Source organism: Tasmannia lanceolata, unplaced genomic scaffold, assembly GCF_043159265.1.
Source record: "Tasmannia lanceolata isolate RefF3 unplaced genomic scaffold, GAP_Taslan_0.1 ptg000016l, whole genome shotgun sequence".
NCBI classification, from domain to species: domain Eukaryota; kingdom Viridiplantae; phylum Streptophyta; class Magnoliopsida; order Canellales; family Winteraceae; genus Tasmannia; species Tasmannia lanceolata.
Genome location: NW_027518693.1, coordinates 1,824,974 through 1,887,788, shown reverse-complemented (window position 1 = coordinate 1,887,788; position 62,815 = coordinate 1,824,974). Strand labels below are relative to the sequence as shown.

At 39.2% G+C, this 62,815-nt stretch overlaps 3 protein-coding genes across 3 annotated transcripts; 2 read left to right on the top strand and 1 right to left on the bottom strand.

The window, feature by feature from the left end:
• The first annotated feature begins 8,012 nt into the window (after positions 1-8,012).
• LOC143849135 (transcriptional corepressor SEUSS-like) lies at positions 8,013-36,069 on the top strand. The gene is made up of 9 exons (XM_077358186.1): positions 8,013-10,423; positions 10,511-10,630; positions 10,961-11,009; positions 11,185-11,399; positions 11,506-11,574; positions 20,214-20,311; positions 30,189-30,282; positions 31,642-31,711; positions 34,636-36,069. The coding sequence occupies exons 1-9, from the start codon at positions 9,380-9,382 to the stop codon at positions 35,556-35,558; spliced, it is 2,682 nt and encodes an 893-aa protein (XP_077214301.1). The 5' UTR covers positions 8,013-9,379; the 3' UTR covers positions 35,559-36,069.
• A 1,491-nt stretch (positions 36,070-37,560) lies between these two features.
• On the bottom strand, positions 37,561-39,136 carry LOC143848709 (thioredoxin-like). The gene is made up of 2 exons (XM_077357702.1): positions 38,777-39,136; positions 37,561-38,107 (listed from the first exon to the last, which is right to left on the bottom strand). Exons 1-2 carry the CDS (start codon positions 39,030-39,032, stop codon positions 37,788-37,790), a joined length of 576 nt encoding a protein of 191 aa, XP_077213817.1. The 5' UTR covers positions 39,033-39,136; the 3' UTR covers positions 37,561-37,787.
• A 2,835-nt stretch (positions 39,137-41,971) lies between these two features.
• On the top strand, positions 41,972-53,612 carry LOC143848468 (mitogen-activated protein kinase kinase kinase 3-like). The gene is made up of 11 exons (XM_077357419.1): positions 41,972-42,328; positions 43,357-43,881; positions 44,230-44,317; positions 44,410-44,472; positions 45,034-45,194; positions 45,302-45,377; positions 46,744-46,803; positions 46,894-47,001; positions 48,219-48,455; positions 52,725-52,810; positions 52,913-53,612. Exons 1-11 carry the CDS (start codon positions 42,030-42,032, stop codon positions 53,208-53,210), a joined length of 2,001 nt encoding a protein of 666 aa, XP_077213534.1. The 5' UTR covers positions 41,972-42,029; the 3' UTR covers positions 53,211-53,612.
• The last annotated feature ends 9,203 nt before the right edge of the window (positions 53,613-62,815 follow it).

Sequence of the window (62,815 nt, the reverse complement as noted above, 5' to 3'; positions counted from 1 at the left end):
TCCTTTCTCCTTGTTACAACTCATGCAATTACCATTCGTTTTTATGTCATAAATGTTTTGAAAATCTTGAAGATCTTTCTTAAAGACGATGTTCTCCGTCAGAGAAATGAGCACTCAGTTCTTTCTCACTGTCTCATTGGAAATAATCCCTATGAACAATAATTCCATGGAAAGTTTTGGACCGGATCACAAGCAGAGTTATGTTTCTGCTCGTGATTGTTCACTGAATTCTACTCCTCTGTCATGTCACATCCCTGCTCGTGTGAGGATTCCATTGCCTCTTGATCCAATGAAGATTTGGAACGAATAAAAAAGTGTTACGAATCTTTGTAAACCAGTCCTATAAATTCCTTTCCCTACTAATCCTGATCTCTTAGATAAACCGGCAACCTTTTAGTTCTAAACTCCCGGTTCATTGAGGCCGAGAGCAGCAGATCCAGCTACTTACCTTCAATCACTTCAAAATTCCATACCTTACCTTCAATCACTTCAAAATTCCATACCTTACTAAAATTTATGAGCCACACTTTCAACGAAAAACTTACAATATTAGAGGTTTCCTTCTTAATCTCCGACAAAACAATGGATTCCAAGTCTAAAATGCAAGGATCTCATGCTTTACAATAGAACTTGTAGGAATTCCTTATTACCTGCTTCAGTTGGAATGATACTCCATTCTTAATCCCTCATTGTTTATACTTGAAATAGACTTCTTTGTCAATCCACTTCTACTGGGATATGAACTACATCGTCTGGTATCAGAGCTCAGTTCGAGCAGAAATTTTCATTTCTCTCCAATCCTGTGCTATATTCCAGCATGTTTACTCGTCAGTAAGATCTACCACTACGAAATACAATCTGTTAAATAATTTCAGCCTGAAGTAGTGCTATTACTGTCATCTTGTCTTCCATTACTCTTTGAGCTGTTCTTCTTCGTGTTTACTATCAAACCGACTGGCTTTGGAGACAATTAATCTGCAAACTCATTTGCAACTTCAAGATCAAACGAATCTAGAACATTTTTTTACCTAACTAAGTGTACTGTGAGGATCAAACTCTCAGTTTAAGTCCACCATAACCAAATGGCTTTCAAGCTACCATCCTTAGATTCTTTGAATTTTATACGTCCAGAGCTTAATCTCTTAATTCGGCCAATTTAATTTTGGCTATATACTGATTCCTGAATCAGATATCTACACAAGCTCCTTGTGATTCCATTCTTAACTCACTACTTCTTATTCTCGGAACTACCTCTGGTTCATTGCATCTTTCCTTGATTCAGGAAGAAGAGATCAGACCCTTGGTAACTCTCATGATAAGTTACAACCTATGATCTATGACTATATTATGTTAACTGTTAGTATTTCGTTCATTCCATCGGTTTGGTACAAGAATGCTGAGATGGAAGTTTTCAATACAAAACGATCACATGTAAGAAGTTGAGATGGTTTTGAGAGGAAGCTCGATCTAAAGTTGATGGAGAGATCAGTCGCTGAAGTTTTGTTCCGCAGAAGAGCTCGTGGATGGCAAAACAACTTCCATTTTCAGATTTGGAATTGAGACTTGTAGCAACGGAGTTTTAAATCTGATGAACAGGCCAAACATCAATAAATGATACGACTGATCAAGAGCACTAGTAGGACGTTGTTCAGCAGAAATAAAATGCCAAGTACAACAATTCCTCACTTGACTCTGGATGGGAAAAAGCTCACTCGTTTATAGATCAGCAGAACACGGAAACCATCCTGAACTGATCAGAAACTATTACCACAAGATTATTGGATTGATAATCACGGCTTGATCCACTGCCCGCTTAACGATCAGCGTTTCTCAAACCCGAATGCTCCGGCAGTCAGATTAGTGGTTTCTATTGGTTGCACAGACAAATGGAGGGAAGAGAACTCCTCCTTGCTCGAATCCAATTCCAAAATTAGAACTAGAAGCAAAATCCTTTATGGTGTGTTCGATTGCTGCACTTTCTAATGGGTTCCACCGGAAAGTAGTGCCTTAGGCTAAAAGACAGAAATTCGGACGTTTTGTTGAGCCATTTTATTGGTGTGAGAAAATGAAATGGAGGGAAAGTTGACTGATGTTGAGGGTCTGTTCTGTTACGCTACTTGTTCTGGAAAGGAAAAGGAAAATGCCTTGTTTTCCACAGAGAAAAGAAAAAAACAAGCATTCTGCTGTGTGATTGCAGGAACCTAGTAATCCTACTGATACATTATATGGCAGTACCAAAAAATGTAGGATTAACTGTAGTTTCAATAGAGCTAATGCTAGAGACAGGGTACTTCAGCTTACTGGTTCATCATATGTATTGACAATGGCAGTAGTTAAGCAAAGTTGGAACATAGTTCCTTAAATAGTAAAATAGTTTCCTTTCATTTTTTTTGTAGGTTATATTCCGATGTCTTAGTGATGTAGGATTGGGAAGAGCAATACAAGAAAGGGGAGAAAAAGAGTAGACGAAGAGAAGAGAAGGAAGAATAGAGGAAGAGTAGAAGAAGAATAGGAGAAGAAGTGAAGATTTAGAAGTAAAAGAGAAGAGATAGAGGAGAAGTAGAAGAAGAATAGGGGAAGAAGAGAATAGAAGAACAAGGGGAGAGAAGAGAGGATAAGCCACCCCAATACGTGTATGAAGGGGGGTCTGATGCTGGCTATGTATAGGTATGAGATGTCCAATCTCAACCCCAGCTAGAAATTTAGAGGTCTGGAAAGAAACGGAAGGTCATATCTCCCCGCCCTTAGGATATGTGAATCCATGGGCATAAGCAATCCTACAATGCTACCTAAGGACAAACGTGTGTTAAGAACCACATCACTGACCCTTGTATAATACTCAATAGATGTCATAAAATGATGTATTTTCATTAATAATAATGGATTTAATATAATAACAACCGGCTTTTAGGGCATTTTCAAAAAAATAAAAATGGCTTTTAGGGCATGCACTATAACAAAACTCGAGGTCGACCCAGGGTGTACTCGGTCGAATGCAAGGTCATCTCGCTCAAACTTCTGGTTGTCATGCTCGAACTTGGGAACAACCCAAGTTTTCTGAAATAAACCCATTTTTTCTAGGGCGACCATAAGTTTCAACGAGGTGACCCAAGTTTCACCGAGACAACTCCAAGTTTTCATAGAAAACTCCAAGTCCCCAAGTTTCAGCGAGGCAACCCTAAGTTTCAATGAGATGACGCTAAATTCAACTGAAACGACCCTGAGATTTACGAGACAACCCCAACTTTCCCTGTATGATCCAATTTTCTCTTCCTCTTCTTTTCCATTTTGCCGGAGTCTTCCATTTTTACGGCATCGATTTTTCTTTTTCCTTTTTCTTCCTTGTCACTTCTTCCTCTTTTTTCATTTTTTTGATGCCTCCTATTTTTTCCCACAACAAATCTTCTATTTCCTTCTTCCTCTTTTATCCCTCTTCTTCATCTTTTTCTTCTTCATCTTCTTCTACCTCCTCTTCCTAGTTACCATGGTTTTAAATTTCGACCGAAATCCGAAATTTCGGATTTCGATGGAGACCGACACCGAAACCACACAAAACCGAAATGGTCATTTATTTCGGCCGAAATTTCAACCGAAATTTCTTAATGAATAAAATGTTGTTTTTTTTTTCTGTACCAAATTTCGACCAAAAATTTAAAATTTTGGTCGAAATTTCGAAATTTCAAGGTCCGAAACCGAAATTTTGAACCTTGCTAGTTGCAACGATAGTTATCGGTGGTGGTGGAGTTGAAAAAACCAAAAAAATCAGAGAAGAAGAAAAAGAGGGCATTTCTATGGTTTATACTTCATAGGCACTTAGGGCAAACAAGTATTTTCTATTGTATGACTCCGTACAGTTGGGAACCAAAGTCTAACCCCCATCCATCGGTAATTTGAGAAACATAAGGTAAATATTCATGAATCATCAGATAAGTCAAAGAAATGAGGACAAATTGCCAATGGGGGGTATCAAAATATGAGAATTGCCAATTGGGGACACACTTTTGAAAAATTGCTAGAGAGGGTTGATAACCCACCTTTGAGAGTTTGATAACCCCATTTAGAGGGTTGATAACTCCCTTTTAGAGACTTGATAACCCACATTTCGTCCCTCTCTAACAATTTTTAAAAGTGAGTCCCCGCTGGCAATTCTCGTATTTTGATGTCCCACGTTGGCAAATTTTCTAAGAATGAAAATTATTTCCGGTTTGAAGTTTAAGTTGTTTTCCTATCGGCCGATAATTAAACACTATTGGGTGTTAAAGTAACGAATCTTTTGTAAGCCGTTCCGTTAGGGTGGCAGTCCAAATGTCAGTGCGGCTAAAAGCTCTTAACGGCCGTTACGTTCCCCGTCAACGAGCGGAGCACGTGACTCAAAACCCAGTCATGCGGATGGACGCACATAGACATGCTCAAATGTATGTACGTTGATGCATGCATAGCATAACATGTCATAGAAGATAGAAGAATCGTACATAGACATGTCCATGCTCAAATGTATGTATGTTGATGCATGCATAGTATGACATGTCATAGAAGAATCGTAATCTTTATCCAGGCTAGGGTTTGCCGTGTCCTGATTCACTGATTTCTTGTCGTTTACTTGTACAGCAGAAGGAATTTTTATCAATGGACCCAACTACCCTTGATTATAATAGGACCATATTCGCCTCTTTTTTCTACTTGGGACAGCCCCATCTAGTGTAAGAGAGTGGTTATAAATACACTAGAGGGGGCTGCCTCAAATAAAATGAAGCGGCTAATCCATTATTTCCCTTTTTTTTTTCTTTTTTTTTTGTCTTTTTATATCTTGCGTAAGAAACTGAAGGCTCATCCAAGATTCATGTAAAAAATGCTAACAAAGTGGTGGTCATATGAACACATTATGGGCCCTACATATGCGACCCGGAGGTGATTATGTTTGTTGATCTGACGTGCAAACTTAAATCTGGCTCATTGGAGTTGAATCGCGCACCTTGATCACACTCATGAGTCCAGAGTATTCAATCACTAGTCCCACAAATATAAAAAACAAGGATCAATTACCAATGGGGGACAAAAATTTGGTGGAATTATCAACGGGACCCATGCTTTTCAGAAATTATTAACGAGGGACAAAAGAGGTCTTGTCATTAAAAGCTGGACGAAAATACCCTTTTCTTAACCAACACGTTTTGCTTTTCCACTTTCTCTCTTCTATCTTCTTTCCCTCTATTTTTTTTTACTTCTTCATTTTCAACTTTGTTTTTTTTTACCTTACCAGTCATCTTCTTCATCATTTAGCCACCATTGGAGGTGGGAAAATTCAAAAATTTGAAACGTGAGTTCATTCCCATCTATCTTTCAATTTCTAGGTTTTGTTTTTCATTTGTTTTAGGGTTTTGCATTTCTCCTTCTCCCTTTCAATGGAGGATGAGGAAGATGAATCGTATGGTAGATAGAAAAAAAACGTGAAAATGAACGAGTGAAAAAAAAACAGGAAGTAAAAACGTGTTCATACGGGACTTGATAAGCCCATTCGGAATTTGGTAACCCCATTTTGATACTGGATAACTGCTACCCCAGAGACTTGAAAACCCCCTTCCAAAACTCCAGTACCGTTGGGAAATTTTAAGGGACTTGATAAGCCCATTTGTAAATTGGTAACCCCATTTTGATACTAGATAACCCCAATCCCAAATACTTGAAAACCCCCTTCCAAAACTCTAGTACGCTCGGCCAATTTTCAGGGACTTGATAAGCACATTCGGAAATTGGTAACCCCATTTTGATACTTGATAACCCCAATCCTAGAGACTTGAAAACCCCCTTCCAAAACTCCAATACCCTCGGCCAATTTTCAAAGACTTGATAAGCCCATTCATAAATTGGTAACCCCATTTTTTATACTAGATAACCCCAATCCCAGAGACTTGAAAACCCCCTTCCAAAACTCTGGTACCCTTGGCCAATTTTTAGGGACTTGATCACCCCATTCGGAAATTGGTGACCCCATTTTTTATACTAGATAATCCCAATCCTAGAGACTTAAAAACCCTCTTCCAAAACTCCAGTACCCTCGGCCAATTTTCAAGCACTTGATAAGCCCATTCGAAAATCGGTAACCCTACTTTTGAGAGTTACTACCCCCCTTCCAGAGAGTTGATAAACCCCATCTGCTACAAAACCCCCTGCCTATAGCAACTCCTCTAATGGCATTATAATTCTGCTCATGATAGAAATAACAAAAGAAATGAATGTTTTTTTCATTAAATGTGCTTCATGTATTATATCCCAATTTGTGTATTACAAAATTTTTTTTTATGTAAATCAAAAAATGTATAGCCATTCATTCATGTATTACATTAATTTTTTCTTATACAACCACTTGTCTTTAAAAAAAGTGAGTGAAGCCATCCGTGCATTATCTCTAGAACTCACCCTAAAAAACAAATCGCTTAAACCCTAAACAAGATAAATCAGAAACAGAGGAATGAAAAATAGTGCAAAACTAAAAAAGAAAAAGAAAAAGAAAACCTAAATATAAAGAGATAGATGTTAAGAACTCATCATTCAAGTTTTCAAGATTTGCCAGCAACAATGATGGCTGAAAAGGAGGAAGATGACTAGTAGGGTAAAAAATCAAAAAGGTGATAATGGAAAAGTAAAAGAAGGGGGAAGAAGGAGAAAATAAGGTCAAAAGGTGTTGTAAATGCCAAAGGGTATTTTCGTCCAGCTTTTACTGACAAGACCTCTTTTGTCCCCCTTTGATAATTTTTGAAAAGCATGGGTCCTGTTGATAATTTTGCCTAATGTTTGTCCCCCATTGGTAATTGGTCCATAAAACAATCTCGTCCGTACAAATGACGACCCAAGCTATACAAAGATCCAACGGACTGATTACTTCTTCAATCCATACCATCTCGAAGAAGTCGTGGGCTTATATGTTATGGGTACAACCTGGATATAACACGTGGCATGAGATCCGACCATCAACACTCATAGCGACAGAGAAAAACAGCCCCCTGGCCACAACACGTGGCACGGTCGTACACTAGAAGTAATCAGGAAAATTTGTATGCTTTCTACAACAAGATCTCCCCGGAATCAAACTTCAGGACCATCACCATCAGAGGGATTTCGCCATCTCCTGACCATAAGGGATACGCCGCATCCCGAAAATGTGGATGCCTCACTAAATGACTCCACAACGCCATCACATCACCTCCTACAAATAGGAACCCTCCTCTATATTAAAAGGAGATTGGCTCCCAGAGAGACAAGCAAGACAACACTAGGGTAACTTCCAACACTCCCGGTACTAAGTTCTCATTCTGTTGATCTCAACATTGACTTGAGCGTCGGAGGATTTTCTGGAGGCAAAACTAAGGGTTACATGCTGAACAGGTGGCGGACGGGACCCTCTCGCACAACCGTCCGATTCCCAGACAGATTTGAGCATCTTCAACAGGTTTTCCTGGCATTACTAAGTCAAAATAGAGTTTTTGTACGTTCAATGCACAGGCAGTGCTAGTCCAACCGAGAAAATACAGCGCTATCCACATGAAAGGATGATCTAAACCATTCATTTTTGTGGGTCCTACCGTTCATAGGTCGTGCCCGAAAAATGAGGGCCATAGGACAATCCCAACCCATTGGATATGTGAAGTTTTCACCACCCATTTTTTGTTAGCACGATAATGAAAAATTCAATATATAAATTGGTGGGCTTAGATCATCACGTCGACCTTAAGGCATTTAGCTGGACATTTTGATGGCGTTCTGATCAACAGAGCTGATCATACACACGTGGCACAAGTAGGGCCAATAAGTGCCTTTTAGGAAGAAGCCAAATAATCCCTTTCTTTTAGCATTTGATGGTAATTTTGTGAATATGGAACCCATATTGTCCCAAAGGCGGTGGGATGGGTATCCTCATGGATGATATGGCATGCATGTGAGATTAATGTACATGACACAAGAAGATTTGACTTATTTGGAGAAGACAGGTGATAAAGAAGGAATGAACGAATTCAATCCAATTGCATAGAATTTTGACGTCCGCAACTCTCTCTCTCTCTCTCTCTCTCTCTCTCTCAGGAAAAAGAAAGAACAAAAGAAAAAAAAATCAGCAGATAAATATAAAGAAAGGGGGAGAAATTATTCTGAAAAAAGAAGAAGAAAGAAGCGATCCTAATCAGTGAAGCAGCTGTGAAAATGGAAGGAAACAAAGACGATTTATTTTTCTAGGGTTTCATTTTTTTTTACATTTGGATCAAAATCTCTCAGATTTCTTAATTCCCAAACCTGGTAAGCCCTCTCAATCTCCACTCCTTACTCTTTCTTTTCTTAGGGTTCTTTCTTTCAGCTCCAAAACCCTAGATTATAAAAAAAAAAGAAAACAAAAATTTGCTCTTTCGAAGCTCTGGATCGTGGAGTTAAGTCCTAGTTCTTGAAATCGAGACAATCAGGAGGAGTTTCTTGGAGGTTTTCTTTCAATCTCTGAGATTTTGAAACTGTTGCTAATCAGAGCTATTAGTTTGAGTTAGGGTTTTGTGGTTGGATCGCTTTTTTTGAGCTTGGGTGTTTGAATCGGTTAACTCGTGCTTAATTACTTTGTTCTTTATCTGTTTGATTTCATCATTTAGGTTTGTAGACTAGGTTATTATTATTATTATTATTTTTTTCATTTCTCTGTGAATTTCATCAGTTCGGTTCCTGGGTGCTGCATTTGTTGTATCTTTACTAAGTTTAATCACATTATCGGTAGATTGATACTGTGTTATATTGTTTAGAAGGTTTGTGGGTTTTGGATTCTAGAGGTATAGGTACTGTTGGGCTTGTTTTTTCTCTGTCATTCATAACATAGTTTCAAGACTCAGCGTTGGACTCTGTCTTACCCTGGCTGCGTTCTAGTCCAAGTCCACGGCAACAATTAACTGTTCGTGTCAACCGAGTACTTGGCCGCGTCGTGCCAAGTCAACTATGATTTGCTGTGGCTGCCTTTTGACCTGCATCTGGATTTTGAAATACTGATTCTGAAATTATATAGAGATTCTTGAGATTTCTGGCCAGTAGCGAAGATTATCTGTTCCTTCTTGGAAAATAGTAGGAAAGTTTTAGGATGTTAAGATCTGGGGCATGTTTCTTGGTCTTGGTTTACCTTGTTCTTAGTCCAGTTTTCGGTAGTTGTCAGTGCATGCTTAGGACGAAGGGTTCTTTTCTGAAATTGGTGCCAAGTGAAAGCAGTGAGGTTTCAAGGTTTGGATGCAGGAGCAAAGTGCTTGTTGGGGTGAATGAGATATCTGGTGTTCAACTTTTCTGGTTCTGATTTCATAATCCATGCTATTTTAGTTAACTCCACCAATTTCGTAATTTGTTGTTTACTTGAGCCCTTCAAAAGATGGTGCCGTCGGGGCCTCCGACTCCTGTCAGTGGTGCACAATCTGTTTCACCTTCACTCTTGCGTACGAACTCCGGCATTTTGGGAGCACAAGGTGGTTCTGTCCCCTTGCAGTCCTCTTTTCCCTCGCTCCTCTCCCCACGCACACAATATAACAACGTGAACTTGCTTGGAAATATGTCCAACGTGTCATCCCTCAATCAGTCATTTGGCAATGGTGGGCCGAACTCTGGGATTTCAGCTTCAGGAATGCTGCAACGTGGCGGCATCGATATGGGTGCCGCCGAGTCTGATCCACTTTCCAGTGTAGGCAATGCCATGGGTTTTTCTCATTCACACGCATCATTCACCCCATCAAACAACCCAACAAATTCTGGTTCATCTGGTCAAGCTCAAGGGCAGCATTTCCCAAACCCGTCCGGCAACCAGCTGGTGTCAGATCAGCAACAGCTCGACGTGCAAAACTTCCTGTATAATCAGCAGTCGATGCAACAACAGTTCCCCGTCCATCATAGTCAGCAGCAGCAACAACAACAACAGCAGTATCAATTACATCGAGCAGGGTTAAGCAATATGGGCCCTGTTAAATTGGAGCCACAGATGGGTAATGATCAAAATAACCAGCAGCAACAGTTGCAGTCTTTGCGGAATCTGGGTCCCGTGAAAATGGAACCACAAAAACTCCAGTCTTTGAGAAACCTAGCACCCATCAAGATGGAGCCGCAACATTCCGAGCAGTCAATATTTCTGCAACAACAACAACAGCAACAGCAACAACAACAATTTCTACAAATGTCCCGACAGTCGTCTCAGGCTGCCGCTGCTCAGATGAATCTCATGCAACAACAACGTCTCCTACAGCTACAACAGCAAGAGCAACAGCGGCAGCAGCAAATTCTGAAGGCAATACCTCAGCAAAGGGCTCAATTACAGCAGCAATTTCAACAACAGAATTTACCCAGAGCTGCTGTAAAACCGTATGAACCGGGGATGGGTGCACGGCGTTTGACAAACTACATGTATCATCAGCAACACAGGCCTGCTGTAAGATTTATTCTTTCCCTATAGTAAATTACATGGTAAGGGGTGTTTTAGAAGTAGTTATTGTGCTAATGCCCGTCATTTATGCAGGATAACAATATTGAATTTTGGAGGAAATTCGTTGCTGAGTACTTTGCTCCCCATGCCAAGAAGAGATGGTGTGTTTCTCTATATGGAAGTGGTCGACAAACTACTGGTGTTTTTCCTCAGGTATTTTTCTAGTGAAGCATGGTGAACACTTTTGTTCCTACTTGGTAGCTTTAAGTTACAGTTGAGGAGATTCAAACCTGGGTAACCTGTTTGTTTTGGGTTGTGTACCAGTAAAAGCGAATGGGCGAACCTTGTTGAACCTTGCCTTGCTTTAATCGATTTATAATTGTGTCCATATTTTTGCTTTTTGAAGGATTGCATCCGAAATATTAATGTCATAAATGATGATTAGAAACATTTTAATGCAATAATTTGCTGGTTAGTTGTTGCCTTCTTCTTGAAATGAGATGTCTTCTATACTCTACTTAGTATTTAATTGTAATTTTGTAGGATGTGTGGCACTGCGAGATATGCAATCGTAAGCCAGGCCGTGGTTTTGGTATGTATTTCTGTGCTTTGTGAAATTTTCGATCGTAATGCTGGTAGCTCATTTGAATTTGCTCTCATTTTCCTCACTCTAATATATGGACAGTTGGGGCTCTAGTTATATGCATTGGAAGGGTTATCTATTATTATTATATATCTTATTTCAACTTCTCACTTCGTGCTTTCAGAAACAACTGTTGAGGTCTTACCAAGGCTTTGCAAAATCAAATATGATAGTGGTACTTTGGAAGAACTTCTTTATGTCGATATGCCCCATGAATATCCCAATGCGTCAGGCCAAATTGTCCTGGATTATCAAAAAGCGATTCAGGAAAGTGTGTTTGAGCAACTACGTGTAGTACGTGATGGTCAACTTCGTATTGTTTTCTCTTCAGATCTAAAGGTTGGACATTGTCGGATTGATTTATGTATGCAAGATGTCTCTACTGGATTTCAATGAGGCATATTGACCAATGTATTTAATTTCCAAAATTTTTACTTGTTTATAGATTTGTTCGTGGGAGTTCTGTGCTAGACGCCATGAGGAGCTTATACCTCGAAGATTGATTATACCTCAGGTAACAGTTACAATTTATACTGTACATGCTACTTTGAATATTGCTTTTATACATATGATCATTGCTTTTGAAGTCCAAATCATCTTCTCTTTGTATTATTTTTTTGAATGCTCATCTTCTCTTTGTATTGACCATCTTGGTTGTGAGGCCTCCCCCATCTTTTTCTTAATACAATTCTTTAGCATTCAAAAAAAGAAAAAAAACAGAGCTGAAAATGGGAACTTGTCTAGTAGAAAACTTGATCAGACGTCTTGACTCTGCCTAGGTCTATTAAGATCTATTACTTGTCTGAGTATGATGTTGATACAGGTGTGTAACCTCTTATCCGTCCTTACTAATACTTTTAATTATGGGTTATCTAAATTATTTTTTTGAGATTCATATTTTATTTCTATTCACCCTTGTTTACAAATTTTTTTTTCTTAGTCCTTAATTTATTAATCTCTTAAGTAATAACAGATTTTTAACATAATAATTATGTTTTCTCACACCTTGTTAGAATTATTTTACATTTCAAGTGATTACAATTTGTTATAGTTTTTGGGGGTTTAAGACTGTGAGACGGATGCACGATTCCGAGCTCCACGATTCTATGGTCCAACATTAATGTAGATCAGCTAACTTGGAGGTTGGTGCAAGCCGGGAGGGCTCACGGCAACAACCGAAATCTAAATGGAGCTCGTGGGAATTAAACCTGCAAAGACATTAGCCATAAAATATCCAAACAAATAAAAATAAACACAGGGATTAATTTCAGCCCGGAAAGCCCACGTATGGTTAGATTTAGAGAGAGAAATCAATGCAAACTTTTTCTATGTCAACCTCAACTCAACTCAACTAAGTCTTTGTCTCAAACTATTTGGGGTCGGCTAATGAATCACATAACATATCCAAACAAATGAAAATAAGCACAGGGATTAATTTCAGCCCGAAAAGCCTACGTATGGTTAGATTTAAAGAGAGAAATCAATGCAAACTTGTTCTAAGTCAACCTCGACTCAACTCAACTAAGCCTTTGTCCCAAACTATTTGGGGTGGGCTAATGAATCCTTTAGAAAATTTTTATGAAGAAGTTGAAACGATCTACCTGCTCAAATTGACTAAGTCTAATCCGGACACTAGTTGGGTTTGTTGTTCTAAGTCAACCATCCTTTGAAAGTAAGAGTTCCATTGCATCAAACAGGACCAAACGAGAAATAAAACTGAAAATCTATTACAAAAAAGCTCGGTGTCCAGAATTTTAAATGCTTAAAACTAGGGCCCACAAACATCATTCAAGGGTCAAATACATCCTAAAACACTGACGAGGGGTTAGGGTTCAAACCTACCATGAAAAAATGGCTAAAGGCCAAGAAAAGAAAGGTTTTAGGGTTCTAAAATACCTTCCAGAAAACGCAACAGTACCTTAGCCCAAAGCATACTCACAACGGGTCCCAAAAGAAGATGGTGAAGTCGTGGAGAAGCCTTGAGTGTGAATCTTGTGCGGACAGCAGCAACCTCCAAGGAGAGTCTTCGGAAAAGGGCAAGAAAATAAAGAGGTTGAAGGATGGAAGAAAGAAGAGTGGGATGATGATCCACAAGTAGAAAAGAAGATTAGAGGGGGTGAAGATAGGTGATGATCCACAAGTAGAAAAGAAGATTAGAGGGGGTGAAGATAGGCTGGCTACATATTCCAAATATGGTTGGTTGAGCGGATGGGTGGATGGTGGGAATCCCATAAAGTGGAAGGTGCAGCTGATTGGATCATAGGGGCAAAACTCAGGTTTGTGAAAAAAAAGCTCAAAGAATGGAATTCCAACCGTCAAGAGGCACTTCGGGAGCGTCAAATATGGATTCAAGCGCGGATTCGGGTATTATCTTTGGCTGATGAGGAAAGGTTAGCTTCAGAGGACGGATTAATTGAGCTGGGCAAACTTAAGGAGGAACATAAAGGGAGCCTACTTCAGGAGGAAATTTCTTGGAGGCAGAAGTCCCGCGTTACTTGGCTAAAGCATGGAGATAAAAATAATGCTTACTTTCATAATATGGCTAGTGCACGGCGTCGGAACAACAGGATCGAGGTCTTGGAAGTGCAAGGATCCCTATCTGGGAGCAAAATGGCGATTACGTCGGAAATTATTGCGTATTACCGAAAGTTATATTCAATGGAAGATATTATCCGGCCTAGATTGGATGAGGTGGTGTTTAACACTCTTGATGATTCCAGCATCTCGGGCTTGGAAGCACCCTTTATGGTCGAAGAGGTGGAGAGAGGGGTATTTTCGCTGAATCGAGACAAAGCTCCGGGGCCGGACGGTTTTTGCCTTGCTTTCTTTCAGGATTGTTGGGAGTATGTTAAGGGCGATTTAATGGGCTTCTTTCAAGCTTTTTATGAGAGGTTGGAGTTGGATCGTGGAACTGGCGCAACATTCCTGGCTCTCATTCCCAAAGTGAAAGGAGCCGTGCAAACTTCTGACTTTCGACCCATTAGCTTGGTAGGATGCTTATATAAGGTTTTGGCTAAAGTATTGGCGGACCGTCTCAAAAGGGTACTCCCTTCTATTATTTCAGAGAACCAAAGTGCTTTTGTTGCTCAAAGACAAATTATAGATTGTTCGATGGTGGCAAACGAAATGGTAGATTGGATGGCGAAGTCAGGGGCGCCAGGTATTATCTGTAAGCTGGATATGGAAAAAGCATACGATAGAGTCGATTGGCAATGTTTGGACTTTTTCCTTCACAGAATGGGATTTGGGGAGAAATGGCGAGGGTGGATCAGGAGATGCTTATCTTCAGCATACTTTTCAATTTTGATTAATGGCTCTGCACAGGGTTTCTTTAAATCGTCTCGAGGCTTGCGTCAAGGGGACCCTCTCTCGCCTTTTCTCTTTGTTATTAATAGCGGAAGCTCTTAGTGTGCTGTTGAAGAAAGGTCAAGCGGAGGGGCTGATTTCAGGGGTCTCCTGCCGTGCTTCTGGGTTGCAGGTTTCCCATTTGCAATTTGCGGACGATACCCTCCTATTTAGCTCTTCCTTGGCCTCAGAGATTCTTAATCTGAAGGCCATTTTAAGGTGCTATGAACTAGTCACAGGTCTTCGCTCCAATTTCTCTAAATCCCGAATATATGCTCTGAATCTAAGCGAGGAAGAAGCTTCTACCTTAGCCAATATTATGGGTTGCTCTCTAGAGTCCTTGCCGGCGTCCTACCTGGGATTGCCCCTGGGAGTAGGGCGCCCACGCAAAAGTGCATGGGATCCCATTGTGGCAAGAATAGAGAAAAGGCTTGATACATGGAAGCGGAATTTGTTATCTAAAGGTGGTCGGTTAACCTTGATTAAAGCGGCCTTGGCTAATATTCCAATATATCAACTATCTTTATTCAAATGCCCGGAGTCTGTTGTGAAACGTATAGAACAGCTTCATCGAAGATTTCTGTGGGGTGGTTCAGAACAACATCGGGTCATGGCACTAGTCAGCTGGAAAGAGGTTTGCATGCCAATTCAAGGAGGTGGTCTAGGCATTCGAAGGATCAGGCAGTTAAACCAAGCGTTGATGGGTAAATGGTTATGGAGGTTTGGCGAAGACAACGCAAGATTATGGACCAGAGTAATCTCCGATAAATATGGTGTTGCACCAGGTGAGTGGACTTCCCTAAATAATTTTCTTAATCCTGGGGTGACGATTTGGCGGGATATCCTCCGCCTATCTCCGCCCTTTCAACGTGGAATTCGATTTCGGGTGTACTCCGGTGCACGGATTTCTTTTTGGTCAATGTGGTGGTGTTCGTCTGCTCCGCTTCAAATTCTTTTCCCGGATCTGTTTTTAGTAGCAGCAGATAAGTTTGTTTCTGTCCAAGACTGTTTCGAGTGCTATGATGGTAAAGTCATATGGCAGCCTCTTTTTCGTCGGAACTTTTTTGACCGCGAGCTGCCATCGGTGAACAACTTATTACAGCTTCTTGCTGAGACTTATGTCAGTGGCTCGGGGGATGACAGAAGGTTGTGGGTAAACTCTTCTTCAGGCAGATTCTCGGTAAAGTCATTTTACAACAGTATGGTGTCTGTTGAGGGCAGTGCTTTGGCAGCAAAGGTGTGGAAATCTGCGGCGCCCCCTCGAGTTTGCTTCTTCGGATGGTCCGCCATAAGAAATAGGATCCAAACAGTGGATTTCTTGCGAAAGAGGCATATGCTGATTATAGATCACTGTTCTATGTGCCTTGAATCCGGGGAGACGGTGGATCATCTTTTCATTCATTGTCGAGTAGCTAGGGAGGTTTGGGGGAGGATTCTAGTAAGATTCGGCATCAATTGGGTGTTCCCCTCCTGCTTGCAAGATTTGATTGACGGATGGAAATGTATACCATGGGGCAGAAAAGGCAAGAGTTTGTGGTGGCTGACATTCATGGCATTCTTATGGGTCATCTGGAAAGAAAGGAACTCCCGAGTTTTTGTAGGGAAAGCTAAATCTCCTCATTTACTATTTATTCAGGTCATTACTTTGATTATATCTTGGGCAAGGGCACTCCCGTTATTCAGATTTGTGTCGGCCTTCGACCTGTGGGAAGGGTGGAGATTGGTCTGTGAGAGTCAGGAAATCAGGCCTGTTTTAACCCCCAAATGGAGCCCCCCTACTGCCGGAATCGTCAAATTCAACTTCGATGGCTCCAGTATGGGGAACCCTGGACCAGCTGGGATTGGGGGTGTTTTAAGAGATAGTAACGGTGCGGTCCTCCAGGCTTTTTCGGGGCCCATCGGTAGGGCTGATTCGAATGAGGCAGAGGTCAGGGCAGTGCATCAAGGCTTTTTAAGTTTGTTAAGGGGGCGCTCAGTTAGATGTGTGGTGGAGGGGGACTCGTTGAATGTTATAAGATGGCTCAGGGGCTCTCGGGAACCCCCGTGGCGTTTTCTTCAGTATTTTGATGAGATTAAGGACCTCATCAAAGAAATGTCGGTAACTTTTCAGCAGGTGAGAAGATCGGCTAATGAGGTGGCTGATAAATTAGCAAGAGATGGAGTGTCAAATCAAGTTCTCACTCTTTATGATTTTCTCCCTCCTTAATTTCATCTCCTAGTTTTTGTTGTTTTTATTTCTCTTCTAGTTCTGTAAGGGGGACTCCCTCAGTCTTCTTTAATATATCATATTATCATTCAAAAAAAAAAAGATTAGAGGGGGTGAAAATGGTGTTAGGGTTGAGAAGGTGAAGAAGAGTTAACAAAGAAGGTGAAGGAAGAAGAGAAGATGGGAGAGAAAAGATGCAAGCACAAGAGAAAAGAAGAGAAACTCACCGAGCCGTGAGCGGCGGGTGGAGGGTGAAAATCACGCCGTGTGCGTGTGGGGGAGAAGAATGAGAAAGAGGAATAGGGGAAAGAGTGGTCGACGGCCTCCTTTGGGAGTGCTTCCTGCATGTTTTCTCAATAGCTTCAAAAAGTTAGGGTTTTCCTCTCTAAAGCTCCCTTAATATAGTGAAGGTTGAAAGGGTGGGCCCACATCTCTACTTAATTCCCCCATGTGCTTTAAAAGAACTTAAGTGAAACCTAATGTCTATTCTACCCCTCCCCTAACACTTAAGAAAATAAGCACTAAGGGCAAAAGTGTCCATCCTTATAAAATAAAAAGGCTAGGGTCAAATGTGTGTGCAAATGTGTGGGCCCTAGTTGATGTTGACATTCCCTTACATTTAGGAAATCCAAATAACAATAAATAAGTCTAATAACCAACAAAAATAACTAAAATAATGGTCCAAAAGCAAGTAAATGATGATCCAATGGTCGGATCACATTAGAGGTGGATGCACTGGCGCGTTTGGGAGTTGATATGGTGGCCGTAGTGACTTTTGATCACTTCTCTCCTTGCAAAGGTCATGTGGGATGTGGTTGTCCAACTTTTTTCATTCCTTATATCCATCTCATTATAGTCTAGTTTGATTGTATATTATGTGACCTCATTGGTCATTGGGCTCGGCCCTTTTAAATAAAATTTTCACCATTCAAGAAAATAAAGACTCGAAACTGAACTTTCAAGAACTTATATATTGTAAGAAAGATGTCTGTGAGGTAAATGTGTTTGCTGTTGTGAATATAAACAAAAAATTTGATAAGTCTGTAATGCTTTTTACTAAATGTCTGTGAGGTCAATGTGCTTGATGTTGTATTATAAAAAAAAACTTTTATAAATCTATAATGCTTTTCATAGTAAACTTTCACTTCTCTATTTTTATTAAGTTGGTATCATGGATCTATTGATATTTTGGTACTATGTTTATCCTCTGTTATTATTTTTTCTATTTCTTCATTTTCTTGTTTGCATTGATTTCCTACTTCTTTATTTTTTGAATTATTTATCTGTGTATTCCTCAATGTTTATTATCATTTTTATTTGTGGTTCATTTTCACATATCTATATGTATGTAGGTTTATAAGTCATAGGCAAGTTAGAGTGTTTGTCTGTGTCTCATTGTTATTCTTTTTAGTGGTTAAATATTAGTTGGTGGCTGCGGTAGGTGAACTCATTGAATCAACTCTCTCATATATTTGTTCAAGTGTGCCGATCATTCCAAGTCTAATTTTGCAAACCTTGCTTATGATGCACCCATCTGACTGGAAATGTTTGATGTATATTTACACTTGAAATTTCTTGTCTAATTTTTATTATCTCTTTTTTTTTGTCTTGATAGTTTTCCATTCAACTTTGTAATCTTTTTGTCTGCATGTTTCAAACGGGATTGCGTTGGATACTTTTATAATATTATCTAATTGAAGTTGCTAAGCGTAGAAGAATGCATGCATTGCAATGTCTTATTCTCTTTTAACAGTTCCCTTTTTCTTGTGTTTGACACTCTTTTCCATTAATCAAACTCTTCATGTGTCTTTTCAATATACATTTATCTTAACGGGTTCCATTATTCTCATTTTAATCCCATTTTTCAGCTTGAATGGGCACACTTCCATAAAAAAGAAACTTATGAAAATAAAAACTAAAAGTATGATTAGAAAATTTATAGTAATAGTTTGTGCATAGGGGTGTTCGACGCTTAGATATTTTGACTTTTAAATGTGCAAATAGTGTTACATTAAGTGCAGTGCCAAGTGTCTGCTTTTTAATGTCGTCCCCTGGATGTCTTGTCTGTGCATTTTACAAAGTCCCCGATCATGTCTTGTGTTTCTATGTGGAAGTGTCCTACCGTGCTGACACTTTACAACCTAGAAATGGGGTATCCATCCAGGTAACATTGTGTTGTGATAAAATGTGAAAAAATACATGCCCTTGATTTCTGCCTTTTTTCTCAACCTCTTCTTTTCTCTCGTTCACAAGTTCACAACACACTTTTATTTGTTCAAAATATACATGGTTTTCATTTTCTTATTTTTCACCCCCTCACATTTGCTATTTTGCAAAATAGTTCTCTCTCTCTCTCTCTCCTTTGACCTTTATCTCGATTATTGTGATTGAATCAGAAAGAATTTCACAATTATTTGTTGTAGTTAGAAGAGGTATGATATTCACATACACAGAATACTCCAATCACATAAAAATGCTGATGAAGTTGGCAACGTAGTGTTATCCAAACACCGCGCCTTTTGTTTCATAACATGGTCACTGACTTCTGTAGCGCTTGAAATGTGCATTGGGAGTGTTCGGTGCATGCAAATGTCATTCCTTTCACAAAAATTACTGTGCCAATGACCCAGTAGTGACTTGGTTGGGTATTAAGAACCTGGCCAAGTTGATCCTTGACTCGGCGTGTTATTGCAATTTTTCTTATTTCTATTTTGTTGAAAATTTGACTTGAGGTTGCCTTGATATTTCATAAAGAAATGCTGAAAACCAGCAGAAAGGTGTCAATGTGTCTCTTGGAGGTGCTGCGCTAAGTCGCTAACTACTTTAAGCTATGTAGAAGTTTGTTTTCAAAGAGTTTCAAAACAGATGGGAGAGGCCTAGGGGAGGGGTGTCTGATGACATGATGCCAATAAACAATAGATTGGTTTGACTTAAGCAGTGTGCATAAGAGCTTAAATTCTACTAGTTTCTTCACAAAAACATTGACCAGTGCTAATCAGGAGTTGGAAATACCCCCCCAAAAAAAAAAAAAACGGAAGAGTAAACATCGACCAACACAGTGGTTGTCGCATCTGAGTTATGAAAAAGAAGTGGAGTGATGGATCCAAATATCTAGCATTGGATATCTTTGAAAGATTTTTCATTTTGTTTCAAGAATTATCGTGTTATTGTCATAAGGTGAAGAGACCTTTTCTGTTATTAATTTATTACATATTTGTTTATGTTTCTACTACATTTTCAAAAAAAAAAGAAAAAAAAAAAGACAATGTTTATGTTTCTACTGCTCCCTGTGAATTGGCCTTCCATGATTTAATTATTTATTTTATGAAGTTTTAAACTAGAAGTCCACATGATGTTCTTTCCTATAGTTGTTGCAGTCATTCTCCTTAACCAGTTATGTCGTATCAATTAGAACCCATAACAATTTCCTTTTCAATATGATTTCTCAAAAATTTTAAATATTGTCTGTGTTCTCTTTCTACATGTGCTATTTGATTTATTACATTGGGGACACCGCTTTGTATGTAAGATGGATTTCGAGGTATCATTACATAGTTAACATAATTTCCAGATGATTGATAGGTGATACTTCTACTATGCAGGTTGGTCAACTTGGGGCGGTGGCCCAAAAATACCAGGCTGCTACTCAAAATGCATCATCCAGCTTATCTGCTCAGGACCTACAAAATAATTGTAATATGTAAGTCACTCTCCTCTAATTTTATGGGTTACCATGTGCTTGAATGGTTGCATTGATTTGTGCTTCCATTGGATTGAGGATCTCAAGTTAGGACAGTATTGTAACTATGATATTTAGTTGGCTAGACATATTGCACATCTATCCTGCTCTTTCTAATGATGTGTATCGCTGCCATGAATGATTATGTAACATGTACAAACAACATTTTTTATAATAGTTCTGAACAAATTAATCCAAAGGAACAATAGCATGCACTCGAATTCTGTTTGTCAAAATTGTCATAAAAAATTTATGTTTGTGGTGCAAACCTAGGGTTTGCGTGTTCTTTGGAGAACTCTTAGGAGTATACAAGTGTCTACTCCTCAACTAAAACACACATTCATTTCATTAACATATTTAAACATCCAAAATTAATCAACTAGCAACTAGGATTCGAAATGATTCACTAACAAGTTAAATTCAGTCCAAACATAGTTTACAAACACATAGTCATGCTTCTGAAATTATACCTGTAACTAAGATTGTAGGCTACATACTCAAACCCCGTGGAGAAGGAGATCTAAAGAAGAGTTGGAGCAATAGCAGCAGTTATAGTCCGTCCAAGGGCTGTACGAGCCACTAGAATGACACAAAAATGATGGAAACAGTAAGGTAACAGCTATGTGGTTTAGGCCGGCAGAAGTAATGACTGGATCTACTGTAAAGTGGTTTAGGACAACAGATCTGATAGGAAAAAAATCAGCAAACAGAGATGGGCAACAACAGTTACAAAAATTGGCCCTTTGTAGATGAGGAGGGATTAATAGAAGGGGAGAAAATGAAGGGAAATACAATGAAAACCTGCAAACAAGAGTTTGTTATTCGGAGGTTATAGGACAAGAAAAGAGGGTTTTTCGGCTGTGCTGAGGTGCGGGAAGAAGGTTAACCAGCAAGGGAGAGGAGACAAAAAGGAAAGCGCAAGAGGGGGCTGTCATCTGCAAAAAAATTGATGGACTACAGGCCGGCAGATGTAGGGAGACAAAGCCGAGAGGGAAAGAGGTAAAATAGAGGTCGGAAAAGGGGGAAAAGGAGGAAGGAGGGGAAGGTCAAGAGGGACACAGAGGGAAGGGAGAAAGGAGAGAGGTTGCTTCTCTTGGAGGTTGCAAAAGAGGCAGAAATCCATGTCCAAAACTTCTTTAGGGCTTCCTCTTTTAGGTCTTTTTATATGGGGCTGAGCGGTCTTTGCCAAGGTTCATATTTATTATGTTTAGTAAATCCGAACATACTAAAAATAGTAAGTCCATCTTTACTAATATAGTAAGTTTGCACATACTAAAAATAGGTAGTCTATTTTTCTTTCTTCTTGTCACTTAAGTGGTAAGAGGGTGAGCCTTGGCGCAACGGTAAGTTTGCTCCATTGTGACCTTGTGGTCATGGGTTCGAGTCACGGAAACAGCCTCTCTGCAAAGCAGGGGTAAGGTTGCATACATCTAGCCCTCCCTAGACCCCGCAATGTCGGGAGCCTCCTGCACTGGGCTGCCCTTTTTTTTTTCACTTAAGTGGTAATGATATGTGGGCCCTGGCTGATGTGAATAACCCCCCCCGCATCTAGGATAATAAAATGCCCATAAAATTAGAATAGATCCTTGCTAAAACAAAAACAAAAATGTATTCTCATCTAACATAAAGAATGGCTCTCAAGTGGGCTGGATCACATCAGCTGTCCCATATGGGAAAAAATCGACTCCATCGAGTAGAAGTCTACTACTGCTGAAACATGTCCTCGCGAATTTGTCGAGTCTGTACTGTATCCGACTATGAATCTGATTGTCCTCGCCAACGAACTAAGTATCTCCAATCAGATCGTCGGCAGGTCTCCGTCGTCCAAGTGTCTAGGTTGTAGACTCCAAAAGATGTCGAAACGATGAGAAAATGCTCTATCTAACCTCCAAAGTATTTCTGTGGCTACAATCGCGAAACGGTCATCTCGAGGTAATGTCGTCACTAAAATACCCATGCCGAAGGGATGGTATTCCCGGAGCTAATCAACAGTCACCATGAAGAGTTAATGGTTTGCTTGCAGTCGCTCTAATGACTTTTTTTGTATCTTCTTCATGTTAGGAATGAAGTCCTCGGCTTTGGCACTATGTCAACCGGTGTAGTAGGAAGAGATAGGGCTAGAGATAGGTAATGAAGGGGTCAAAGATAGTCTTAAAGGGGGTACATCTAATGAAATAGTTAAGGTAACTACTGCAAACAAACTGCACTTGGGGTAGAATTAAATCCCTTTAATGAACTCTCTCGCCGGCTAAGCACCACAGCAAATTTCCAAGGCTGCGATTGACCACTTCTGTTATCATCTGCTCGGGAGCAATGTGTACTGTCATATTGAAATATACCCTATTTTACTCTTTAAAATTCTCCAGAAATGAGGCACATCGGAGAACCTAGCTATGCAAATAGACATGGAATAAGGTAGGTACATTGGAGAACCTATCAACAATAACAACATTGGACTCAAGTCTCCTAGCAACCCTCACCATAGGAGAATACAAGACAATGTTGGAAACTTGACTTTTAATGGACTGACTAACCCTGTTCTGGGTCACATAAATTGTTCTCACTTGATCCCCATCGAGCATAGTTTCATTATACTCAACCTCATGAGATTGCTCATTCGTTCCCACATGTGGATCACCTTCATCATTGGGACCGTTTCCTCCCTCAACATCAGTTCTATCCTCATTATTTACTGGTTTTGCTACATTAATCTGAGACTTAAATTTCCTATATGGACCGTCAGATGACTTGTGACCTGGTTCACCGTATGTGAAATATTTGAAGGGTATCTTGTGATTCGGGTCCTAGAAGTCCACGCCCCGCACTACTCTCACTACTACTCTCCCCTAGGTGGTCTCATGTTCGTACTCCTAGGAGGAAGAGTGGGGTCCGAGCAACTAAACACCATGCCTCTATTGGTTGAGGTACAAGGGATTCTGTCAGTGTCCTTTCGTCTCGCCTTGCCTTGCACATGTGAATATGATGGGCGTGCATTCCTAGGAGTCATGGCATCACTAGGAGCCTTAAGCCCAAGATGTTTGCTAATGCGATTCAAAGTTAGTTTAATCTCATCTATCATATCCGTGTACTGATCCAGTGTAGCCTGAGTGCTTGCCCCTGATGTGGAGAATTGGCCTTGTTAACTATGGTTGAAAGTGGATAATTTGACATGCAGAGCAATCGTACGGACTCACGAATGATATTAAGACATTAAACACAAATATAAAGACACGATACAATATAATCGCTATCTAGATAACTTGAAGTGGGGGCTCTGTGACCTAGGAAAACATTAAGAAACTCATTTATCATGTAAAGATCCCCTAAACGACGAAAATCAATAATCTAGACTCTATCAAGAATTTTACCCCATGTCTGAAGGGAACTAAATGAACTACCTAAACATATAACTAAGGACTATATTTTTTACTGAACACTTAACTCAACTCAACAAAACCTTTGTACCAAACTAGTTGGGGTCGGCTAAATGAATCCTTTTGGAAAAATTCATGAAGAAGGTAAAAGGAATCTACCCGGCTCTAATCCTGGTTCTAGTTGGGTTCTTCTACGTGGATCATTTTCTTCCATTCTATCCTATCTAAGGTCATGTTCTTTGTTATGTTCCTAGCTATCATGTCTTTCCTCACTGTTTCTACCCAAGTTGTTTTCGGGTCTGCCCCTACCACTTTTTACTCCATCAATTTGGCATGAGTCGCCTCTTCTCACCGGAACATCCAAAGGCCTACGTTGGATATGTCCAAACCATCTTAAGCAGTGCTCTCTCATCTTCTCTTCAATTGGTGCCACCCCCACCTTTTTACGAATGTCTTCATTTTTAATTCTATCTAACCTTGTGTGGCGGACATCCATCTAAGCATTCGCATCTCCGTTACACTCATCTTATGCACATGCTGCTTCTTGGTGGCCCAACATTTTGAGCTGTACAACATGGTTGGCCTCGCTGCTGTCTTATAAAACTTTCCCTTCAACTTGGTAGGGATTTTACGGTTGCACAGAACTTCTGATACAATATAATCTCTATCTAGATAACTTGAAGTGGGGGCTCTTCGACCTAGGAAAACATTAAGAAACTCATTTATCATGTAAAGATCCCCTAAACGACGAAAATCAATAATCTAGACTCTATCAAGAATTTTACCCCACGTCTGAAGGGCACTAAATGAACTACCTAAACATATAACTAAGGACTATATTTTTTACTGAACACTTAACTCAACTCAACAAAACCTTTGTACCAAACTAGTTGGGGTCGGCTAAATGAATCCTTTAGAAAAAATTCATGAAGAAGGTAAAAGGAATCTACCCGGCTCTAATCCTGGTTCTAGTTGGGTTCTTCTACGTGGATCATTTTCTTTCATTCTATCCTATTTAAGGTCATGTTCTCTGTTATGTTCCTAGCTATCATGTCTTTCCTTCCTGTTTCTAAACAAGTTGTTTTCGGGTCTGCCCCTTATTCTTTTTACTCCATCAATTTGGCACGAGTCGCCTCTTCTCACCGGAGCATCCAAAGGCCTACGTTGGATATGTCCAAACCATCTTAAGCAGTGCTCTCTCATCTTCTCCTCAATTGGTGCCACCCCCACCTTTTTACGAATGTCTTCATTTTTAATTCTATCTAACCTTGTGTGGCGGACATCCATCTAAGCATTCGCATCTCCCCGACACTCATTTTATGCACATGCTGCTTCTTGGTGGCCCCACATTTTGAGCTGTACAGCATGGCTGGCCTCACAACTGTCTTATAAAACTTTCCCTTCAACTTGGTAGGGATTTTACGGTCGCACGGAACTCCTGATACAATATAATCACTATCTAGATAACTTGAAGTGGGGGCTCTTCGACCTAGGAAAACATTAAGAAACTCATTTATCATGTAAAGAACCCCTAAACGACGAAAATCAATAATCTAGATTCTATCAAGAATTTTACCCCACGTCTGAAGGGCACTAAATGAACTACCTAAACATATAACTAAGGACTATATTTTTTACTGAACACTCAACTCAACTCAACAAAACCTTTGTACCAAACTAGTTGGGGTCGGCTAAATGAATCCTTTAGAAAAAATTCATGAAGAAGGTAAAAGGAATCTACCCGACTCTAATCCTGGTTCTAGTTGGGTTCTTCTACGTGGATCATTTTCTTCCATTCTATCCTATCAAGGTCATGTTCTCTGTTATGTTCCTAGCTATCATGTCTTTCCTCACTGTTTCTAAACAAGTTGTTTTCGGGTCTGCCCCTACCTCTTTTTACTCCATCAATTTGGCACGAGTCACCTCTTCTCACCAGAGCATCTAAAGGCCTACGTTGGATATGTCCAAACCATCTTAAGCAGTGCTCTCTCATCTTCTCCTCAATTGGTGCCACCCCCACTTTTTTACGAAGGTCTTCATTTTTAATTCTATCTAACCTTGTGTGGCGGACATCCATCTAAGCATTCGCATCTCCGCTACACTCATCTTATGCACATGTTGCTTCTTGGTGGCCCAACATTTTGAGCTGTACAGCATGGCTGGCCTTACAGTTGTCTTATAAAACTTTCCCTTCAACTTGGTAGGGATTTTACGGTCGCACAGAACTCCTGAGGCAAGCTTCCACTTCAACCAACCTGTTCTTATTCTATGGTTAACATCCTCTTCAATCTCTCATTCCTTATGTAGAATTGAACCAAGATAGCGAAAGATATCCCTCTTAGGTACCTCCTGCACACTCATATTTACTACATCCTCGTCCCGCCTCCTTACATTACTAAAGTTGCATTCCATATATTCTGTCTTAGTCCTACTCAGTCTAAAACCATGTGAGGCTAAAAATGAATAGATTATGAGGGATTCTAAGACACGAGCTTTGATACCAAAATTGGTTTGCGAGTTCTTTGGAGAACTTATAGGTGCATAAATGTGTCTAAGCCAAGATTAAAATAGCACGTTCATTCCATGAACAGATTTTGTTAACTTACCAACTTCTCCAAAAGCTTAAGCTGTTGGAGAAAGGCGGTATTTATCTTTTATACTTTAACACTCCCTGGCACGTGTGGCCCACTTGGCAAACACGTGGCACATGTGGTCCCACTTTGGGCCGACCATCACATGTGGATTTTTGCTATCCGGGAGGTTTGAACTCGAGACCTTTGGCTTTGATACCGTGTTAACTTACCAACTTCTCCAAAAGCTTAAGCTGTTGGAGAAAGGCGGTATTTATCTTTTATACTTTAACAGATTTAAAGATCCAAAATTAATCATCTAGCATCTAGGATTTGCAAAGATTTAAAACTTTTGAGCTAATTCACTAACTTTTGAGCATCTACCCAAGTTCTGTCCAAACATAGTTTGCAAATGCATAGTCGTGCCAACGAAGTTCTATCTGATGTACTATTTTGTCCACAATGTGAAAACGATCTAAAATAAACAAAATTAGGGCCCAAAAGGTATGGGTGGAAAAGGGACAGGTCAAGAAATGGTTCTATTACTATATATGAAAGTCTATATAGGGCAATGGGTATTAAAGACCAGATATCGCCTGATTGTGATAACAGCAGAGAAGGAGATCTCAAGAAAAGAGGGTGTGATAACAGCAGTAACGGTCTGTCCAAGGGTTGTACTAGCCATCGGAATGATGCAAAATTGATGGGAAAATTGATGGGGGACGTCGTGAAAATAGTAAAGGAACAACTGGGACCATATGCACCAGCCGGTAGAGGAAAATGATGGCTGGATTTTCTATAAAGTGGTGCAAGACAACAGATAAAAATCAACAGACTGCGATGGGGAACAACAACTACAACAATTGGTTGTTCGTGGATGAGAAGGGAGTAATAGAAGGCGAGAGAAGAGGGGAAACATGGCTAGAACCTGCAAACAATGGGTTGTTGTTCAAAGACAATAAGAGTTGAAAAGAGGGGGTGTTAGCTGCATTGAGGCGCGAGAAGAAGGCTGACTGGTAAGGGAGGGGAGAAAAGGAGGAAAATGCAAGGGGGGTTGTCGTTTGCCCGAAAATTCTGGGATTGCAGGCTGATAGATATAAGGAGGCAAAACTGAGAGGAAAAAAGGGAAAATAGAGGATGGAAAAGGGGGAAAAGGAGAAAGGAGGGGAAAGTAGAGGAGGAGGTGAAGGAAAATGGGAAGGAGAGGGGAGGAAGAGAGGAGAGAGAGGTTGCTGGCAGTTGCAAAAGGCGTAGAAATCCAAACCCAAACCTCCTCTAGGGCTTCCACTTTTAAGTCTTTTATATGGGGGGTGAGGGGTATTTGCCAAGGTTTGTATTTTATTATTTTTAGTAAGTACTTAGTAGAAATAGAATGTCTGTCTTTACTAAAACATAACAAGTTCATACTTTAAAAAAAATATTAATTCCGTTTTCCTTTTTTCTTTCACTTGGTAGTGGTGTGTAGGTCCTAGGTGATGTGGACAACCTCCATATCCAAGATAATAAAATGTCCGTAAAAATAGAAATAAATCATAGCTAAAACAGAAATAAACCTAATCTAGAATGTCTCATTTAAATGTCTTATGTAACTTAATGAATAATAGCTCTCAAGTGGGTTGGATCATATCATTATGTTAGCCCATGTTAAGAGAACAACTCGACTTATTCTACTAATTAAGAAAATAAAAAGAATTATTTCTACATTTTTTTTACAAATTCTGATAACACTACGTATTATCCTTTAAAAATTGGTACACCCACTTAAAGGTGTTTTTCATCATTTCTAACCTTGAAATCCTAAAAATCATTAATCCTCCACTCTGCTTTAACTCCTGCACCGATCTTTGCTCTCAAGTCCTGACTTAGGCAACGCATCTGTTCGCGGGGCTTACAATTGCTTATATATGTAAGGCTTTTGGCCCTTTGAGAGTTATAGACCTTGTTTGATATGCAGCATCTACAGCCTTGTGCTTTGGAATGTGACGCTCTCACCTAGGTTTGGCTCCTAGGAAACCTAGAGAGGTTCTAGGTCTTCTTCTCTCCTTTTTCTTTTTTTGCTTTATTTCCCTGCCCCTGTTCTTGAATTCCCAACCTTGACCCGTTTTGCTACACAGCTGACCACTACTGTGTTCCTACTCTTCTTTCCCAACCTTTGCACAGTTGACAGCCCAAGCTTAATCCTTTCTTGATTCTATTCTTGATCCGTTCACAGATTCAAGAAACAGTCCCAAACTACCCATAACACCTATTCTCAGTCCATGGCCCTAAACCCTATTCACTTCCATCGATCACAAAACTGATCTTCAATTCTTTGAAAACCGTTAACGTCAGTCCCTTTCTTGATCTGTCCAGAGACTCAAGAACATGTCTAGAACTGATCTACACTCCCCAATCTTCAACCAAATCCATCAAGCCAGTCTTTTTTTGACCTGTTAAAATCTAAGAACCCAATCTCAACCTATTCCTGCATTCCTGACATAACCCCCATTTTAAACTCACCTTCATTCAATCAGGCCTAGCAAGAGTGGTCATGGTCCAGTCGGCCATCATTCGTTACAGTCCCAACAGTCCCGGCAGTCTACTTTTTCACCTACAGTTCAGACCTCCTTCATCCCATGTATCATCATACATCACCCCTATTCAGCCGACCAGCCTAATAGAGTCCACCGTAAGCAGTCCTATTATAACTGTTCCAAAATGTGTTATAGCAGTCCCTCATATCAACTCAACAGCCCATCTGCTCAATTCCCTAACCCCCTTGAAGCTGGTCCCTTATTCCTTGATTTCATGCCCCGTTGCTGGACCCTAAACCTTAGCCTTTGCCCCTTTACCCCTTTTCTTTACTCAGCAGACTGAAGTTTATTTTATTTTCCCTAATCAGTCCTACATCAACTAGTATCAGAACTACAATATCTATTTTTATTCCCTTCGGTCCTGCATCAGTATCATTGTAGCCTGAATCCCTATTAGCTTGCCAATTTTCTTTACTTTTTTGGTGATTAACTTTCTCATATGTATGTTCAGGAATGCTAGTTGGTTTTTCAATTCACTTGTTTCAGATTTGCACCAAGTTATTTCTTCAAGGCCCTCATTATATGTAATTCTGAATTTTATTCGGATCTTATTAAACGGTGGTGATTAGTCACATAAGCAAACTTTTATTCTATCATTTTTCTTTTTATGTGGCTTTTTTTCGTTTGGAGCTTTCAGTTTTATGCTGCAGCTATCAATCGTGTTTCTCGTAGCAGTAATCGGAACATGAAGTGCAATGCGTTACTGTTGCTTCCTCTCCCCTAAGCTGATGATGTGCATGTTTTAGGTTGTTGCGACATATTTTATTTAGAATTTTGGGTTATATGATATGGTATCACTTATGAGAAGTAAAGTTTTCTGAATTTGATCAGAGTGCAAGTGATCCATCACTCATTTATCAGTTTTTAGAAACTCTTATTAATAGATGACAGTAATGCAGTTTTTGTTTCGGTCGTTTTTTTTTCAATTGTTTCATCTTTGCATGATTGCATGGGAAAAAGTCATTTCTTCCTCCTAGTTTCTGCTATCTTTTCGGTGTTTTACTTGGACATTTGTGGTAAGGGTCAAATTCTAGAAAACCATATGGTAGCTACCGATACTCTGGAACTTTTCGTCCAACTCTTTTTTCGTGGATCTGTTTGACATTTTTCAAAATTTCTTTATTTTAATTATGGCTGAATTTCTTCGTTCTATTTAATAAGTTACATTTCAAGGAATAATTCCATCCCATCAACGAGATCCAGTTTATTTGTAGTTTAGGATTCTTGGCATGTCAGTTTGGGTCATGGACCTTTTTGAATTCCAATCTGTCAATCTCAAATTGTTAGTCTCAATTAACATCATATTTTATTTCTGCTTCAGGTTTGTTGCATCTGCTCGTCAATTGGCCAAATCCTTGGAGGTGCCATTGGTAAATGATTTGGGATATACAAAGAGATATGTCCGTTGCCTTCAGGTAGTTTTTATTCAATATTACTGTTAATGGAAGTTATTGATGAGGTATATAGGCCCTGTTTGTTTTAGATTTTGAGAACCGATTGTGAGTCCAAAACAGGGCCTTAGCCTATGCACCATTCTTTAATTTCTTTAGTTAGGAATATGTTCAATTCCTATTGTGCCTTTTTATGGTCATAGCTAAAACCAAGTTAAAAGTGTTGAGTCATTGCCGATGTCAAATCTAATTTCTTGGAGAACGAAGGGAAAACAAGGGGCTGTTTGAAATTGAATACGTGGATTTTATAATCTTGGATTTCCTCCAAATCGTAGTTGGGAGACGAGAGAACGAGACCAGCCGTCGTTTTCTGTTTTCTCGCCCTTCTTTCCGTCATCAAGAGATCAGGAGATCATCCCATGTTTCCAGGTTTTAGAAATCTCAGGATGTGGGAGAGATTTCTAATACCTGGATGTCTTACTTAAAATCAAAGATTCTAAAGAGAAATGAAGCAGTCGTTCTCCTTCTTCTCTCGTCTCGCAACTACGATTTTGATGAAATCCAAGATTCTAAAATCTGCGTATCCAAACGGCCCCTAAGTTTCCATGATTTCTAAAGATGGGATTGCTCAGGGTCCAATTCTCTAATGCAGAGTCAGCCGAATTCTTACACAATGATTCCCAAAAAAGGTGATATTGACACCTTCATGCAGCGACAGTGACATGGATCCAAAAAAAAAAAACAAACCAAACATCACTAGATGTATGATTATATCAATACATAGTACTTGAGTGAATATAAATGCAGAACATGTAATCCCGTCATGGGAAGCTGATCTATACAAGATGACTGTGTTACACCAATTACACATTTACACCAAGTACCAAACTACAATACTGATATTGGCACAACCTTATTTTAATAATTGCACAAACCCAGCTTGTCTTTTCTTTTTAAATTGGCCTGTAAGAGCTTTTTGGGAACTGCAATAACATTTGCCAGCTCTTTGAATAATAAAAGACAAGATGAGTTGGTGCAATTATCAAAACATGGTTGTGCTGATATCATTTCTGTTTGTTTAATATGCTTAATTATTAAATTTGGTAATTTACACAATTTTTTTAAATAATGTCTGGTAAACAAGAGTACTTTTGGATTGCAATGTTTGTTTTTTAATCCTCCATCCTTTTTGAAACATGAAACCTGTTTTTTATCAGCATAACTTTCAGATGTGGTTCGGTAGAGCTAGAAAATACAACTCATCAATGATCTTAGGGACGAGTTATGGAGATTCATTACAACTGATGTTGTGTAACCTGATATTGTGAATACATTGGTGCATGATCTGTGTGCCTGAATTTTGTTGATCTATTTGATTTGCAGATATCGGAGGTTGTTAATAGTATGAAAGATTTGATTGATTATAGTCGAGAAACAGGGACTGGACCTATGGGTAAGCTTCACAGTTATTCTTTATCTTTTCAGCTCAATTGGTTAATGCTTTGGTTTTCAACCTTGAGGTCGGACGTTCAATCCCAACTTACCTGTCAAAAAAAAAAAAAAACTTATGACTTTTGATCCTTCGTACTGTTTTTGACATTGCTATATGTATAGATACATACATACCTACATACACACACACATATGCATACATATACATACATATGCATATACACACATACATATATAAATACATATACATACATACACACATTGATAGATAGATAGGGACCAGTTGGACATGTGGGCCCACACCACCAAATGGGGCACATCATGGATGATCCATATGCTAAAATTGTCACCAATTGTGGTGATGCCCATGGTTTTAAATTTCCATCGAAACCATGTTGAAAGATAAATCTGAGCTCTTTTCTGTTCATAAATTATTTTATAAATAAATTGAGCCACAATTTAGTTCACCTACTCCTATTTTACGCTCACATAATGCTTTAGAGTATGTTAAGAATGAGCTTCAAACCTTTTGTGCCTCAAATAGTATGATTTTGCTTTTAATGAATGGGCCTTATCCACTATTCAAAAAAAGAAGTGAATGGGCCCAATCAATAACCAATGGGATATAAGAGTTTTTAAGTCATAAATTATTTATAAATGATTTACATGCCCTTACTTAAGTTGCAAACTAAACACTACTTTTACTAATATGGTCCAAGTATACAATGATGTGGTCTGTGAGGTGGCTTGGGCATTAGGTGATCTTGACAACCCCCACATCTAGGCTCAAAAATAGCAAAAATACCAAAATAGAAAGTTTCTACCAAAGAAAAATAGAACTCCAAATAAAAGGTCCCTATAGCTGTCAAGTCACCCAGCCCGGATCACATCAATTACCCAAGAACACTGTGTCTAAGTTGATCTAAATAAAATCGTTACTAAGTGACTCCACTTAGGCAAATTTCACTTTGAGAACCCTGCCCGAAATGAGAGTGGAGTAGTTCCAATTGATCTCTAATCGAGTAATATGAGAACTCCTAGCCCACATCACAATCAATCTCCTAGCTCTCTCAATATCCCATAGATGCTCTTCGCTTTGTCTTCGAGTGCCCAAAATGATATGGAAACACATGGAAAGGATCCTATGATGGCCGATGTGCAAACTTAGTTTATGTTTAGGCCATGACCAATCCAAGATGAAGCCTGCCACGTGAATGGTTCATATTATCAAGATGGGTCCCATGTGCATGATGGATATAGGAAGCATGATAATATAAGATGAATCCATGAAGCATTGGATCATTCTTTATACAAAGCCACATGTATTTATATACATACATCGGAGTGATATATTCACTCGCTTTTCTTCCCTTGGCTAGCTCCCTCTAGTGTATATTTATGACTACCCATTTACAATACAAGCGCTTGGCCCAATGAAGAAGGAATCTCAGTTCCCTCTTGTGTTTGTCTACTAATTTATATGTGCGTTCGTGCGAAGGAATCTCGGCGACCTCCTTTCACAGGTCTGGAGGAGAATAGGCTGAGTAGATGTTACACGGGGAGAGTCCATGACTTGGTGTGACCCACCTCTTGAGAAGTCGAAGCTGAACTTCAATTGCTCGAGTGTCTAGGTAACCAAGGTCCAACTGGTATCTGTGGTCTTCTGAGGATTGCTGATAGATAGACGTTATGAGTTGTTTTGGGACCTATCTGGGTAAAAGATTCCATGGGCGTGGAGGTGTAGGCACTTCTTAACAGCATTAGGATGTTGGATCATAATCAGTGGGCATCAAATTACATTGAAGGAGACTCCCTCAAAGTGGTCAGATTGGTGACGGACGGTGTCAGATATCCTTGGAGACTCGCAGAATTGAAAATGATACATCGGAGATCATGTATGTTTGAGAAGAGTATTTCATTGACTTTCGGCATATGTGGCGATCATCCAAATCTGATGCAAACTTGCTTGCTCACATGAGTGTTAGTAGTCGTTATTACTACTTGACTAGATCATTTTCCTCCTGGAGGACAGACTGATTTATTTTCTGCTATTTCTACTGCTGTATTTTATTCGATTGCACTTTTCCTTTTCCTACTTTGCTTTTCTTATGTTTGACCATCTCGTTCATCGACCGCCTGATGTAGTGGTTTCCTGATTAATATAGAAAATTACTTTTTTATTTTTGAACCATCCATTTACAGGCCACACATTGGAGGATTTTAAGGCATGGTCCATTCATAGCAGGCCTAGCAAATAAATGGTTTGGTTCATTAAGCAAATGGCCTTCACCTATGCTAATGCCTGCCCATACTTTATTCATGGAAAAATATGCCCATGCATCATATAACATTATATATGCTACTCATACCAGTTTATTCCTCCAAAGAACAACCAGGGATGGCAATACTACACATGGTTATTGCCTGTTCAATTGTCAAATCACTGTTTTATTTGGAAGGGTCAGGAGATAAGAGGCAATGGTGTGAAAAATCTTCTCAAATCAGAGGGTCTTGGAAATACTCATGGCCACTATATGATCCTCTCGCTCTCTGTCTATCCTTTGTTATTTGTTTTATTTCCATGGGAAATTGTTATTGGGAAAAAACTTTTTCCATAGAAAAATTTTACTGGGATTTTTTTATGGTGCTTTTTTCACACGCCATGGATAGCCAGTGTGCGGCCCATCATTTTACACCCATGCATCTATGGATTTAGTGCATTGGTTTTGGGTTGTGCTTTACATCATATCTAGCTAGAAAGGTATCCAAGCATTTGCTTCAATCATGCTGAACATGTGTTTTATTAAAAAGAACAATCAAATATGTACTTAAAAACTGATAATCATGTTTTGATATATTGATTTTTCCTATTCTCATGTGATATTTAGTCTTTGTGCTGGTAATCATGTAGTCTTTGTCATACAGCAAGCTTGATCAACTTCCCTAGAAGGACTAGTACGTCTGCGCTGCACAATCAAGGTCAACAACATGACGAGCAACCCATGGCTCAGAACTCACACAATGATCAGAATTCCTTACAGTCTAGCGCAGTGCAGCTTGCTGCTAGTAATGGTGTTGTCAGTGTAAATAATTCCCCAAACAGTGCAACCACCTCCACCTCAGCCAGCACCATAGCCGGACTTCTTCATCAAAACACAATGAATTCTGGGCAGGAAAACCCAATGAACAACGCAAATAGTCCTTACGGTGGAACCACCGTTCAGATCCCATCGGCCGGTTCTTCCACTTCTTTACCCCCGACCCAACCCAACCCTTCTTCCCCTTTCCCATCTCCAATTCCATCGGCATCTAATAATCCCACACAAACTTCTCATAATCCCTTGCCATCAGCCACTTCTGCCCATCTGAATTCTGCGAATTCACCTGCAAATATCTCGATTCAACAGACTTCGCAGTCTAACGATGGTGACCCAAATGATTCCCAGAGTTCAGTCCAGCAAATCATACAAGAAATGATGATGTCTTCCCAACTAAGCGGAGGGGGTAACATTGTTGGGGTTGGCTCCATGGGGAACGAGATGAAAAACATAAACAGGATCACACATATGGGCAACTCAGCTCTGAATGGTGGTATAACCAACAATTCTGGTATAACTGGTGTAGGATTTGGCAGTATGAGTGGAATTGGCTCATCGGCTACAACTGGTGGTATCAGAGCTACAATGACCAATAATTCCGTCTTGAACGGAAGGGTTGGTATGGGTTCTATGGCACATGACCCAAGCATGAATCATCAGCCACAAGATTTGGGGAACCGGCTATTGAGTGGGCTCGGCACAGTAAACAGCTTCAATAATCTGCAATTTGATTGGAAGTCATCTCCTTGAAGCATTGTGGGTCCCATCCAATATATTCCTCCATACAGTGAAGTCTCTGCCCAAGCAAAACGCCTTCTACCCATGTGAGTTGTAAGTCAAAACATTAGCATACATTCCCTTTTCTCTGTTCTAATTTCAAAAAGGAAAACATATAGGTTTAAGTGGGACTTAATATCCTTACTTGCTTCTTTCTAACTATTGTGATAACTAATTGTAAGGCCGGTTTTCATTATCTTATTCTACTAACACCCTCAAGAATGGGAAAACAGAGAAGAGGGGCTGTGGGGGGGAGGTGTGGGATTGTTATTGTCTGTGATGGGCTTGGTGACTTCTACTGTGCGTAGCCGAAGAAAATGTGGAGATATATTTTATATGTACTATACACAAGCAATACGAGCTGGAGGAGCTGCTTTGTTTGAAATAGAATTGTAGTGTATCTGCTTATCTTTTTCTTGGGATGCAACGGGACTTGTGTAAACTCATATTATTGTGGAAAATTCAGTCTCTCTCTCTCTCTCTCTCTCGATCTCACAATCTCTCTCTCTCTCTCTCTCTCTCTCTCTCTCTCTCTCTCATATGTGATGTTGAACTTAAGATTTGATTGTCTGGTATTGCTACCCTTGTCCACATACGTAAAAAAAGTTAATCAGAAGACGCTGAAATTGGGCTTCATCCCGGGCTTTCTTTTCATGCTTGTTCACAATTAGCTAGTTTTTGAACCGTAATGCTTTTAATAATCGTTCTATGTTTGAAGCGTATTTGTTGGCAACATGATGTTTTGGGAGAACTAGAATATAGTGTGGACGCCCAGGAAAGGTTTTTAGAGCCCGTACAAGGCACCGACATGTCCTTATGGACTGGAGCAAGTCGAGCACTCAGAGCCACATTCGCACAAAATTAGGGTTTCGGCTGCCTACATGGGGCAAATCTCGAGATTCGAAGAAAATTGATGTAATAATGAGCAATCTGATCGGACACATTCAAAGGGCTCATTGTATCCAAACTTCATTCATTGATCCCTCCGACTTCTCTGATTTGCCCCCTAGGAACACCTCAACCTGATCAAACAGGATACTGACATTCAATCCTGATTGACCAAAAATCAGAATGGATGACTCCAATCCTATGAAATTATAAATGAAACAGGACCTAAGAGGCATCCTGAGTTTGATGTCTCGATCAAAGCACAGAAGTATGAAGGATCAAGATCAAGGGGGATCACATACCGAGTAACTTAAGTACCCATTTAAATCAACGCTTGGGACGATCTGACCGTCTTGATAGGACCATCTCACAAAAGGTTCTGAAGATCCAAAAAACAAGCTAATGACATTAGTTCGTTCGGCAACCATTCTTAAAATGAGTTTTTGCGATTATTTGCTAAAAGATTACAATAGTCGAGAGAATGTTAATCAAATAATTAGTGGGTTATTAAGATTCTTAACGCAACTTATATGAAGCGACTATTTGTCGCCCCAACGACGTTCCCTCCTAAAACCTGGGCCAGCTACTATTAGAGCCCCATGACCTGCACTTACCCACTTGGATCCCAACGACAGGTCAGCGAAGTCGAAAACAAAGGTGGCCCCATCCCTCCAATTTGGGTTTTTTTTTTTTAATGTGAATGGGATTATCCATAATTTTTTTGGTCACAACCTAACATGATTGTCTCCAAATAACAGAAAATTGATTCTTAGACCTGAGTTTACCTATCATGATTCTATTGCGATGAGCACAATCGGTCTAATAATTGGTTTTGGACTCGCATTCGGTTGGCACAATCTCAAATAATGCCAACCGATTGTGAGCCCCAAACCTATTATGGGACTCAAATTTAAATGTAATTTTGAGTACAACAATAGGTTGTGAGCTCACAATCGGTTTTCACAATATCAAACGAACAGGGCCTTAATTTTCAGGCTAAAAAACAATTTTGGACTCACAATCTGTTATCAAAGTTCAAAACATGACCTCGGGAGTAAACTACCAATCCTACAAAAACAAACAGTACTGAATAAGAAGACTTCCTTTTCCCATTATATTGAAGGAAACCATAAATTACTTGTACATGAATGTTGACAGTCATGGATTTACTTTGAAATTACAGAACCTTAAAGGCTATGAAATTTATACAGAAAGGAATTCATGAACAACATAAGAATGTCATCTCAATGATAATTGTCATTCATTTTGCTTCACAGTACTGACATTCTGAACTGCTAACTAGATTTTCTCCCCTCACGCCTCCAAGTATTTCTCTATAGTGGCAGTCAAGGTAGACTTTGGCACTGCACCAATTACACTTTCCTTCTTCTCTCCATTCTTGAAGAATAATACAGTTGGAATGCTACGAATTCCATACTCTGTAGCGATGCTAGGACAATCGTCGGTGTTGAGCTTGTAACAAGCTATTTTTCCAGCATATTCTTTCGCCAATTCGTCAATCACCGGAGCAATCATTCGGCAAGGCCCACACCATGGAGCCCAAAACTCTACAAGAACAGGTGCTTCGTTTCCCACAACCAGATTTTTCCAACTTGCATCTGTTACCACTAGAACTGCAAATTTCTCCCATTGAAATTGCAATTAGATCAAAATAATACAGGGTCATTTGTAATAGTCTGGTCATTAAAGAAAGCTAGTTTGTTGTGCTTAATAGCAGAATAGAACTACTTTTTGATGTTAAGGTCTATACATGAAGGCCATGTCCATCCTATTTTGAGTAGAGCTTTTGTTTCCTGATTTTTAGCCACTTCACAATAGTTTCCTGATTTTTGTTTCCTGATATTTAGCCACTTCACCTGCCAGGCTGCCCTACCCCTCTCCCACCACTTGGAGACCCTAGGAAAAAAAAAAATAAAAAAATTCATGGTAGCAGATGTGCCCAAAGTGTTACTTACTAGTCACTAATTTTTTCTTCAATCAGTCCTCATTCCAAATAAAATTATTTGAAGTTATCTTATTTCTCAATGAAACACTTGGGCCGTTTTATAAGAGTAATGTCACGTGGGCGTGTTTGGATCCATTGATCAGACGATATTAGCCTCTTGATCTTAGCACAATTGTTCATATACTTGAGTCATTTCCATTCTTTCTTATCTTTTTCTTCTTGAATTCCCATGAAAATCACCCTCATACTACTTATTAATTTCTATTAAAAACTTAATCTAAAATTTGAGTCAAAAAGAAAATAAGAAGCCTTTGGAAAATGGGTGGGTGTTTGTTACCTTCATCGGTCGCATTTCGGGCTTCGCAGATGATTCGCGATTCTCTGCCTCTGCGAACAATTGGAGCAAATGAAGTAAGGGATGATGATGGTGAAAGTGATGAAGATGAGAGAGTGAGGGTAGTCCTCTTCAACCCTTTACAAGTTGGCATATTTGGCTTTTCCTTTGAGGAGAAAGGAAGGTGATAAGCTTGTAAAATACAAGCTCTAGTAGTAGCAATGGTAGTCACTTGAAGAGCACAAGCTTCTAAAGCCATTACCCTTTTCTTTCTTCTCTGCTCTTAGCTTATAGTCCCTTTTCTTTGGTGGAGGGAGATAGGTTTTGTTAGGATAGTATTATTTCCCCCATTTTGTGTTTTATTTTATTTTTCTCTCCTTCCTCATTGGATATTACTCAAATTGTAAGGTGCTTGAGTGCCCAACATCATGTGGCTGAGACTCCTTTCCACATGGGCCACCAATTTATAAGGAAGAATTCTCTCAAACTCTCCCATTACTTTTTCCTAGGAAATCTCACGTCCTTTGTCTTTTCCCCTTACTCGTATCAGGTGACAAGAAAATAAGAGGGCCCATGAATAGGAGTGTGTTTTCTTTCTATTTTTCAAGGGGTATTGGCATGGCCTAGGATTCAATGGGCCTGATTGCCCCGTACATCGGAGCTGGCTGTCCCATGTAAAGAAAAAAAAAGGGGGCCAATTTATCATTTCCCTAAAAATAAGGGTTTTTTTTTTTTTTTGGCAGAAGAAGTCTTCTACTTTGCTTTATTAGCAAAAAGAGACTTCTAGTTTGACAATTTACATAGAGTCATCACAGTTGTGTGAATTTCCCAAATCAGGTCATGCCAACAACAATTTGTGACCAGAATACCCATGGTAGATCTTTACTGCTCCCTATTCCTGCCTGGAGTCTCAAGTAAGTGCAGAATTGTAACAAGTGTTTTTTTTCTTTCAATTTGCATAGATGTTTTTTTAGTCATATTTTGTTGCTAATTATAATAAGTGCAGAATTGTAAAATAGAAACCAATCTCAGTTTGGATGAACTGCTGCTGTTTCAAGAGACTTTCCTCATCATCTGTCACAGGGAGGACATCCTCTGTGTAAAATGTAACGAGAATGGAGAGAACTCCATAGGTTGCAGATTTGATTCCTTCCTGGATATGCTACTGATAGAACTTCTACAAGACTAGCTCTTATACCAATTTAACGTACGTTTGCACAATGAAGCTTTGATACTAATTAATGCAGGTCCTACATGCCCATTGGGATTTATGAATCCACGGGCATGATATTCCTACATTGCTACCTAAGGAAAACCTGTGTTCAACAAGAAAGCGTGTTACAAGCGTGTTCCACTTCCCCTTTAATTTTCCAAATAGATATCTTGAAATCAATCAGTTAGTAATGGTTTATTATTGGCTTTTAGGGCATATACACTAACAAATAGACCTTAAAAATTGGCTGTTAGTGTGGACACCGGACATCTTACACACAATAGTTATCAGGTCTTGCTTCTACACATGCAGTAGGGTGATTTATCTCAGTCTGGGTAGAGACAGTAAGCTGGTAGAATAGGTGATTTAATTAGTTTGTGCACTGATTTTCCGTTTTTAGAAGATTTTAAACCAGATAAAGAGTAGATCAAGCAACCTATTGCGGCTTCCAGGGGCTATGGTTTAATCACACAATAAGAAAGATAGTACCAGGATTTGAGCTATGGTTTAATCACACTTAATTAACCACAACTGTACGTCGAGATGGTACAGGATGTGGGTTGGCTATGTTCACAGGACCATTCACTTTGGGGTTTAGTTTAAGGATGAATTGCTGACCATTTTCATGATCACAGGAGAGTGTGGTCATCTAGACCCTCTAGAGTTTAGGGATCTAGCCAACTGGTTGTCATATTAAGGCCCTGTTCGTTAAACTTTATGGCAAATTGGCAACCTATTGGAGTCCAAAACCAATTATAGGACTCAAAATTATGTTTAATTTTGAGTCCATTGTTGGTTTTGGAGTCACAATCGGTTGGTATAATCTCAATCGAAAGAGCCCAAACCTTACCAGAATCATTCCAATCCCTTTCGGAAAAAAAAAAATAAAATTTCTAAGTCGAATGTGTTAAATCTCTCAGTCCTCAATTGCAACGTGTGTGTCCATTCCATTTAAGCCAATGATCTGTCTCAGTTACTGACATTTGTTACTTCAATGAAAAAGATTCGATGCACACATATTTTCCATGTGAAAATATGAGTTAGGCATATGTTAAGAGTGCTGCTATGGTGACCGAGAGTGGAACCATGAGTATAACCTAAGAAATCTCCACATGCCAAAAAAGCCAAAAATCAAGGGAAAGATTTCTGATGTGTTAAGAAGCTATTTGTTGGGATCCACTCTTGGTCTCCAAATAGGTTACCATATCATTATTCTATGTTTAATTATAGGCTCTACTTGTTTAATGATCTAAATCACATTATCTAGTAGGCCTTGATACCGAACGCCTTGCCACAAAATTCACTTCCAAAAGACTTGTCTAAGCTTCAAATACTCCACATATTAGAAGCTTGATCATCTAATATTGAGGGTAAATTTTGCTGCATGAACCATCCACAACAAGCCTAACCAATAAGCATGGTTTTAAATTTCGTCCGAAACCGAAATGACCGAAATTTACCAATTTTCACCGAAATTTCAATATAATGACTTTTTTTTAATGTTTATAGCGAATTTCGGCCAACATTCAAGCCCAAAGAAATGAAATTTCATAGCTTTTTACCGATTTCGCCCAAAATTTCGGTTCCAGCCAATAGCGAAACCGAAATTTAAAACCATGGCAATAAGTTATTTAAATCTTTAAACAAGGAGTCTCCACCTGTTGATTTTTCTAATGAAAATTATACCCAATCATACAAAAAAAAAAGCATGTAATAAAATAAAAAATAGGGTGGCAGATAATCACGAGACCAAATCCAAGGCCTAACCCGCACGCTTTCATTTCTGTCCAAAATCCTCTTACACTAAAAACGAGGAAGATTCTTCCCTCCCTCTCTCTCCGCATATGCACCAAATTTGACTCCCACATTTCATATAAATCCACCCCCTCTGCCACGTCATCACCAAGTCCATCCAACTACCACCCGCCGGCCCAACTGCTGAGCTGTCACCCACTACAGTAATCCCACATCTCTCTCTCTCTCTCTCTCTAAGTCCCCAAAAAAATCCCATATCTCTTTCATTTTTCTTGTTCTTCTCTCACCATGCCTGCTTGGTGGGGAAAAAAATCAAATTCCAATAGAAAGAAGGAAGAACAGCAATCAGATAGGAAGGGGAAGGAGAAAACAAAGAGCTTGGATGAAATTTTCGCGCGAAATTCTTTAAAGAGTAGGGATTCTGGAAATAATGGATCTGGGTCTGGTCATCCTCTTCCTAAACCCTCTGTTCTTTCTGCTTTGGGTTTGGCACAAGTTCATGGGACAATTTCTGGGTCTGTTTCTAGTGTTAGTTCATCTGGGTCTTCTGATGAGCCCCCAGATCTTGGATTTGTTGGTCATTATAGGTAATTTTGGATTTAATTTCTTCAATTTCTATGTTGGTTTGGGAGATGGGTGGGTCTGGGATTTTGGGTTTCTTCTCAATTTTGAGAATTGTGTGGATTTTGGTTTTTAATTGATGGATTAGTTTGGGGGATGTTGGGTTTTAAGTTCTTTTGTTTAATATTTGATTGCCTGAATGTTTACTTTTTTGTTTTCCTCTTTCTAGAGGAGGATCACCATCAATTGGTGATTTGTATGTGGGTTTTTGTTTTGTAGAACTATTTGTCTTTGGTGATGGTTATTTTTAAAGTTGGGTAATATATTAATTTTGAGGATTTTGTAGTTAATTTCTGAAAGAATTCTGTTTTGCTAAGGGTAGATTGATTGGTTGCTGATTCTTACTCCAAGGTTTATAATTCTTGAGAATTATGTTGGTTTTTTGATAATTAATTGAGTGAATTTCCTGGCTTTCTTTAGGTTATTCCTGTTGATTAGTTTGTATCATTCACTGCCTTAAATCCTCATATTTGTTGAATGATATGAATATGCTGGATGGTTAGTACGTTTCGTTTATTACTATTTTGAATCGTGGATGAAGCTGTGCGTTATTCTGTGGATTTTGTTTGTGTTGTTAGATCATTACATGTTTTTTTTTTTTTTTTTTTTTTGCAACTTCAATTGGTTGGGAGTTTCTGCAGTTTTTGTGCATGAAGATTTGAATTCAGATTATATTTATTAATTTCCCATGTGGTTTTGGTTGAAAACATGGGCTTGCCCTTTAAAAACTTCTATTTCTGAATAGACAGAATATTAGAATTGCGTTTTTGTTTAGCTACAGCAGATATTTGCTTTACTTGTTTCATTTGTCCCCATTTGGAGTTCTTGCAATTCTTTAGCTCTTCCAGATATTTTGGATCCATTTATGAAGATTTTGATCATTTTTGTTGATTTTTATGAAAATTGAGGGTTGTATGAAAGATTAAGAGATGTTCAAAATTGGAAACCATGCTGGAGTTTTAAACTATATTTAAATGTTCTTTGTGAAAATTAGGTATTCGGACCCCATGAACACGCCAAGGGGTAGAAGTGTAACACCCAATTCACGGAAGCAGCAACAGATTACCGAGAACAGGCATTACGTTTCAACTACTCCACCTTCAGAGCATCCCACGCATACAGACCTATCTTCTTCTCCAAGAAGCGAGTTTCATTTACATGGTTCTGTTACTCCTCCCGGTGGGAACACCTATGGCACTCTTAGAGTGTCCACAGATACCACTTTGAATCCAAGATCAAGAAGTCCAGGTCCAGGGTCAAGAGGGCATAGTCTTTTGGCATCACCTCTGCATCCACGCGCATGTGGTTTTAGTTCAGAACCTCTGATGGAAAGGCAAGATGACAGGAGCAATTCATGCCATCCTCTCCCACTGCCTCCTGGTTCTCCTAATTCTTCTTCTCCACGTGCCTTGAGAAGTATTGGAGTGAATGAGAGTGTTCACTCCCTTTGTTCAAGATGGAAGAAGGGAAAGCTTTTAGGAAGGGGAACATTTGGTCATGTTTATGTTGGATTTAACAGGTATCTGCATTTCGTCATTACGAGCTGATGTCTGTAGTTTTTTTTTTATTCCAAATTGCAGCCAGTAATTAGATTTTGAAAAGAATACAATGTGTTAATGTATGTGGAAACAGTGGAAAACCTAAAGGAGAAAGTCCTAATGTATATCTTATAAGGCATAGAATGTTGATGATGTTAATTGGATCTCAAGCTCAAATGCATGGTATTGACAAGTATTTGGTGTGCAAATGTTAGACATCTCTAGTTGTGGATTAATTGCTTATAATTTGAGATCTAAGAATTATGTGTCTTATGGACCTACGAAAAATATTTACGGTTCTATTTCATGTTGTATTTCCATTTTAACAGTGAAAGTGGACAAATGTGTGCAATAAAAGAAGTCAGAGTCATTTCTGATGACCGCAATTCAGAAGAATCTCTCAGGCAACTCAACCAGGTCTGCATGACATCATCTTTTATAAGATTTAAACTACTTGGGTTAGAACATTGGCTCTTCATATGGATAATGTATTTTTCTCATATGTACAGGAAATAGCTTTGCTTAGTCAGCTTGCGCATCCAAACATTGTCCAGTATCATGGCAGTGAACTGGTATGAACTAACTGAAATTTTAGTTCTCAAATAAAAAGTTGTCCCTCTTCCATCAAAGACTTTGAGAGCGCACAAGTTGAAAATCTAGTATTCTCTAATGTACCTTGGTCTTCTAGTTTAGTGTGAAACTTACTAAACATCATTTGCTTCTTTGAGTCACATGAAGATAGTTGAGTTGTACTAAGGCACTTTGTAAAAATATCCCTTTTCTTTCTGAGATACATTATGGTCATTTTGTTCATAGTCAGTACGATTGCCCGACATTTCTATCTACTTTTGCACCATCAATATGCTTGGACGCTTGAAAGTTGTTCTGTTGCATCAATTTTTAAATTAGTTCCAACAAAAGCATGTCAAGATTTGATGAGATTTTGTCTCTCAAATTAAATCTCAGACTTGTAGTACTTTAGCCTGGTCTTCATTTGTCCAATCACTCAACTTATTTTTAACACAAAATCAAGAAGTTTTTACTATCAGAAAAACTTTGTTCCAAGTATCTGATCTATGAAAGATCATGGGAAATCGCATATGTAGAAATGATACATGCACTTCCATTTACAGGCTGAAGGAACGCTTTCGGTTTATCTAGAGTATGTCTCTGGGGGCTCTATCCATAAATTACTTAAGGATTATGGCCCTTTTAGGGAACCTGTTATTCAAAGTTATACTGGACAGATTCTTTCAGGGCTTGCCTACTTACATGGAAGGAATACTGTGCACAGGTACTTGATTGTCTTTATTTTGCTGCAGTACCCTTTTTAAATGGGTCTCTCTGAAATTATTTCTTTCTTTTACCATTCTAAGGAATTGAAGTAGGTTTTCCTGGCAGGGACATTAAAGGGGCCAATATACTTGTTGATCCTAATGGTGAAATCAAGCTAGCGGACTTTGGTATGGCAAAACATGTATGTATCATCTCAAAATATGCTTTTTTTTATAATATGAATTATGAACATACAAGACCTTGTATTATCTACTGACCTGAGTGGTGATCAGATAATCTACGATTCACCTTATTTTCTGTTCGGTTAATGATTAGTTGCTGTAATTTTTAGCTTCTAAATAATACCTTCCTTTCCAAGAAACGGGTCAAAAGATTCTAGGTTTTTCTTCTTGGGTTTATTATCAAGTAAGGTTTATACAAGATCATATGTATTTTTTGTATTTAACTTAAGAGGAATGCGAAACTGGAGGGCACCCTTGCAAAAAGCATCCGCAAGGGCTCTCCGATTGGATCCTCGACATAAATTTGCAAAAATCTCCTCCACTTGTAGTTTATCCATGCCGGCCTTCACAAACTCATCCGCTCTGTCATTAGCTTGTACATATGCGAGAACCAGGGCGAATGATCTTGCAGCCGATATGACGCTTCCACTAGCCCATGCCAAGACGTTGGAAGAGTCTCCCTCCACAATTAAAGCAGAGGAAAGGTGAGACGTGAACCACTTAAGGCCCCATAGTAATGCTTTCGCTTCTACCTCGTTTGACTCACTAACCCTAGCAGGACCAAAAAATGAGGACAATGTGTCGCCATTGAGCCCTTAGAACACCTCTGATCCTCGTCCGGCCCGGTTTGCCTCTTATGCTACTGTCGAAATGAGGCGGGGATATACAACTGTATTTTATATAAATATGTATCTAAGATGAAGATATATGTGATATGTTTCGAGTCATTAAAAACAAGAGTGTTTCTCAAGAAAGGGTGATTAAAATATAGAAATGATTGAAGTTTGCTTGGGCTTTATGTATGAAAGAAGCCCAATCCTCATCTCTCTCTCTCTCTCCATTAGTTCAAGAGGACATATGATCTCTTTGTATCCTAACACATTCTGTGCATACATATGCATTTTTATTTGTGGTATTGTTGTATATACAAATAGTTGAAAATAAAAATTATACAAGAAATGGCAAGTGTAGACATAGGTGTAAATACAGAAAACTAATAACGAATACTCTCTAATAAGTAATAAAAATATCTTTCTGGCTTAATGTAAATTATTAGATGGCCTATTTAACTTGCTTTGTTAGAATGAAAAAGAGAAAAAAAGAAATTCTTAGATTTACTGAATGGTATTGTTCTTATATTAACTAATTCCCAAGAGATTTCTTGTTTAGGTAGCAAATCGATGTTGTTGAAACAATTGATTAATATTGCCTTCATGTTACTATATCAAATTGCTATCTATAGTAACCACTGGAAGTGTCGGGATCAAGATTCTTTTGTGATTTAATACTTGTAGGCAATTCGTGACTTCTTTTTTCTTGAACCAGATTACATCTTGTTCTTCTGTGTTGTCTTTCAAAGGAAGCCCTTACTGGATGGCTCCTGAGGTACCCAATTTCATATGCCCTTTCTTAATTTTCGTTCATAACATACTCAATGTTATTTTCCTATCCAATATTTGTATTATGTATATGCAGGTCATAATGAACTGTAATGGATACAGTCTGGCAGTGGATATTTGGAGCCTTGGATGTACCGTTCTTGAGATGGCAACATCAAAACCTCCTTGGAGTCAGTATGAGGGGGTATGATACTGAATTTTCATATAACATTTGAGAATAGTAATCTTTTGCAACTAGCACGTAGGATGCTCGACAAAACCCCGTGCTATAGAAATAGAAGTGAGCACCAATGCATTCAATAGCTACCTATGTACTGACTCAAGTAGCTGTTTAGAAACTCATGAAATAATCCCAGAAAATTACTTAGGCCCTGTTCATTTCAGATTATGACAACTGATTGTCAGGCCTAAACCTATTATTGGACTCAAATTTAAATGCAATTTTGAGCCCAATAATAGGTTTGGGGCTCACAATCGGTTGTCACAATCTCAAACGAACAGGGCTTTAACTTTCAGTAGGGTCGATGGTGAATTTGGTGTTGTTCATATTCCACAAGAGAGGCTAACATATCCCAGTCATATCACATGTAAATTTTTGGAGTATTACCAGATTCCTACTGTGCTCCTATACCTTTTTGATTTTTCATTCAAGAACTAAGATCTTTGGCCTTGGATTTGAATCTAAGTTGTAAATATCATTTCGTTTCGGCCGAAACGGGCCGAAATTTCGGTTTCAGTCCGGAATCCGGAACGAAATCAAGTTGTATCTCGTTTCGTTCCGGATTTTGGTCCGTTTCGTTTCAGACGACCGTAAAAGCCTGAAAATGCGGGAAAGTTTGAAAAAATTACCCTGTTTGCCATTATAGCTGTTGTGTGGTATTTTTTGACGATTCTACCCTCATTTTATGATCGTTTATGACCGTTTTATAGTCGTTGGAAGGGTATTTTCCTTCTTTTCGCATCCACAAGCCTATATATACCCCTTTAGCCATTGTTTTTCTACACTCTTCTCTTTCACCCTTCTCTTACAAACTTCATTTACACACTTTCCCACCAACTAAGATCTACTATACTCTAATCTTCTTTTGGGATTTGTTTTCCATATTTTTAACTCTTTTTTTTTAAAAAATTCCCTCCAGGAAGCGGAACAAAACGCCGAAACACCGAAGCGTACCATTTAGGTCGCCAAAACGAAACGGGGAACGAAACGGATTTTACAACTTAGATTTGAATACTGTTCTGTATCCAAGAACTTTCAGATTAATTTGACGTTATTTGTGTGTGTTTCAAGATTAGGTTCAGAAATCATATACTTGTAATTTATTTTAGAAGTGTTTGTTAATCCTAGTATTCCTTTTCTCTGTGACATCCACCTGAAACATATTTTGCTTGAATTAACAGGTAGCTGCAATATTTAAAATTGGAAACAGCAAAGAAATTCCACAAATTCCAGATTATATTTCGGATGTTGGAAAAGATTTTTTGAAGCTTTGCCTGCAACGTGACCCATCTGCACGTCCCACTGCCGCACAACTTCTGGAACACCCTTTTGTTCGAGATCAAGCTACACCAAAAGGTTCAAGGATCAATATCAAGAAAGACATAATGCAGTTTTCTTCTGATGAGATCCATATCCCGGTAATAATTTTGAAGCCACTCGTATTTTCTGTTGCATTGTGAATTATATGGACCCACTTTTAATTAATCCTCCCAAAGTACTTATAGGCTCACTGATGGAAGCCATATATGCTGGTGTTGTTTTGGAGCTGCTCATATTTACTGTTCTTTTCGCAATGATTTCTTTTAAGCTATCCTTCTAACAGGTCCCTAAATTACAAAACCGTCATCGTCCGTGATTTAAAAACGATCTGATCTATTCAACGACTCTGGAGCAAAAGATGAAAATTCTGATATCATTTGTTTTAGTCAATTCAACTATGGTTCAAAGTTCAAACCCAGCGACTACTTTGATCTCTTGATACTTAGTAGAAAAGTTTAGAGTAGAAAGAATATATTAAATACTAAAGTAATGTAACAGAACTTCGCTGGACTGTTGTGCTCTGATGCGACTTTTAACTCTGACAGGCTGAATAATATGCTTTAGTGTGGGAATTAATTTAATCTAGTATCAATTCATGCTGTAAATTTCAGCAAAAAGAAATTTGATTCAAACAAGAATGATCATACCAATTTCCATAAAAAATCAGTTTAATCTATTCACAGATATACTCTTATTCTAAAAGCATCCCACCAAGAAATAAGAGATCCTGACCATTAAAAAAAAACAAAAGAAATTAGAGATCCTTACACAACAAACAGATGGAATAGTAAACTACATGTGCGTTGTCACGACCCACTAAAAGAGATTTTCGATGTCATAATCAAAGAAAGGTAACTGTTGAGGATAAAATCGAGCACCAGCCACACAACGCCACGTGTTCCCTGGACCCATGAGAGACTTGAGGCCACGTGGCACGTCACCTTCCAGCTATGATGATCCTCCTAAGCCAGCACAACATTTCTGTCCTACACGGTACCACTAGAAGTCACGCGCCTCCTCACCAGCCAATAAGGAACCACCGGAAAACCTAGGGAAGAAGCATGCCAATCATAAGCCATTATTTTGAGCCTAGTTCCATCTGTTACCTCCAGAGCTGACTTGAGTGTCGAAGGGTTCCACTGGAGTTCCCAAACTACGGATGGCCTCAACCCTTTGCTTGTGATTGCAGGTCCCCTTTTGGATCATCTCCAGACCTTTTGGACCCATTCATGCACTCAGCCGGATTTGGACCACAACAGATTGCCGCCTACCGTGGGGCCTGTTAGAGTCCTCACCCAAAAGGAGCCAAGCCAAAGACAAGAACCACGGCTCCATGGCCACCAGGAGTACCCAAAGTGCAACAGCCGCACAGAACACAACTACGGCTCCGAGTACTCGCTAGGAGCTACCCTCGGTGGCGAACCCCGCACGCGAACCTCTTCACTGCGGATGGGTGTGCACTCCGTGGCGCAGGCATCACCCGCCTCCCCTACGAGTGAATACAGTCATTTTGTCACCCAGGTAGCTAACCTGGCCAGCTTTTTCCGAAGATACGTAGATCAGGGGGCTGGGGCCGCACCCCCGGCATATCAAGAGGCTGAGCAGCTCGCCCGGCCGGAGACGGAAGTACTTGAGACACCATGTCGAAAGAGCCCAAGGAGTCCCTCAACCTCCATGTACAATCCGGTGATATGAGGAGGATCAACCTCGTAGGATCGAAACCGGAGCCTCCCAACCAATAGCAACCCAATGGCCATGTTGACCCAGGGAACAACCCCCTATGATCTACAACCTTCTCCATGAAATACAAGAAATGATTGGCAAAGCGCTGTGATGTGATCCGACTGTCGGATCGTCGTTTAGTTGCTTGATATATTATTTTATTTTATTGAGGATTTTTGGACTTGGCTTTATTTTTGTTAGCCTAAATGTGGGGGTTGTCCACATCATCTAGGGCCCACCATTGCACACATCACCACAACAGACTTAGAGGGAAATAGGGAGAGTCCAAGAGTGATGGAGATAAGGAGGAGAATGAGAGGAGGAGAGAGTTCGGAGAGTGATTGAGCGAGAGAAGAAGAGGGGAGCAGAGAGATAGAAAGAGAAAATAGGGAGAGATTAGAGAGTAAGAAAGAGAGGGGGAGTGAAATCAGAGAGAGGGAGGCATGGGAGAGGGAGAGAGTGAGAGATCAAGGAGAGAGAGGACTCACCTTGAATGAGGAGAGGTAGAAGGAGACGCCCATGCGTCTGTTGGATAGGGGAGTGCAGCAACTCCTTTTACGGTTTCATATTCTCATAAAAAATTAGGGCTTCCTTACTTACTTGGCTTTATTTTTGTTAGCCTAGATGTGGGGGTTGTCCACATCATCTAGGGCCCACCATTGCACACATCACCATCATGTTTCTATCTTTATGTTTTATTTCCTTTTAGTTATTCCATTTATACCCTTTTATTAGTGTTTGTTTGTTGTGGCAGGAAGGGTACAAGGGACCTTTCACCACCATTTAAGTGAATAACAAAGAGGGCCCACCAAAAGTGCATATAAGAGATCAAAGAGGAACGGAAGCCCTAATTTTTGATGAGAATATGAAACCCTTAAAGGAGTTGCCGCGAACCTCCGGGTTTGCATCACGCTATGAGGAAGGAGACCACTCGAAGAAGTGAAAGACGACGACGAGCATCCTTTAACGTAGGAGATTTTGAAGGAAACGATTCCCAAGAGCTTCCGGCTTCCCCTGCCCTCTCCCTCCCTTGATTCTTATGACGTAACCACGGACCCGGTGGAGCACGTCAGGTCCGTCAAGACCGTCATGCTATTACACAACACTGCCAACTCCATGTTGTGTCGAGCCTTCCCCACCACCTTCAGAATAGCCGCATGATGTCAGCCGCCCAAGAGAAGCCATTTCTTCTAGGTTTTAGGCTCAGATCTTTGTAAAATAGGTTATGGGATAGGTTATAGTATCTGTCACAGGTTTTAAAAGTGGATTGTTACAGTCTAAAGTGAGTGTTGACAGATATAAAGAGAACAGTAATGGGTTTTGGGGAGATTAGAACTGTGTAGCAGTTGATAGTAAAGGTTATGGGTTAGGTTCATGATAGGTATAGGACTGATTAAATGGTTTAGGAGCAGGAATATAGGACATGTTGCTTCACAGGTTGTGCAGCCCAAGAAATAGGACTGTTACTGCACAGTTTGTATATAGGACTGATTAAATGGTTTAGGAGAAGGAATATAGGACATGTTTGATGCTTCACAGGTTGTGCAGCGCAAGAAATTAGACTCTTGATGCACTGTCTGGATAATATGGTACTAGCAGGTGTTCAGAGGTACTTTGGTTCAGAAAGGGTTTGTTTGAGTGAAGGGTTTGGGACTGTTCAAATCTGTAACAGGTTTGGAGCAGGGTTGGATCAGTTCTGGTTAAAAATCTGGTGCAGGAAATTTTACACGCTTCATGATAGTTGTTTTATCAGATAGGTAAAAAGTTTACAAACTCAAAACAGGTCTGGAAAAAAAAATCTGTTTCAGTGTCTGTTATTAAGCCTGCAACAGGGTTATGCAAGGGTTCTGGAACGGTTCATAGTCCGATAATATTTCAAGAATGCAAAGAAAAGGGTTTGGGCTTAAGGAAAGGGTTTGGAGCATCTTAGGGATGGAATTTGATGATGTTGCGGCTGCTAGGGCTGGATAAGGCTATGGCTGTGAAGGCTATGGTAAAAAGTATGGCTCATAAAGTTTGTCGATAGAATTGGTGGGAGGCTGTAATGGTGAAAAATTATTGATGGAATGGAAGATTAGAAAAGTGAAGGGAAAAGAAATCTGGAGAATAGAGAGAAAGAAAGATGAAGAGAGGAAACGAAAGAATATAGAAAGCGAGGGAGAGAAAACTGATCTGGAGTCGCACCATAGGATTTATAGCATCACACTCTAGCAAGAGCATCACACCTAAGCAATTATGAAAACATCAAGTTTTAATTATAATTCAATGGTTTTTAGGGGCCAAAAGGCCTTTCATGTTTATAAGCTACGCAAGCTATATGAATTTTGGAAAGAATAAGCAGAAAAGGAGAAAAGGGGTAGATTAATTAATGGCTAAATTGCCCTTTCTAACAAGGTTATTTAATAATACACATGCCAAAACATCCTCATCTTGATATGGATCATTGTTAGCTGAGTATTTTTAGTTCCCCTGGCATCTCATGCTTATTTTTGCATAATTTTACTAGAGGTTTTATTGAAAGAAAATTGAACATTTTTTCCAGAATTCATGCTTTGTTTTGATCATAATAAACTTATCAAATTACTAAACCTTTTTAGTTCTCTCTCTAGCAACTAACCTTTTTCATTTTGGTACATTTTAAGCAGAACACGGTAGAGTTTCAAACCAACAGAATGAATATTTCTTCACGTGATGGGGATTACGATATGAGAATGGCTTATAAGAGCTCGAGGTATTGTCACTGCCAACAATCACTGTCCTCCACTTGTTTCGTACATTTTAATCTTGTACATTTGAATGGAAATGATTTTATGCTTATAATTTCTTTGCACAGTGATCATGCCAGCTTGAGGATGAACATGTCTTTGCCAGTATCTCCCTGTTCAAGTCCATTACGACAATTGGGACCTTCTCATAGAAGTTGTTTTCTTTCTCCTCCTCCAACTTATACAATGGAGATGGGTTTTTATGGTCTTAACAATCATGCAGTCTTTCCTTCCAGAACTAATGGAATTACAATTAATAAACTGAATGCAACACATCATGATGGTTGGCCAGACATCTCCCAACTGAGTCTCCACACACCCGATGGCTCGCCAACAGTAACGCCCAGGCGCAGTTTGTGTTTGTAAATTATTAAAGTGCTTCGACATGCGTTTATCTTCAGCTGGTATGAGATGTACAGCTGCCCACAAATTGCTTGAAGAATCTCAAATTTTTGTTGGAGATTTGATAATCTTTTCGTGCCTTATCTGAATAAATGGAGAAGTGGGGATTGAAAGGGTTCTCCATGTGCAATTCTTTGCAGATGGTGTATTAAAAAGAGAATAATGAAGATCTTTGTGGGGTGATTTATCTTGACTCTGCTTTGTAACATTTGTTTTTATTGATGTGATCAATGTAACTGAAAAGGTTGTATTTTGCCTGTTCTGTATAAAGGGTCTATTTTACTACTTTAGATGAGGGAAGTAGACAAGTCCTCTGATGATTATCATGTATATTAGCTTGCCAGTGTCAAAAAAATTTTGGGATCATATTTTGATAGTGGGGAAAACCTTTGATGATGCATCTTAACGTTTCATTAAGAATCATTACATGAACAGACCTATTGCCCAAATGTTTGTGGGAATTTAAAGCAGAGGCCTCTCTATACTTGTCCAATTAATTATATTGCCTCATGTGGGCCGGTACATTCTTCCCTTTAATTATGATTGTTACGAACCTTCCATGTAACGTGAAATATTTTCATCTCTGTGCCTTTTTCTACCCCAGAAATTTCATGGATTCTTCCAAGTAACCACAGAGTCACGGTGATAGGACATTTCCTTCTTCCCTTTCTTGACATGGCTCAATTTTCTGTCTCTTAAATGGACATTGCACTCTACGTGGCTATTATTAACCTTGTTTTAAGATAAAAAAACAGAAGTGGGCTCCATCATTTCATTTGCCTTCTTTGTATGCTGTTGTTTGTTGACTAATTTTCAACTCTAATACTTGGGCAGCAAGTATGTCTATCCTACTCAAGTTTTATGGTTTCTAAACATGTGGGCAAGCAACTATATAAATCCACCTACGACCAAATTGAAACCCACAACTGAAGAGCAAAAGAGTGGAAAATGAGTCGTAGTTCCTCCTGTTTCTCAGTTTTTATGGCTTATCTAAAGAAAGTAGCTGATGTTCACTCACACTCTGAAGCAGAGAAGGAGAAGAATGAGATGAATGGGGACATGAGCGTAGATGAGGTTTCACATCACTCCAATGTAGCAACGATGGAGAGGGTCGAGAATAAGGGGAAGAAGAGCATCCAGAGTGCTGCCATAGTTGTGCCACACTTTCCGTCATATTCTAGTCACTCTCTTCGCTAATTTGGCATCAGCATCCCTCCTTGTTCAAAGGTGTATATACTGAATATACTAATTTGGATGAGAGAGAGAGAGAGAGAGAGAGAGAGAGAGAGAGTTTAGATATTGGTGGCGATCTGTTTACCACTTCTTTACTTCTTTTCTCTTTTATTTGAAGTCCATCGAGCTGTGCTATGTAGTTCTTGGGTTCAGTTTTTTATTTTTATTAGTAATTTCACTCAATTTTGTGTCATTTAATCTCAACTCCGGTAGAAAATTTTCTTTTATCCTATTTGTTAAAGTAAGATGAGTTGCAAGTGCAGAGCTCGAGGAAGGAGAAAGAGAGAAACTGAAATTTATGAAATTTTCAAACTCTTTTCCTTTTCACTTAATTCTCAAATGAAGGCATACAAGTGTTTATATAGACTTTACATACACACTTCTCATGGCACAGTTAAATGAAAACCATAATTTCACTTCTCATGTCACACTTACATGAAAACCATAATTTTCAAGTCTAACAACATTCAATTTGATCTCCCCGTTTGCCACAACTTCATGGATAAAAGGATTTTTCGCAATTGCAATGGCAGACTTGTTGTCGCAGAAGATAGTGGTTGCTTTTTCTTGTTCGTGGCCAAAATCTTCAAGTATTCGCCTTAACCAAATCACTTGGCTTCTAGTGCTTGATGCTGCCACGTATTCTGCTTCTGCTGATGACTGAGCAACAATGCTTTGTTTCTTTGACGACCGTGAGAAGGCATCTGATCCAAGAAAAAATACATATCCTGAAGTACTTTTCATATCATCAATTGATCCTGCCCAATCACTATATGTTCCAAAGCTTCTCCTTCTCCAAGGTTTTCTCCGGCCCTTCCTCCCTCTAGAGTTTGCTTTGTAGAGATTTGATGTGAATTACAGCTTAATAAGTATATTTATACCTAAAAACCCAAGGTTTATAGCGAATTGACTACACTGCCGTCACAAATTTCCTGATTTACCAATCAAGGTTTGATGAAAATAAACCTGGGTAAGGAGTAAGGATGTTGCATTTGGTCTCATGGAAGTTGGATGTACTAATTTATTTATCTAAAGGATGATTGAGCTATTTGTTGAGAATCTTGAGATATATGAATGAAGAAATAAAAACTAAAGCATTTGTAGTCTTCTTCCAAAAAAGCTTCTTCTGTTTACGTATTTTTGTTCTTAAATTCTACCGTTCTAAGCAAACAAAATAGATGGTTCCCATCATATCAAATTTCTTCCTGATATGTCTTGTCGTTTGTTATAAGATTATCAATTCTACACACCACGCATCTGGGTATGATTATAATTGGCAAGCCATTGATATAAATCCACTTACAGACAAAACTCAAACCCAAAACGAGTGAAAATTGGGTCGAATCGATATGGCGCTAACATTAATGAATCAAGCTGCCATGAGCATCCTATTTGACAAAGAGTCTTATCCAAATAAGTGCTCTAAATAGTCTTCTCCCCACAACTCCAGAAAATGATTCGCCGGAGGAAGATGTGGATGCCCAATGGATATTTCCTCAAATTTTATTTTGGTATAAAAGACAAATATTGGGAAAGGGGCGGTTTGGATACGTGGATTTTAGAATCCAGGTTTTTTTGTTTAAAAATAGTTTAAAAGATGGTTCATGATCAAGCTGTTGTATGCTATCGTGATAGCTTTTCTTGGATTTTAAGTAAGAAAACTAGGTTTTAGAAACCTCTACCCCATCCTGAGATTCCTAAAACCAGATTTTCTTACTTAAAATCCAAGAAACGCTGCCATACGTCAGCTTGATCATGAACCCTCTTTTACACTGTTTTCAAACTAAAAACCTGAATTCTAAAATCCGTGTATCCATATGGCCTCCTAATAAATGAATGTGGAAACTACATAGTAAGCATGAAAGAATTCGATCAAAAGTGAAAAATAACTAGTAAAACAATCACTTCTCCAGTCTACAAATGATGCCAAGTTAGAGAAGAGAAGGACGAGAATATGAAGGAAAGTGAGCCATGACTATGGCAGCACTCTTCAGGTTCTTCTCCTTTTTCTCAACGGTCTCGATCTTCTCTATTTTAGAGTGCGAGGAAACATCTGATAAATTTTTGTCTCTCTTCAAATCGTTCTTCTCCATCTTCTCCATGTCGTAGTGCGAAGGTACATCTGCTACTTTGATTGGATGAGGCATAAAAACTGAGAAGCAGGAGAAATTACGACCCATAATTAATTTCCACTCTTTTCGTTTCTGAATTGTTGGTGCAAGTCTGGTATATCGGTGGATCTATATCTCTGGCTTGCAACTAATCAAACCCAGATGTTTGGAATGTAAAACTTGAGTAGGGATTTATATAGATGGCTTGCAACAAATCAAACCCAGATGTTTTTGATGCAAAGCTTGAGTAGGTTCGATGGGTTTATATAGATGGCTTCCAACAAATCAAACCCAGATGTATTGGATGAAAAAACTTAGGTTCGATGAACTTTCTCCTCCAAGTAATTATAATTGAAGATTAGTCAATAAGCAACAGCATTCTACTTTGTTGTCTTCAAAGAGAGCTGCAATTTCAACGCGAGAATGAGAAAATTCAACCTTGTCAAGAAATGGTTTGGACCCATCTCGATGGGTACGTGGAAAAATCCTTGAAATTTCTGGCTACCGAAATGCCTCCGAAATGAATAGTTTTGGAATTTCATGCAAGGTTCGGGGCCCTAATAATTGCAAGGAAACGACAAATTGGAATTACATGGAAGTTAGTGTCAATATATGATAGTATGATTGAGTATACTTTGGTGATTTTCGTGTCATGGAGGTGGGCCCCACTGTACAACACCAGTCACACGTTTATAAATCGGACGGTTGGGATCATCCTTTGGAAATGATTGTTGGGGTACAGCCTATTTACATTGTGGCCCATCAAATGTACGGTTCGGATCATCCTATGGTGTGGGCTGTCCAGTCCATTTTGAAAAATACGGGGTGAATTCATCCTAGAGGGGGTGAATTTATCACCACAATTATTGTAAGATTACATCTTTTGTTGGTTGTACAAGGAAATGTTCATCTCATTTCTTTTTGTCATTTATAACCTTTCATTTCCTAGTCCGTTCTGAAGTCATGCAAGGAAATGTTCCACCATCGGGACGGGTTCAAGCTAGTTTTTTAAGGCAACGAAGTAACAAAGAACGTGTGTGGGCCATGGCTCTGTATTCGGCTTCTGAACTTAATTTAGCTATAACATCTTGTTTCTTACTTCGCCATGACACCAAGTTACCTCATAAGAAGGTACAATATCTTGCGGTGGACCACCTATCAGCTGGAAATCCTGCCCAATCAGCATTCGTGAACCCTTCTATTTTCTGATGACCATGCTTCTTAAACAACAAGCCTCCTCCTGGAGCACCTTTCAAGTACCTAACAATTTGAAGTACGGCTGCCTAGTGTGAAGTACGAGGAGAGCTATACTGGCTGATGACTCCAACATCAAATGATATGTCTGGAAGAGTGACTGTGAGATATATGAGCTTGCCAACTAACCTCATGTACCTACCAAGGTCATCGAATAAATCTGCTTCGGAATAAAGTTTTAGATTCACGTCCATGGGAACATAAGCAGGTTTCATGGACGGCCCAGGTCTTTGGTGGAAAACTCTTTCTACAAGAAGGTTTTCAGCTTCTGTATCCCCACTGAATCACCTCCAGTAATGATAATATCATCAACATAAACTATCAAGAGAAGACATCCAGCCGCAGACTAATGGCTGAAGACCAAGTGATCAATTTCACATTGCTTCATGCAAAACAACATAACAACATCAATAAATCTCCCAAACTACGCTCTAGGAGACCGTTTTAAGCCGTAGATAGGTCTCTTCAAGCGACACACTGAGGATAACATCTCCCTCCGAGCAACATACTTGCTTTTTACCAGACTATGCATCATTTGGTGATATAGCAAATTTTCTTTGGCGTTTTCTATCCAAGAATTCATACTTGCTATTTACCAGACTGTATTATTTGGTGATATATAATTGAACCAGGAGGCGTCCACCATAAGGCCCATGATATGAATTGTAAGATCATTTTGGCATCCATCCAGATGAAATTATGAGGTGAAATCAGATCCCACATAAAAAAACTTGTAGGGTTAGATTACATCCATGGTTTCAAATTTCAGTTTCGGGAATGCCTTTCACTCCTCACCAAAACTGAAATTTTGGCGAAATTTTGAAATTTCGGCCAAAATCCAGCCAAAATCCGACCAAACCATTAAATTTAATATTTTTTTCTATACTAAATTTCGGCTGAAATTATGGGAAATTATGGGGAAATATTAAGTAATTAATAAAAATCGACTTTTTTTGCTTGACTTTCCTCAAATTTCGAAAAAGCGAAATTTCGACCAAAATTTCAAAATTTCAGTCGAAATAATGTAACGTTTAGGGTACCCCCAATTTATGTTCGGTTTCGGGGTTGACCGAAACTTGAAATTTCGGATTTCGATCGAAATTTAAAACTATGAATACATCTTTTGTGCGTTGTACATGAAATGTCTCTTTTCTCGTTAATTCATTTAAAACCTTTCATTTCCACATCCTTTCTGAAGTGAAGCAAATGTTTGAAGTTTTCGTGCTACCAATAATTTCTAGGTCTTTTCTGAAGTCATATTCGTCGAGATGAGTTGAACCCAAGTTTTTTCAAGTTTGAATTTGTTATTCTCACATTGGAAATTTCACCTCAGGTGGGTGTTTGTAATATTGTTTAAAGGCAAGAAAATAACAAAGAACGTGTCACGGAGGTGGGCTCCACTGTAGAACACCAATCAAGAAGCGTCTAATGCTTTACCTATACAATATCGTTTTCTCACATGCTGTTGTTTATTGACTTTTCAATCTAATACGTACTTGGGAGGCAAGACAGCATGAAAATGACATAAACATCGAACCTAATCAATTTTTACACATCATCTGGGTCTGATGCAGTAGTTCGCCATCTATATATAAATCTTCCTACGGACCAGACTCAAACCCACAACTCAAGAGCAATCGAGCAACAACAGTGAAAATGGGTCGTATTGTTTCTTACTTTTCAGTTTTTAAGTCCAATCAAGGTAAAGTAACAGATGTTTCCACGCATTCCCAACTAGAGAAGAGGAAGACCGAAGAGAAAGAGAAGGAGAAGAAAAGTGAGAAGAGTGCAGCCATTGTAATGCCTAATTTCCCTACATATTATCGTCCCTCACTTCTTTAATTGACGGGGATGAGAGAATTACGGTGATTTTTAATAACTGGGTCTTCTTTTTTTCCTATTTTGCCCAACATTGTATGCACTTATGTTCATCGATTGATTTTTTTTTCATTATTTGTATTCCATTTTAATCGATTGAAATTTAATTCATAGATTTTTTATATAACTTGGCTATGCCCTGTTTGTGATGTTGGAACTTTCCAAAATGAGATCCGTCCAAATACGCAACTACTGTATCATTTGCTTCTAAATAGTGGAAAGGAGAAATTTTTCTAGAAGTATTTTTACTATAGCCCCAATTGGGCAAGAAAATAAATAAGAGAAAGCCCAAACCTTTTGCTAAATTATCTTTAATTAACTAATGTGTTTTCAGCCTAATTTTCAATTTTACTCTGTCAGAGGCGATTCTTCCATCAACCATAACCAATGGATGAACTGCTCGCTTTCCTCCACAAAAACCATGGTGTGGACTTGGGTCTTATGGGGGATTTACTAGAGTCGCCATCTAGGGTTTAAGGCCCTTGACCCATATGCAACTCTATGACATGTCTGAGTTTCCTTAGGATATCATTTGTTGCCTGATTACAAGGAAGAAAGGTGTTAGGCACAGTCTCGCCCAGAGAAGGCTGGTCTCCGGTACTTGAGCTGTATTTATATTAAATATTAATCAGATTCATGTGAATCGGTTTCTTCATTCATTGTTAATTAAGAAGATGAAAAGAGAATAGAGAAGGAGCTTCTTTTATCTAAGAACTTGGATTGTATGACACAATTTATTTGCTTAGATTCAAGAACATCGACAGAAATGAAATACATGGATGATGGATCTAACCGAATGATGAGTGAATCAAATTATCATCAAGCAGCTACCATGAATTAAAGAAGATAACATTGGGGTTTAGGGTTAAAGTGAGCCTGGGACATTTGTCATAACGATGTTTGTGGGGGCGTTGAAGTGAGCCCCCAGTCCTTCATTTTTCAGCGTCAAGTCTTTCAGCGGACTTCTTCGAACATCCTCCAAGGTTGGCTCGCAAGTGGCGCAGTCTTTCGGCGTGTGTAATTCGGCCTTGTCTTTCCGCCAACCTGGTCACACCAAAGATCGGCCAACCTGAACACTCCGAGATGGACAATGATCCCTCCTCGCCTCCTAAGGATATGGATCTCGTCGTCAGCTAGGAGGACGGTACGTCGGCCATGCCACCTGCTCGAGCTTACCAAACAGCACACATTCATTCGGGGTTGCACTTAGATCAGCCTACAAGCGCCCTCTTGGCCGACAAGATCTAAGTCTGTAATTCCTCAACCGAGACATACCAAGATTCAGATCTCGTTACCGAAAGATGAGCGAAACTTGCCCTTGGAGATAGGTGTCCACAACCATGGTTTCAAATTTCAGTTTCAGAATGTGTTTCAGTCCTCACTGAAACCGAAATTTCGGCCGAAAACTAACGAAATCGAATAACAGCTATTTTATCTCGTACAGTTTCGACCGAAATTTTTGAAATTGCCATAATTTGGGCCGAAATTTCGGGATAATATTAAATAATTATCATAAATCGAGTTTTTTGGGTGAAATCCCTCAAATTTCAGACGGAATTTTGAAATTTCGTTTACCTCGAAATTTCAAAATTTCGGCAGAAATAAACTACCATTTCAGGTTTTATTGATTTCGATTTCGGTGTCCACCGAAACCGAAATTTATAACCATGTCCACAACTCATCACTTCAGACGCCATTCTAAGACACCGATATGGAAGATGACCAACCAGACGGAGTCGCTAAGGCTTCTCACCTCCTAGGTAGCAATATCTGGGATCTCAGAGAACAGTTGTAGAGAACGAATCTGGAGCTAGATTCCTTCATCTCTTGGCCAACCCGGTCTAAGAAACTATGAGGAGACCACACCAAGTCCACCTGCGAGCCAACCTAGAAACTAGAAAGGCACTATTACTTCCTTAGCTCGAACCGCCCCAAGGAAGTTGGGGTGAGAGTGAGTGTGGGGGTGGGGGTGGGGGGAGGCTGCGGACCAAAAATTAGTAGGGGTAAAAGCGTAATTCTACACCTTATGTTTGGGAGCCCAAGAAACATGAGGGTACAGCTCAAAAGCCGGCCATTGAAGATAATATTGAAAATCCTATATTCCAACAAACTGACTGATCAATCCAAGAAGGAACCCCGTATTCCTGGAAACTTACCTAATTGGGGAAGGAAATCTGCCTAAGCAGAAAATAAAGGCAATTCTCCCTTCCACCTTTGGATTCTCATCCTATATAAACACCTGAGAGGCTCAAAGGTACGGGTTCTGCACCAATATTTTGTCCTCATACGTATCTGTTGTTGGTCGCTGACTTAAGCATCAAAGGGCATTCCTGGAGAACAAACTCTAGGTGGTAGTTTTGACCGTTCGTTTGTGTGAATAGGTCGCGCACTTCTTCGCCTTTCGGAGCCGTCTCGGTGTTCATTCAGATTTTGGCGGCAACACAATCCATCTAGTTGAATTCTTCTTTCCATGAAAAAGGCAAGAACCCATTGTCTTTCAACACCAAAAGAAATTTCCTATGGAAAAATGCATTTATTTATTAACCTTTTGAATTCACGTATCTCAAATAGGACACCGGCCCACAAATGCGAATTCATATCCATTAAAACAGGGGTTTTTTTCGTTTTTTTTTTAGGTGCCAACTCTTTCTATTCGATCAATTAAAACCTCAAATTCTTAAGGGGTTGAGTTTTATCTCTTTCTGTGTCATCTCCTTATCTCTTTCCCGAACCATTACAAAATCTGTTACCAGTTCCGAGAAAATTTTATTTTATGGGTAGATTTCACTATCTAAGGCTTCTATTTCCAATAAGAATTAAATGTAGGATAAGGGTTTCATGATGGAATGCCATTCACGTGATAGCAAACGTTTCTTACATGCGTCTAAGCTGTTTGAAACTCTCTTACCTTATCTTAGGGCTTCCAAATAGATGATTCAATTCACCACACATCTGACATGAAAAACTAAATGTAGCAAAGTGAGACAATTCTTTTCAATTAAAATCTGAATATATACGCTTTATTTCACATTCAGAACCAGTTTTTACACCTATCTGACAACATTCCCTAAACTTCAAATTACCTAGGCACAC

Excerpts from the sequence above, each read along its gene's own strand:
- LOC143849135 (XM_077358186.1), top strand. The coding sequence starts at position 9,380 with ATGGTGCCGTCGGGGCCTCCGACTCCTGTCAGTGGTGCACAATCTGTT. Across the intron at positions 10,424-10,510 it reads ATCAGCAACACAGGCCTGCT|GATAACAATATTGAATTTTG; the intron begins GTAAGATTTATT and ends TCATTTATGCAG. Across the intron at positions 31,712-34,635 it reads AACAGGGACTGGACCTATGG|CAAGCTTGATCAACTTCCCT; the intron begins GTAAGCTTCACA and ends TTTGTCATACAG.
- LOC143848709 (XM_077357702.1), bottom strand. The coding sequence starts at position 39,032 with ATGGCTTTAGAAGCTTGTGCTCTTCAAGTGACTACCATTGCTACTACT. Across the intron at positions 38,108-38,776 it reads CCGAAATGCGACCGATGAAG|TTCTAGTGGTAACAGATGCA; the intron begins GTAACAAACACC and ends AGAAATTTGCAG.
- LOC143848468 (XM_077357419.1), top strand. The coding sequence starts at position 42,030 with ATGCCTGCTTGGTGGGGAAAAAAATCAAATTCCAATAGAAAGAAGGAA. Across the intron at positions 42,329-43,356 it reads GGATTTGTTGGTCATTATAG|GTATTCGGACCCCATGAACA; the intron begins GTAATTTTGGAT and ends TGTGAAAATTAG. Across the intron at positions 43,882-44,229 it reads GTTTATGTTGGATTTAACAG|TGAAAGTGGACAAATGTGTG; the intron begins GTATCTGCATTT and ends CCATTTTAACAG.